Here is a 72,089-nt window from a genome sequence, read left to right as displayed (position 1 = left end):
CTTAGTAAGACTAAATTACACAATACCCTTGTTTAATTTCATGGGCAGCATTGTAATATCAGGAATGCGATCACCGGACAATAATCATACTATAGTTTTTAGGAGAATAAATTGCAAAATTACAAAAAGGTTGCAATGGATTTAGTAAATCCCTGTTCTCCCCTTCCATTGGGCTTATACGTCCTACACTTATTTTATTAGGTTGGCTGTATAGGTAGGGGGTCGCTGAGATCTTACTCTGATTGATAAATCTTAACTAATATGTGATTAGCCATGTAGAAGAAAGTCAGAGGTACCCAGGCCAACAGCCTCTTTATGACATAATTGCGATTTACGGTTGCACCTTATCTGCCCCTGGACCATGTGCCCGGCGTGCCAGATAGCGAGTCGGGGCCTGGAGGAAGATATATTTATTTCAACTGCAAGATTCCTAACTTGTCTAATTACCGTATTTGCTCGATTATAAGATGACCCTGATTATAAGACGACCCCCCAAAATCTAAATATTAATTTAGGAACAAAACAAAAAATCTGAATATAAGACGACCCTATAGGAAAAGTTTTACCAGTAAATATTAATTAATGTAAACAATTTTTTCATATTTAATAAAAGCTATGATTGAGAAAAATATATATTTTTTTTATTTCCTTTTATTTGCCAACCTGCCCCCCCAGTTATGCACATCTGCCCCCAGAGTTGCCACTCTGCCCCCAGAAATGCCTTATACCCCCTATTTGCCACTCTGCCCCATGATGTGCCTTTTAACCCTCTATATGCCACTCTGCCCCATGATATGCCTTTTAACCCCCTATATGCCACTCTGGCATATAGGGGGTTAAAAGGCATATCATGGGGCAGATTGGCATATAGGGGGTTAAAAGGCATTTCTGGCGGTATATATATATATAACTGCTAACAGCAATCACACTCCTATCAAGCCAAGGCAGCCAGTACATGCTGGAACCTGGGGATTATAGGAGTGTGAGTACAGCCTCCCTATCCCATGCTACCACCACCACCCTTACACATCCATGCTATCACACACACACACTCATTCACAAACATTTAAATACTCATTCGTTCCATTAATCACACATACTTACCCAAAAACCCTCCCCCACCCCCTTACCTGAACTGCAGATCTCTCACTCGAAGACTTCTGCAGGGGCCCGGCTGTGCGAGCAACTTCTCTGGCCCCGCCCCCAGAGGAAGGAGGGGGGAGGCAGAGTTATGTGACACTCTTCTAGCTTCCTGTTCTGCTGCTGCTCGCGACCAAAGCACCAGTAAGCAGCCTGGCCCCAGCGGACTTTTTTTGAGGTCTGATTAGAAGACGACCTTGATTATAAGACGAGGGGTGTTTTTCAGAGCATTTGCTCTGAAAAAAAAACTCATCTTATAATCAAGCAAATACGGTACATTCAAACCAGAATGTAATACATTTTAGCCGTAAACTATTAAATACATTTTTAAATAACCTGGGTTTAATTATGCTGCAGCTTAAAAACCGGGCTGATCAAGTAACATAGGACACAGAGGACCCCACAGCATTATTGGGTCCCGTAGCAGAAATCACTGTTTAAACATTAAAACCCCACTTCTATCGTATGAAAGGGGAATGCTATGTGCACCTTAAATTAGTGCCCTTTTAAATCCTATATCTTAGACTCTGCAAGCTTAATCTACATTCATGTTTTAAAACAAATTGCTAGGATTCCAAGAATTTATGCAGAGTCTAATGATAGAAAAATACATGTTCCTAACCTCAAAACACCAAGTACAGCTACAATTAACTATCACATTTTAGGCACTGATTGCAGCGCTTTCATGCCGTCGTCTGCTTTGTTAGAAAGAATTATGGAAACACACTGTTTAGCAAGTTCTCTCCTACCCGGAGAGAGACAAAAGACAGTTAAGCAAATTACCTTTCTATAAGGCTAGTTTTCTCACTTGTGTTCACAATGATTGTTAAGGGCATTCATTTTCCATACCCATCAAGTGAGTTTTGCATCTGTAGAGGGTTGTTGCAACCTCAGCCCCTGCAGCTTAAACGGTGCCCCATAAATGTGACGCTAATGATTATGGCATCTGTACTTATTTATTGCCAGCCGTGTGATAGGTGTTTGTTATTACATCACTTCTTTTTTTGAGCAAAATTGGTACTTTGTGTTGATTTGTAGGTAGCCCGACATTTTGTATCATGCCTGTGATTGTAGGTCTCAAGAAAGCAGACTCTTGATGGAATTTCAGGACATTCAGTGGGGCTGATGGGTGACTACACATTGCTTCTGAGATGATGTTGTTAATACAATGGGATGATACTGCGTCAATAGGAAAGGTGACAACTCTCAGACCTGGGGGCCAATCACACCAAGTGTCCCAATAATAAAGCAAACCAAACCCAAAGATATCTCTCAGGGAACATATTCTGTGTGAACTGTCCTTTCCGGAACACATTTACAGAAAGAGAACGTATAGAAAATCCAGCAATTGTTCATATAAAATGATCCAGTCATCATGGAAATCCCACCTTAACGCCCTCTTAGTCTAGACAACCAGGTGGCTACTGTTTAATTTCTATGAAGCACTCAGAAAAAAGCTTCACCTATTGGCCCTAAATCATAAAATCAGACAAGCCTAGGAGTCCAAAGACTGCTACCCTTTGCCAGTTCTCTCCTGAATATGGATCAGCACATACAAACATCAACATAAATGACAAAATGTAAGCTCCTCCTCACCTGTTGTTTCTGTAAGTCAAATTGTTATGTTATATTGCTACTTGTTATGTCTACCCATTTGTACAGCACTACAGAACAGGATGGCGCTGTTTAAAAAAATTAATAATAAACACATCAAGATGTAATGCGAGAGAGTGTTGACAATAAAGGAGCGATGTAAGTGTTAATTGCTGAAAGATTAGTTGATCTAAGTGGAGAGCTGCCTTTATGCAACATTAGTTTACGTATACAAATACCATCTGTTTAGGGAGGGTCATTTCGTTATATTGTTCAGATAAAACTTAGGTGGTTCGAGAGCCAAGAGCGATGAACTCTTGGGTGGGAAACACTGTCAATTCCGAACAACTGTTACGGATGGAATATCCCATCCCGATGGAGAACATGTAACCTTTTTACGAAAATACCACCAGATTTTAATTTCCCCCACAAGGCCAAGTCAGTTCCACGTTACAATCGGAGATCTGATCAAGTTATTATTACTTACATAAAAATACATTGTTTTTTTCCCTTAGTTATTATTACCAGTTTTTTTTTTAAGAAATCTGAAAAAGAAAAATTTGTTCTTTATAGAAAACAGCATTACAGTTTGTCCTCTGTGGTTTTACTCTCGAATACTTGGTTTTCGTGTGTTGGTTTTTTTTGTACTTTGCTTAACGGAATTAGATTTGGAATTTCAAACCTTGGGGTATTAAGAAAAACAAGGAAATGAATATAAATTTTCCTGATGTGTTTTGCAGACTACAACCCAACATCTGGGGCTCGATTTAATAAGGGGTCTATATAGAAAGATTTAACTGTTTGCATTAAAACCTAACAACTCAGAAATTCTCTTCTTGGATATTAAGCAGTTTAAACTGTGGGTTGATGTAGCCACCAAGTTTAACTGGATGGATTTAAATGGTGGGACCTTTGTGTTTTGTGACTCAGATATCATGTATATCTTCTGCTTTGACGTCCTTGCAAGACCTGATGGGTCTACTGTATGATGTCATATTCCAGTGCCCTCCCTCACTGGATCTATTAATAAACCAGATGAAAGGTATATTTGCTTCCTTGCACCAAAACAACAATGGATTGTGGTCCCCTTTCACCGGGAAAGCAATGGTTTAAACAAGCCAGCGAAAATTTGGAAACATAGTTACTTCTACCTCGTGATTAGACATTTCCTTGGTTATGGTTAATGGATATCTGCCAATGGACAATTATTTGATTAATGGAGAACCAGCAACAACTTGCATTATCTGTAATGTGAGGTTGGGGAACAGAGAAGCTATTCCTAAAGATCACAGTTATTTCCGTGATAATGAGGTTAATGAAAATAAAGAAAGTGTGCAACTCAGTTGAAATGGGTTGATTTTGAATTATATGGAATGGAAAATAACTATTCAAGACCCGAGTTGTCTTGTTGTAAAACACCAGGAAGGATTCAAAAGAATATGAGCACATCTAGGCATCTTATGAGGTCATAACTGAGACAGGAAGTTGCTCATCAGCCATAGTTACATCAGAAGGTTTAAACTGATAGATTTTTATTTTTTTTTACATTTTTTATTATGAAATGTATTTAGAAAATCGACACAACTTATACGTTATTAACATTAAAAGCAAATCCTATTAAAATATGTCAAAACTCCAGAAAACCAAATATGTACTCTGGCCCAGGTATCTGGTAAAGGAAAATTATTTCATTATAATGGGAAAGCAGAAGCAAATTGGTATTATCTATAATATGAGGCTGGGGAACGGTGAAGCTATTGCTAAAGATAACACAACTTGTCTCAGCCATAATGATTATTGATTTGGGAGGGAATTATGTCAAAACAGCATGCAGAAATCCTAACAGAAAAATCCTTATATGCAGCATACAAATTACTTTGGAGAATTTAGACGCAATTGAGCATCGGGAAAGGTATACAAGAATCTTCTTCATACCATGTATTATGAGTCTCTGTAGATACTTGGTATACTGGATTTGTAATTATATTGGCTTGTCCAAGCATGGGAAACTAAATCCATTGACATATTTTAATCCTCACCATTTCACTAAGTTTCTAGATAATGATTAGAAGTATTTATAAACCCATTCATCCTTCAGTTGTCATTAGTAGAAACCCTATAATGTTAAATTTACCCCATGGGCAGTCACATCCCAGCACCTCAGGCCGTTTTGGGTATGACTTGAGACAATGTAGGTTTAAAAGAGAGTAACTTAGTAATAACCTCCCCAGCACTGTATACAGTAATAACCCCCCAGCGATATACACAGTAATAAACTACCCAGCGCTGCATACAGTAATTACCCCCAGCACTGTATACAGTAATAACCCCCCAGCGCTGCATACAGTAATTACCCCCAGCACTGTATACAGCAATAACCCCAAACGTGGTATATAGCAGTAACCCCCCCAGCACTGTATACAGTAATAGTCATGCGATAATTTGGGTGACTTTCGCTGCTCAAACACCACACTAAGCTGATGATTTATGGCAATGCTAATATTTTTATAAGCAATTATTATGGCAATGATAATTTTTTTTGTAGTAGATTACAAATCTAGAACATATTCAAATGGATAACATGCAGCTGCCTGAAAAAAAAGTATTTTTTCAAATCATATTTTTCATCTATTAGTAATAAAAACTGGGTGTTCTTCTTTAAGCTTTTTGCATGCCTCTCTGGCACCGAAAGAGTGTGGCTATCAAATCACAATAAAGAAATTACTTTGTAGAAATGATCACTTCTGTAACACAACCACTGTCTGTGATATCTGGTTAGATGTGACACCTAATGGGCAGCATAACCTCTTTTTTTAAGTTTAGATGGGGGTCACGTAAGGTGGCCGCTGCAATAATTACCCATTCTCTCCGGGTCTGCCAGGCCATTCTCTGTACCAGAGATGTGAAATAGATTGTACACACACATCAGATTACACAGTATTTCGCTATCCATCTACACTATTTTTTTTTGCAATACTTCTGGGTATCTTTAAATAGACACAGAGAAAGATGAAATTCCTTCTCGAACTCTGTGCCTGCACAGAAATTTGTCCAATCAGCCCAATTTCCAATTCTCATGTGCAAAAGCACAAGGGTATTTAGATTAGAGAAATTCTAAAATGTAACAAATGTGTGCAATTGCGTTGAAATTTAGATTTCCAAGATGATTTGCAATTTTAGGGAAATGCAAACCAACTTTTCAAAATCCCGGTTGTTCTGGCCCTAAACATCGGGAAGGGTTCAAAATAGTGAGGACATATCCCGGCATGCTATAAGGTCATACCCAACATGGGAAGTTGCTCTTCAGTCATATTTACATCTGAAAGACTGTAGTAAAACCAACTTGGGTTCTTAGGGGACCAAAAACTGAGACTTCTATGGAAAGGACATATTTACAGCACCTCTCCATCTTACATTTATTTTTCATTCCAGCCCTAAAGGCCCAAAATCTGTAGTGCTCTTTATTCATATATACGGTTAACCCACTTGAACAAGGACGGATTAAAAATACGACATACTGGAGGAAGATATTTTATGATGCACTATTCATTTCCTCCTGTTAACTATAGCAGTTGTCTGATTTAGTAAGAGAAGTGAAAAGGAAAGACCACCCCTGCATATATGTTAGTAAATGTTACAAAATGCTGTTTCATGTAATATGAACCTGTAATATAGTTATAGTTTTCCTTTAGGGTACACATAAAGAGGTCCCATAGGTTGTTGTATTGTTAGAGTATATATATCTTGGTGTATATCATGTCTGTAAATCAAATACAACCATTTCTACAATAAAATTCCAATCACTCATTGTCTGTCTAGAACTGCTGTTTTGTTTGTTCTGGAAATCTCAGACAATTACTCTTAGTAATAATATATTTTCATTAATTTGGACATATTTATAGAAAAATGTATACTGCAACACTTTCATGGATTTAATATAGCCATACAAAAAAAGTGTAACTTTTTTTTAGGATAGACAGTGCTATATTCTCCTGTCCCTCTATCATACCTTAGTGTACAGCTCTGCATTCTTGGTATGGAAGTGATGGGTGTTTAGACTACAGAAAATTATTTTATAAAGTTTTTGTTTTTTTTAAATACTATGATTTTACTTTCAAAGTATTAAATAAAATCATTGATAAAGTCTAACCTAAAAACAAAAGTATCCATGTTTAGAAATTTTAAATCTTGTATTAATGTAAAACACACAGCATTTGTTCTCTGTTAAGTTACTTATAAATCTGGACAACAGTTTATCTTTGTTTTTATTTAATGGTCCCCAAATTAATGTTGGGTCATCATGTTATATCACAAAAAAACTTGAATTTTATCGTCAAAATCCGAAATTCTGGAAACTAGTTTTATATAAGTATATAAACCAGTACTTGTGACCATCCTAAAAGCTCTAAAGCTCTAAAGAGGTGTTGGAGAAAGACCATATTAGAAAATATTTCACATATTAGAAAATATCACATTTCCAACACTTGAATTGAAATTTCCATTTAAAATCCTCTGCAGTCATCTTGTAAATTACATTAATAAGAATTTAATGTTAATAAAGAAAATGGATTTAGTTAATAAAGAAAACCTTCCCACATGAGCCCATGATTAACTCACACCTTCTATGGGCATTATTCTGTTTACATTTTATTGGGAAGACCACCTGCAAAACCTATTCATCTTCAGTAATCCCTCTGCCCTGTAGTCAACTGAAGTGCTGGCTGTCTGGGACTTCGTTATCCCGCAGATGTTCTCCAGACTAAACAGAGACTTAGGAAACATCAGGCTTGAATAGGTGTCAAGTAGGTGGTCTTCACCAAAGGAAGTCTAATCATGCTGTTTCGGGATCAGAAGTTGGGGAGGGGAAATTGGAATCACATTGTAAGATGTTGTCATCTTGATTGTCTACTTTTGTAATCTGTGATCCGACATTTTATATAACGGTTCTTTGAAACAGACCACGGGCCGGTTGCCAATATACAAATTATGATATTGCAGCCTTTCAGAGGCTAAATTAAGTTGAAAATACAGGATCAACGTGTTATGCTATGTCATCATAATTAGACTTAAATTCAGCCTAAATATAAAATATTTTACATTCCGATATTCTTTTAGAATGCTTTATAAATTACAATTAGTCTATCTCTCTATCTACCTACCTATCTATGGGCTTGATAAACCACTATATTCTTACTGTTTTCAAAAAATGTAGAAGAACAATTCTAGACGATTGTTCCTTCAAAAATTTCTGATTTCTCGAGAAACCTTTATACATAAAAACGTTTAAAGACTGATCTCAGCAGCAGAAAATTGCAGTGAACGTGTCAGCATGCTTACTAATAAAATTATAAGAATTTACAAGAATGGTATATTGAATATACATTACACACAATTTCAGCTTTTCCACTGACTCGCTATCATGTTTAACGGCACTTTAAATTTGATCTTGGCATCAGCCTGAAACAGAACCTGCAGTTTTTCTTTTGATGTGATTGACAACACAAATGTATCAGGAAATAATCGCTAATATACCCTCCGTACATGTTTTCCATTTTTAGACTACATTGTGGGCTGTCTTTAAGAACACTATACTATTTTTGATCTGATCCCTGCCAGTAATTCTGTGCACCTTAATGAAGGTTCTGCACTTGATACCAAATTTGACTCATCCATTAAGAGTTTGTCGACATGTTACCAATATTATTCCATTTGTTGCTTGAAACCACTTTAAGATCTGATGTCTTTGTAGCAACGTATCCGTGGGGAAAATAGTGCTAAGATAAGCGTGTAGAGATTAATGGAAAACCACGAGTACCACTTTTTATATATTGTGTGCATCTGGGTATTGATTGGTTCTGTTGTGCCATAGAAGACACGTCCTTCAGATAAATGTTAGATACCCCCAAATATATATTAAGACCGGTGCTCAATGCCCCTAAAGTAAAAAAAAGTCTTGTTGAAGGCCAAGTTACATGTCTAACCTCACCCCAAAACAAAGGTGTCCCCCTTTTTTGCCCATCTGAAATGTTGAACGTTCAATAAAAGTGGCCATCGTTCTTTTTTTGAGTTCTGGAGTTTATATATTAAGTAGCGAGTTTTGTCGTCTAAATTAAGCCATGCCTGTGCGGCTACTAAAGGAGATGGAAATGATTAACAATACAACATTTCATTAACATTGCTGTTTTTCAATCATAATAATTGTGCCTCTTTCCTGAAAACATCAAGTATAACTGGTTTCATTTCCAGCAAATCAGTCTAATGTTCTAAAAATTTACATAATTTCCTCTCGTTGCATTTATTATGCTGCACACTTTTTTCCTTTAAATTACATTGTCTGCATAATCTGTAATCAAAGTGTTAAGAGCACGAAGTGTATTCATTTTGTTTAGCTCGTGGTGAACCATTTGCATAATATTTCACAGTATTTTTTTTCCCTGGCCCATTAAACTGCTCTAATGCGACCCTCTTGTATAACATTAAAAATCACACATTTCAATAAACCTCCCAGATTTTTCATTTGAACAATTCAGCTGTATAACACCTAGTACTGGTTTTCTGCCGTTTCTGGGCCTCCATCTCATTAAGCAATTCAACATTCTTGTCTCGGGGCGTAAAGGTAGAACCTTACTCAAATTAGCATCTTAACTCTATTTATTTCAAAATATAGAGAATGTCGGTAATCAGAAAAATAAAGGTTCCAGTGCGATTTTTGTAGACAACATTAATAAATATTTGCCTGCTTTTAGATAGTTTATGTAGAATGTGTGTAATTTCTGTAGAACGCATGATTAAACACCTTTCATTCTGCCTATGGGCTTCCATCTTGATCTGTCACAGTCTTTTGAAGCTTTAGATGTCTTATAAGCATTGAGTAGAGGATGTTATAAGCCTAAGGGTACAACCCTGGCCTTTCTTATGCTAACATTTGTAGGAAAGAAGTTATCAAATGGTACTTGATAAAGACAGTCCTAACCTTCTTATGGTATTGTATGCAACTGTGTTGACTAAGTGGGTCCGGTCCTCATGAAAACCTTAGCTTTTAAGGATATAATTGTATATGTAATAGGTTAGCCTGTATTCAAGCATGGGTTTCTTTTATGGCATATCACGCATGATCAAATCAGTAATAGATGAAAGAAGAGGAAGACAGTGATGCGGTACCAGTTGATCATGATGGCCTCCAGGTATCGAAAAGCTCTCAAGTTCCATGAGTCATTTTAATAAATGGAAAACCACAATGCCATTGGTTAAAAATTCCTTAGGGATGACTATTAATTTCTATAAATATTCTGAGATGTTTAAATCCTACAAGATAATACAAGAGCTCAGTAGAACCACTTTGTTGTCATGTTGTTGAAGGGTGGTTGCGTAGATAAGACTGATGTCTTCAACCTAGGCAGAATTTGGATACTTTTATAAAACCTATGTTATAATTATATTGGAAAGAAATACTTGATTAATAATTTGTATTGAATTTTTTTTAAAGAGCAATATCCTCTCAAACCTCCTATTACATTATCTTAATATTTCCTAGGTATGGAATATCAACTAAATTGTTCTAAGAGTAACACCTTACTTTAAGACAACTTGTTAAAAAAAGACATACCTAAGGGCCAAGTGAAAGCTAGAACTCTCTAATGTTTCATTTCCTTCTTCATAAGTCAGTTCAGGTTAAATATAAAGCTTTGCTTAAATTGAGATGCTAACACTCCACCATAGAAAAGAAACCACGGAACATAAAATCAATACTTGAATTCCAAAAGATTTCTGCAAGGATTTCCAACATCAAAAAATTACCTTTTATGATATAGAATTCTTCAAAATCACACAATTTATTACATGAGATTAAACACTTCCACAAACCTAATTAAACACTACAATTAACCACTCCTGTTTAGTGGCATTAAAGGGGCAAATGTAATTTATGTTGACGCTGAATCAGGGGGTGAGATGCACCAACATAATATGTTAAAGTGCTTTCATCTTTTCATAAGCGGCCCTTACATGTTAGTGTATGAGACTTGTAACGGAGATTTACTTAGAGAAAATATTTTTCTCCAGTGGAATAAATTAATCCAACAGTTTTCAAACATATTGAACCTTATCAAACACCTCACTGCGTATGTAAAGAATAGTTTCTTTATTTCAAAACTTTGGCCGACAGGGAGCATCCTCACACTTGACCTAAAGACAGATTTTACTTGATAAAGCCAGTTTCAGTTGAGGACATAAATATTGTTTTAGCCATTTAAGAAAACAATATTTAAGATTTGGTCAAATGTCTGTATTTTATATTCATTGCACAGTCCATGTGCAATATAATTCATAAAAAAACAAACAATTAATTAAAGTAAATAAGTCAAGCAATATAAACACTAGGGTCTGAAAATATTTTAAAAATGCATCAAATAAAATGGTTATGTAGTAGGCTCATAGGGGCATTTCAGATGATTCCTCAGGTGAGGAGGGTAAGGTTAATGCTGGGTCACACTGAGCGTGGAGCCTGTAGGTTGACCTTTCTATCCCAAGCAGAACTTATGTTCTCATTGAAAACTTGAGCTGCTTATCTGCATTAGTCACAGTAACGTGAACCAGGGGGTCTAAGTGGGTAAGTGGCTACCCAGTATAGTTCATCAAGTTCTTGTGTGATATAAACCCATATATTTTTTATATAATGTTCCTTTAATGACTTCCAAGGTTACTCCAATAAAGAATGGGCCTTCCTCGCAGGTAACACTCTTCATGTGTTTCATCGGCTAATAATTATAGAGTTTACAGTACAATTATAAATAACACTAGCTTATATCCAAGAATTGCACATTTGTGGTACCTTGATAGGCCGTGAAATCCTGTTAACAGTAATCCTTAAATTAGCTTTTGCTCAGATATTCTCTAAATTAAGAGAGTTCTAAAGAACTTCTAGAGCTAAACAACAAAACACCACCAACAACGGTTCAACCGTGTAAACAGGGCCCAGATTTTTATTTTTGCTAAGGCAAAAAATAGGTGACAGATCTGTGTTACCGATGGCTTAGTGTTGGGACATTTTTGCGACCAGCCTTTGTTTAACGAGAGGGCAAAATTGTGTTTCCTTGGTAGCATTCACGTCTTGACATGTCATCCACACTAGAGGTCCCCGTGACCAAAGACCCTAAGATATGACATCATCAGGTTCTCAGTCACCATGAATTAATTTATGCTATCACCGTGGCATTGTGTTTATTGAACCCTGTGACTATTTGGGCTTTTGGGGTGTATTACCAGTGCAAATGGTGGATTCTGCAAAACGTCTCTACCACATGTTATACCCAAAATGCACTAAGGTATCCCAAAGCTAATAAGGGGTTAAAGCCGTATACGAAACCTGCGCTAACACCTGTTAGCAGACATCAGAGCTGCACATATGGAAGGTGTTGCCTAGCAACTCCCAAAATTTACGAGGCAGCCTGCTTGGCTCAGAGAATGTCAAGGTTTAACTACATGAAGCTTTTTTTTTTTATTGTAGCGCACCATTTACACTGTACGAGGTGCCATTATTATTATGTAGCTATTTATAAAGGGAGCATCACGCTGGCATGTCAAAAGATGAATGACTTTGAGATGCATCAAGCCATCAAGAAGGAAGAAGTGATAAATTCAGGAGAAGATATATGAGAACTTATTTTTGGCAAAAAAAAATAAATAGTAGAATATGTGTTTTTACAGCTCACAATAATGGACTCGGTAAAACCAACAGCCTGGCATCAGATGACGCAAGAAAGTCAAAATTATGACAATATTTTGGGATTAGGACCCATGTCATTGTAGTGATTCGTTTAGGGCTAACATTTTATTATGATCATTATTACTTTATTTTAATTTAAACAACGCAATTTCCGCAGTGCTTCTTACTGTCCATACTTTCAAAGGGTCTGATAAAAATAGAACTGGCAGACTAAGACGAACCCGCTTGCAAGTTTACAATTTTAAGAACCTAAACATTTCTAGAGATGGAAAACTGTAAACCTAACTGGAACCCACGTAGAACCAAAGATGTGAAAGATATTGGCATGTTGAAAATATGGATATTTAAATAAAATACTATAATAGTTGCAGACAGCAGCACAGTAATTTGCATCCAAGAGTGTAGCCTCTAGTACTAGTCTCTAGGTGGTGACTTTGTCAGGACTCGTCAGATATTACTAACAAATTCTTAAAACAGATCCTTTGTAAAGGGTTCCTATATAGTTCAAATTCACACATTCTAAAGTGGTTTGAAGTCCCAAATATCTCAACCTGGTCTAAACCCAAACCAACTCAATTGCCCTATTTCTTCAAACTCAGTGTCCATGTTGAGTTCTACTTTCAAGAAGTTTATCTGACTCCAAATGTTCACCACCACCCAACTTTTCACCCTATCTGAATCTGTTTCTAAAGTAAATCCAACACATTACAAGAAGGACCAATCTCGCTATGTCCAAAGAATATCGGTGAAGGTCATGTTGAGCAACATTTAGAACATGGTCGTATTACCACATCAACCAATGGAACATTCTGCCATTCCGTTGGATGCTATGGTGATAAGACCATGTAACATCCCATTATTCCTCAACAGCTTTATTATTTATTGTTTTTATTTAACACCACCATATTCCACAGTACGATATCATTCCCACATATATAGTTGCTGCCGCTTAGTAAATCCTAAAGCAGAAGTACCCGAATTGTTTTTATAGGACTACATACTTTTCCATAAACCAAAACTGGGGGATATTAAAATACATAATGTTTTTAAACCAGTGCCAGAAACCTATAATTTTATCCCCGACTTGAAATCATCTGAATAATTTTGCAAATGCAAAACACAGAGTTCTCTATAAAGCATTGAAATATCTGGGGAGTATCAGCACAAGACATACTGTATTCATTATGTGTTCCATACCGCAATATACTCTCTCTTCCTGACACCTTCTTTCTACTTTGTAAATATATTCTGAGATATTGATACTGTTTAAATTTGCTTCACAGAAGCATTTGAATCCAAAATTAACTCATTATTTTAACAGTAACAGATGAAACTGAACAACTGATAAGACTACCCTAACAATACCCTCAAAGTTTATTGTTTTTTCCACCTCTATTGATTAATTAGCCACAATAAAAAAATATTCAGTTGCGCAATCTTCCGTCCCATCTGTTGGGAATAATTTCTGTATATACACTGCTTTTTTCTTTTTCGTTATCCATGCATATCATCAAACGTTAAATTATCTCATCATTTTCTTTTTATTATTTTTACCTGCTGTCCTCCATGTTATAATTCTGGATATCCAACAGGATAATCAGAGTCTGGGTTGTAACTTATAAAAATAAAATCTACATCCTGTGAAAAATGGAACGAAAGGTTAATATAAGAGAACGTGATTCTCAAGTAAGCATAGGGAGCTAAGGTGGGGGTTTGAAATGAGATCAATTTTTCATCTAAGCTTAAGAAGTGGTTGGAACCAAGTACAATGAACTGACCTGAGGCTTTTAAACCTGGGATATGGATTCCTAAGTTAATTCTAAGAGTAAAAGATCGAAATTGTTGGACCTTGGGTTGGATGTGGCCTTGAATGAGCTTTCTACTGCTGATGGCCACCAAGGTGTCACAGGAGGCAGTGTATCGTTAATTGAACCATAGTGGACTATGGAACTTTCATGAGATAAGTGTTCTGCATCTCTTGTATATAATGGGGATACTAAAGATGGAAAAGGCTTGAGTTAAAGGATATTGATGAATCAGTAGCTGTTTGAATGTGTGTGTTCGAATGCATTCCCTCGTGGACCACTGAATACTGTGATATATACAGAAACTCTGTTTATAATTCAACAGTCGTTTAAAATGGAGGAAATCACATGTGCCAAATGTGCAGTGGCATTATCTTGGCTTGCAGAGCTCTCCCATAGGCCTGACCCAAATGTAGTGCCCACTACAGCCAGCCCACCACTTACCATTCTGGAGGCCATCCTCTATGCTGAGCGCCGTGATACGACATCATATCCCAGCACCCGGATGTATGTCCTCCCCAACAGGCTCATGAAGTGATGGCGTTCCAAGAAGCCTCATCGCCCAATCAGGTGATCTACCCCTGGTTATTAGGCAGTGGGGCTGCTGCCACCCTAGACCTGTTTGCCAAGACCAGAATACACCACTACAAAGTTTCTATATGTTTTTAATATTAGTAATCTAATAATGATTCCCCCCCCCACACCAAACAAGAGTTAACTTCCATAACCACTACAGCTCTCTGATCAGAACATAACTCATATTTCTTTCTGTCTCCAGTGAAAAAGTTTCCTTCACTGAAAATGATTTCCAAGTGATTGACGGAAGCAAAGTTTTTCGGAGGTGCTTTATGTAATCAAATAGCGCAACTCCGAGAAGAAATCTATTTCATTGATTTCGGCCCTAGGTGGATAATCTAATAGTTGTTTACGGGAAGTTTGCAGGCAGAATTTGTATCAATACGAATGTAAGTGGTCTTTTACAGTAAATGTGCTGCTCTCTCTTGATGGATAGATAGGTATCATCTGTTTGCATTTGTTTCCCATGAATATATTATGCATGCAGAGATTTGTATTAAAGTATTTTTCTGTACAACAGGTGCAAGAGCTGATACTATTCTCAGTGGAAAGTGGTCCTCTCTATGGTATTGAGTTTAATTTTTATGCAATTTGTTAATAAGCCTTACCGATCCGGTGTATTTGGAGGTCCTGTGGGTATACCTGGCATCTAGCTTTAAATAAAGGTTAATATGATTATAATATATCCTATGTGATAACAGGCTATCTCGCACTTTGTATTCCTGGAAAATGAACCATTCTAGCTTTCAGGAATCCCCTAAGCATTGAAAGAAATAAGATTCACTACTTCTGTTAACCCTTCAGGTGACAGATTACACATTTCTTCCAGTTATATTCACTATATATATATATATATATATATATATATATATATATATAGTGAATATAACTGGAAGAAATGTGTAATCTGTCACCTGAAGGGTTAACAGAATATGTATAAATATATTTCTATAAATTGTACACTTAACATTTAATGCACTATTCCCCTCCAAGATAATAACCTTTTTTTATGAAAGGGGCTGCAAAATACTTTGGTACTAAGTAATAATAATAATAATAAATAATAATAATGTAGCTGATTTAATTTTGGTGTCCTTTTCCCAGATTAAGGCAAGAGAGGACAGGGAAGAATTATGGATTCTGGTGTTCTTTTTTTGTTAAAATATATAATATTTTAGATTTCTATATAATTTTTGTTCAGTTTTATTGGATCATCCCACTTTACGTAGATGGTTATTAGAAGACAGTTGTTCATTGCTTTATGGATCTCATTTAATTTTATTGTCCTGCATTAAAAGCTTGTAGAAATGCTTTAGAGGTTTTTTTCTTGATTTGTGTAGCAGTGAAATGGTCAGGCGAGTTTTGATTCTTTACATGTGCTAGGCAGGAGAAGGGAGGCCTCTGAGGTCTTGGAAACTTATGTGATTCTAAGAATGTTGGTTGACTTAAATATATTAAAATCTTTCTTGGATAAAGCAGGTCAGTGGTCCCTTTGGATAGGGTAGGAAAAGAGGTGAAAGCATAATGTGAGCTTCTGTAGAATCTCCTCATTCATTTGCAAAGGGGATCACATGACAATTTAAAGGGATCACTCAGCTATCATATGAATTAAAGCATGATAGTGTCCCACTGACCATTTATCCCTGAAGAATTAAGATCCAACACATAGGTCAACAATGCTGGAATGGTTACAGAGATAAACTATGTTTTTATGATTAAAACATTCTGTATCTTAATACTGTTGGATTTTCTAAATAGAAAACCTGCAATATGATTTCAGAACGTTAATTATGAGTGAATGTCCAACCTGAATGCTTGATTAATCAGTAGCTTGACATGCTGAGAATCAGATTAGATGACCAGCTGCCTGTCATGACCCTACCAGACTTAACACCTCCGACTGTCGCATGTCAGCTATCCTTAACGTTGGGAAGTTTGTATCACACTTTTCATTTAAACCATTTTTAGGTGAAAAAAGGTCTTTATATATTGATATTTTACTGCATGCATATGCGAGATTGCCCTCTCTTGCTTTTCTCAGCATTGAATTATTATGTTAGTTTATGATAGAATTGTTGATAATAATGACCGTACCTTCAGCCTGATGGCCTCATTTATTTTTCATTAACTCTTTTGTGATTGGGATGTCAAGTGCCACTTGCAAGGGGATTAAGATCCATGTTACAGGGATGATTTGACCCTGTTTCCAACCCACACAGCTCTGAGCAGGTGATGGTTGATGCTGATGAATGACCTAAGACAAATTATTCATCAGTCTTCTTGAAAGATGAAAAAAGCATTATAACTGTGAAAATGATACACCAGGACAATTACTCTAAACCCTTTTTTTTCTGAAACAAGTCCTTGTGGCTTATTATGTTGCTTCCCTGACATCTGACATTTCTATCTGTCCTACCATGTATCTATTGACATACATGCAGTAGTGAGACCATCACAGATGGTATAAGAACCCAAACTTTGGTCTTAGCTGGAGAATACATGGAGATCTGCATTTCCTACACAGTTCTCTTGTTTACTGGTTCATCAGTGGGTAAAGGTTCTGGTATAAGCTCAGACCTCCTTGCTTCCTCCATCTGGACCACAACAAACAGTGAACGGTTGGTTAAAGGCCCTCAAGTAGGTGCTGGTACCATCTGTACCTCATATTAGCCATACAGTTCAAGATCCAAATGTTAAATGGGGAACAGAAATGTAACACAGTAACAAACACCTGGCCGGTTTTGTTACCGTTAGGGAGACATTTGTCGTGCAGGGTAATAAGTTCAGAAATGACAGGTAATGAATCTTTGGCTTTCATATTTCAGTGATTGAGCTAACGGCTGTAACTGGCTCTTTCAATTTTCGAGATCCCTGGAAGATTTAGGTTCACTGACATTCTCTAAGAAGAAGATTACAAACAATAAATCTAATATGGGTCCTATTTCTCCAGAGCTTGCTGGAGATCTATACTTAACTGAGAGAAGAATGCTACAGAATTGGTGTTCAATTTCTGTATCATTCTTTTAGGAGAAATGTTAAAGCAATCTACCCAATGATCATTATCTTATCCGGTTTTAAGGAAGTGGCTGCTGTATGTTATACATGCTTATTTAAAAGAAATACAGCATTATGAGTTTTTTCTTCAAAAATATTTTATAGGTCTACTTGTAAAGACTTTTAAAAGTGGTGATATCAATGAAATGGCTCTAAAACAGAGCCCAAGGGAATTATTACTCAACAGGTTCTAAAAAAATGGATCAACCCTTTTTGGAAGATCTCCCAAGATAATCTGCATACTATCCTTAACCACTCAGGAAATGGTGGTCTCCTTAAGCACATCAGAAGTTTGATTATGATGTTCTATCAGGAATCCCACCATTTGATAGATTAAAATATCATGGTGCCAATATAGTACTTCAGAAGATATATTTTTCCAGGTGTGAATGAACCTCATGTCAAATTATTCTTAGCCTAGCTCAGTCATCAAGTTAAATAACTGATGTTGTCTTCCTTAGCTTTACAATTGATTTCAGAGGCATCTCTCACTAGTTTAGACTCTGTAAGCTATTGAATTTCATCCAGGTACTCATTGAAGACAAGAAGTAGGCTTGGAAGAGGACAATATGGTCTTCGAGCAACGCTGATTTCTTTGTTGTCAAACTCTGCCCAAACTGCATCGCCTTGCACAATAACGTCTTGTCAATAAAAACCAAGACAAGGTTTCAGGCTTAGTGATTAGAGGCTAAAGTGCCCAAAATAATCTATCAAGTCACCATGAGAATTTAGGATCGTATACTCTACAATATTGGAGTGTTTGGACGTGCCAGCTCAAATACCAAACTTGGACAGGTGAGCTGAATTCAATTAAACCACTCACAAACTGATAACAAACCAAGATGATTCTGAGCTCGGAAATTTCCATTTAAAACAGATTTTCTAACAATTTAGCAGAGCAAATTAATGGAAAAAACAGTAAAGAGGGGAGGAAAAAAAATAATAATGGCAAATTGTTATCCGGATATGCCATACAGAGGTTAAGCATATGTGTAGCCAACATATTTAAAGCTTGACATTTCTAATATTTATCCTGCTAGATGGTAAATATCTACGTTGGTCGGCTTTTTAACAGGGAAGGATTTGGAGACAATGCGAGACATTTGTAAGTTAAATAGATAAGCTCTTCGATGCACAAGGGGTGTTTTGTCCGATACAAAAAGTCTATTGTGTGTTTCTGTACTTGTCAAGTGTCTGGAGGAGGGCAGGATTTGGGGTAACGTTACAATGGCTCTTTCAGCTGCGAGCCTAAGAAGCTGTGAGATTTTCGGCTGCTGCTATTCAGACGCAATAATCTATTTTATCGTGTGAGCACAATGAAGGATTCAGCTGCTCCTTGGTGCATAAAACTGCTCATTTAACATCAGTTATTCTGAAATAATACCTGTTGTTACATCGGGCTTTTTTTTTTTTTTTTTTTTTTTTAAATATAAACTTATCTGGCACCAATGAACACAAACCTAAGGGTGTCACTTAATATTAGGCTGCTCTGGAGACATGGCTTACTTACAGTATAATAGCATGATCTATGTTTTTGCTAGCATGCCAGAGACATTTAACTATATGTTACTTTTATTACATTTTCCCATATGTTATATAGCCGAGTTTCCTCCCAACTTACAGTTTTAATTTTAAACTTTACAGTTTATAGGAAATCAAGCCCTGGTAAGGTAATCATATGGATCCTTCAGCCTTTCCTTAAGACAATTGTTCCCAAATTCGTTATTGTGTTTCCACACTCTTAAGATTCTGTTAGAATGAATCACCGTGGCTAGGTGAGGAGTAAATATTCTGAATGAAGTCACCAGTATTCAAGCAGAGATTTCAGCTCTGATATATCACTAGATATGCTCAGATATCATTCAATCAGAGTAGACTGCGTGACCCCCGGGAATCTGCTCTATTACCCTAAAACTCGAGTGGGGAGGAGAATCCTAACAGGTCCCAGATGTGATCATTAATTGTACCTCTGGATGCCATAGATTAAAAATGTTACTTGGAGTAAAGTATAGATTATTACTACTCTTCACCCAGTCAAGGCGACCCACTAAATCTAAAGGGCCGCTCCCATTGTCAAGCAGCAAATTAACAGAGGCCTTACATGGCCCATTTGACTGGTAACGGTGAATTATTAACGAAAAAGCATATTTAATTGGTTTCTGCTGTAAGAATTTAGATGCTGAGTTTAAACGTTTTTGGAAGACAAAAGCCATCAGGTTAACAGTAACGATCTTTGCAACCTGCCTTATAACTGAAAACTGACATCACATTATACACCCAGTACCGTTCGCTTGTAACCCCCATCCTTTAAGATTGACACGATATCATGGGTTTGGGCAAGGGCTGCATTTCAGGAGAGTCAAGGGTTGTATATAAAGTACATGATTGTTTTTCACAGCTATAGATTTTCGCGTGCGTCACAAGGCAGCACTGAGAGAGAGCGCACAATCCCTAGTGACCTGATACTTTTTATGTAACACCAACCTATCTTCATAGCTCTCCCCTACCCCTTTCTTTCTCATATATCTATATATTTTTTTTTTTACCTCTTCAAACATCTCAAAAAAAAAGAAAAAACTACATTACAGGGAATGTGAGGATTCTAAGAGTTAAAATACATTCTTTGTGGTTTTTTTATGTAATCTTTTCAAAGAAAGAAATTGGGAAGAGGGTTGTTAGACAAGTGGAAAGCACGAGCATTCATATTTAAAGTTCTCAGATGAGTTGAACACCCGTTAATAGTGAAAAGTGTCACGTTTCTGATAAGCTGTCTTCCTTGTCACCTTTCTGTAGGAGGTGATAGAAAAGCGCAAACAACTCACTTTTCTTCACATTTACATTTTTGATCACCTGAATCCTTTTTTGATACCTGATCATTTTTTGGGGCGGCTGCTCAAATGGCACATGGGCGGCCGTCGGGCAGGGCAGTTACTTTTTAGAAGTTAAAAAAAAAGTTATTTCAAAGGACATGTACTGTGTAGATAAATCTAAGGAGTCATAAGTCACGGGTATCCACCGTCGCAAACGGTGGACGGTAGGTAGACAGAGAATGACTGGGCTTTTGGGTCTAATAAAAAGTGTCTAAGAGGAGCTGCATTGCCTCTATGCCATACCTGGGAACTCATATGGTTTTTGCTCCAATCTCAGGGTGAAGGGGCTGATTTCTAGTGTCTGCACAGATTTGATAATACCTTAGAATCCCAACTAGCGCTCTTGCTACCAGTATGTCATGGTTGATATCCGTACTTGAATGCTGGTGACTCACTTAAGTTCGTCTTTGAATAATGACAAGTCAAGGTTACCATGGAGACAGGTGTAAGAGTCATTTGGTTAACACATTTGGCGAGTAGGGGAATTAGGCAGGTAGCAGACATGGCTAAGCATGGCTACCCTGCTCCTGGAGAAAGAGAAAAGTGACCCAGAGACCTGGAGGCGCTGCCCTTCACTCAGAGATTCCGGGTCAAACCCCGAGAGTTTCTAAGTAAGCTCTCCAGCCGGTGCCTGAAAGAATAAAGCGATAGCCCTGCAAACTCTATAATATAAGGAAAAAAATCAGAAAGACGTTTCGACCCCTTAAGGGGTCTTCAACAGGACTGATATGGCAGCACAGGCCTGGTTCTATATCAGCGTATAGGCAGCTTCTGAGTTGATGTGACGGCCGCGGCAGCCTCAGCTTACTACAATAGCCTCAGCGGTGGATAAAGTACTTTTAACATGAGCCGTTTATTGCTCCCGTGTTACCTAGACTTTGCCTGACCCTGTATGTGTTTAGTTACGATCTAGCAACTAATGGAAAGCAGACAACAAAAAGATGGCAGTATTTAATGTATTGCTTTAAAACTTTATAGGATTATGCATGAGAGTGCCTGCCAGGAAAGAATCTCAATAAGAGATTCATGTTAAAAAAAAAATACTTTATCAACCAAGTGTCCCCGCTTTAGCAGAGACAGTCCCTCTTGGGAACTCAGATCCCCATTTTTAATTATATGACATCATCACAATTATTCTGCAAACTTGGGTTATTATAACTATAGTACTCTTGGCAAAGCCCCATTGCTGATATAATTAACTTAATTAATTTAGTTGTATAAAACTCAAGAGTTTTTGTGAATACCAATGCTGCTAAAGTGATATTTTTTGTTTTAATTTCATTCTTTTTTTTTCTATTTTTACCACTTTTCACCTTTTTTTTCTCAGTCATTAACTTTACATTACAATGTGCCAGTTTTTAAACTAGTTTTGTGAAATGCTGTTTCCTCTGTGACCAACAAGTCCTGGAAATTGCTTACTTTATTTCTTTTTTATCTTTTATTTTCTAGTCTAGACATGTTCTTGCAATTAAGCAATTATCCCGCTGTTCTGTGAAAAAAAAAAAAAGCAAACTTTATAGCAACCTTTTTTTGCGTGCTTCATTTCAAAATTTAAAATAACAATAATAAAAAAAAACCATCGCACATAAGCGAGCTATAATTATTTATCTAATAGGTTTTAATATTTTTTGTGAATTAGTTAGTTTGATTGCAGATCCACTTATGCTGATTAGGATTACAAAAAAGAACCAAAAATATGCCCAATTTCTCTAGCTTTCCTTCTTTAAGGGAGTTGCTTTAGTGGGAGGAAGATGGCGGTCAGGGGTAAATTTGGTGGGGGCAGAATGTATGCCAGGAGTGGCCGTGGTCAAACACTGTTCACACCTGGTGGTAGTTTAATGGATATAAAAAGAATTCTTTAAATCTGATGCCTCCACTTATTTACCACCAATGGCTTAATTTAGGGTTAAAAGCGATAGGGAGGAAAACCAGAGGTCTTCATATCTTGGAGTATCCAAATGTATCACTCGGTCTAAGGAATTATCATATACATTTTTGAGAGTGCAAGTCAGTGAAAACTTTTACTCAATTTCTAAGAATTGCATGAAGTAGCACTTCCAATCTTTGGCCCAAAAAAAAAAGCAGCAAACTTTTTCCCACCCAGAGTGTTTGTGTTCATTTGCATCACACGTGATGCTTCAAAGGGTAAAAAGTAAAAAGTTAAATCGTAAATAAAGTCTTTGACACTGGTCTTGGAGTTACCGGGAAAGTGGCGGAAGGAATAAAAAAAATGATCTTTGCGTTCATCTTGTTTATATTTTTTTCAACAGAATTAAGATATGTTTTACAAATTAGAATTGCATTCATGTATTTATGTGACATACAGCAATTTATTCACAACAGACTCCTTACAGTTTGTTTTATAAATATAGGAAGATAAAGGGGTGTAAAAATGTATTTATTGAACTGACCCTATTAGTGATACTCTGTCTCTGTTTTACCCTTCTGCCTATTAGTGTCAGTATGAATCCGAGCGACCTTTTCATTAAGCTTCTTGCAATTATCGTTCTAATAGCTAGGTTTTGTGTTTGTCAGACAGTTTTTATTTTTTTGATTTAGCCTGTGTTGTTTGTAATTAACTTTTTTCGGCCACAATAATGGCAGAAGAGCAACATTTTCTAAATTAACATTTATGTGGAGACAACAATAATATATTAAAATAATATAATGAAAAATATACCACCTATTTGTATATATTTACATTTAAAAATATATATATTTCCGTTTTATATGGATCAGAAAATTAGGTATAAATATTTGCTATACAAGCACAATTGTATAACTTACATTTTAGCTTCCAGAATTTCTGCATGAGTCTTTACCTTTGAGACCCAAATTCGAATAGCTTCCTCCTGTATCTGAATTTTCACTACAAAATACTTATTTTTCTTTATTTTATCTTTCAGGAAGGCCTTGGGCTATCTGAAGAAGACAGTGTGATACACGTAATCACCCAATTCTTTTTCTATGGGAAGAACGGTGGGATTTACCAATAACCAACGTGTTTCGCATTCTTGATTGACCTTGAACGGGAATAAATCGAGGACTGTTAACATTTACATTACCAAAAATGAAGGACTTTTGTTTACATGGCATTCTCCTGTCCCTGAGCTTTGTGTATTTTAGTAATGCCACGCCGATGGGAAGAAATGGGAAAATTAGACAATCGTATCATGGACGACATGAAAAGGGAAAAGAAGGGCAGGTCCTACATCGGTCAAAGAGGGGGTGGGTTTGGAATCAGTTTTTCGTAATAGAGGAATATACTGGACCAGATCCTGTACTTGTTGGACGGGTAAGTTCCTAAACTACCTTTCTACAACCACGCATATTTGATTAGCCCAGGTTAATCTAGGCAACTGCCTAGGGTTTCTGGCAAGATGGATGGCCTGCTGCATTCTACAATGAGCATTTTGCGTTGTTTGTTATATAATGTATTAAAGGTACTATTTGGCTTAGACAACATGTCGATTGTGCCATCCACTTTTAGAGCAGGTCTGTCATCTTAAGGTTTACTCACATAGAAACAACATAGAAGCTTAAGAAGCTACGGCCTATAACTGGCTTCTTTTGTGTTCCTGTTAAAAATGATCAATGTGGCTAAACTTTGCTTGATGACATCATTATTTAATTGAAGGGCTTGGACACACAGCTCAGCAGTACTAAAAGTGATGATTCTAGTGCTGTACTTAGTATTCAATTCATGAATGAAGGTATAGTTTTTGTTGTTTTAGAAATGTCCCCAAGTTAAGGGACCATCAAGTTACCATAAAATTAGAACTGCCTGGAGAAATACAAGTTGATAAATCATTTTGGATTTGGGATCCTACAGAAGAAATATTAGGGGTTGTGTATGATAGAACATGCTATTTAAATGCAAATTATGACTGTTGGGTTTTAAGAACAGTTGTCCCTTTAGATCACAGTGAGAGCTCTGAATATTTTATTATCAGAATAAAACTTGATTTTTGCCTATATAAATCTATTAATAATCCCCCACAGGGAATGCGGAGATGGACTGAATAGTTTATACAATAATCAGATCCCTCATACTGATTTATTTCAAAATTTCTTATTGTTATGGTACTTTTGCTGAAATGTGAACCAAATATTCATCAGTATATGGATTTGTCTATGTGCCTCGTGAATATGTATTCCGTTCACCAATGTCTTTATAAACACTAGTGGAATATTTCAGTTTCCGAATGCATATTTAATTTGTGGCATCTTGACTGGGTTGTAGTATTGTGAAAAAAATATTTGTTTAATTCAACAAGAATTTTGTTAGCTTGTTTTAAGGAGTGTGTGCTTAGGGATAGGGTCTTGCTTTAAATAAACTTGATTTAAGTCATGCTTTAAAATGGATATTTAACTCATCAAAATAAACAAAAATAAAAAGTACAGCCTTCTTCCATATTACAATTGTGAGTCACAATGCAGAGTTCATGTTTTAACCAATTCCTCAGAAGGAATATACATTGAAACCTTTTGGCTACCAATATGCGATGAGGTCACAGACGTCTTGGGCAAAAGCCACCAATAGCAAAAAAAAAAAAGTTAATACTGAAAAAATAGCAAAATAAAATTTTTAAAAATCTGATGTAAATCAAATTAGAAAAAATGTCATTACACAGGGATCAAGTGTCCTCTTTAACTGTGGATATGTATGTTAACTATTATCTTTTATTTATATAGTGCCAACAGTTTATGCAGCACTTCATACAATACATATATTCAAGGGGTCTGACAAGACTAGACTAAGACAAACCGATACATTAGGTGGAGATGGCCCGGCTCGCAAGCTTACAATCTTGAGACTACATAAAGATTTTTTGACAAGCATTTAAAGGGAACTCATCACAATTAATTGGATATATCATAGAATTAACCACCATTAACTAAGTACTTACCAATATTCATCTTAAAACAAATGAGCGTTTTATTCTCCAAATGATATTGCTCTTTGAATTTGAACGTCACTGAAAAGTGCAGCTGTGCCTTTACACAGACCAGAACGGTATCATACGTAAGGTGTGACAAGCCTAAGTGTTCAGATCAGAAGAATAATTATGATTAAGTTAAGTTGTGGCCATAAAAGTATGTTTGGCTGAGATTTGTCAAATAAGTAGGAGTATCTCCATCTCTATGTCTTCCTGTGCAAAGTAGGTCAATGGAATCCAGAAGGAGTGCTTGTGAGAAAATGATGTGGGCTGTTTTCTAACGTGTTCTCAACTACTGACTTGCTGAAATGTAATAGCGTGTTTGTCTGCGTTAAAGGGTATTCAGTACTGTGGGCAAGACACTTTAAAGGGAGTTTTATTATAGCATAATTATAATGTTAGGCATTTGGGTTGTCTTTTGCCTTGCTAGGCATGGTTATACATTTGATGTGACGATAGGGTTTACGTGGGGAAACTTGTATATGGTGCCCCCTTGTGTCGTGGGACATCAACTTTAACTGATTTAAGTTCAGCTATTTTGTGCAATGTCGCTGGATAATTTGAACTTTTAGGTATATTAGAAAAAAAAAGTTTTAAGTTGAAACAGTTAATATAATTTATTTTAAGAGCGTTCAAATGAAAAGTATGTGTTAAGGACAGCCTGCTGTAAAGTGATGCTGGTGGCTGGTTTAGTTAGCATAAGCTTATTATAAAGATGTGCAGATAGGATACAAGAATGATTGATATCTGCCATAAGATTCACACACACACACACACACACACACACACACACACACACTGGACACCAACAGTTCTTTTGGTGCCACATTAACTTTCATTTGCATTAGTAGGTAAAGTGATTGCATGTTATACGTAAAATTTTCTTTTTTCTTCTTACTGAAAATTATCTTTTTTGCTGTAGCTTCACTCCGACGTCGATTCTGGAGATGGGAAGATAAAATACATACTCTCAGGGGAAGGTGCTGGGACCATTTTCGTTATAGATGACAAATCAGGGAACATTCACGCAACCAAGACTCTGGACAGAGAAGAAAGGGCTCAATATACATTAATGGCTCAAGCCGTGGATAGGGAGACCAACAAACCCTTGGAACCGCCATCTGAATTTATTGTGAAGGTCCAGGATATAAATGATAATCCTCCAGAGTTCTTGCAAGAGAACTATCATGCTAGAGTGCCAGAGATGTCCAGTGTGGGTATGTTGAATTTTACAATTTGTTTCTAAAATGATTGGCACCATGTATATATATACCATTAAAAATCAGATACAATAGTCATTTATAAGAATAACACCGTCTGCGCTGGATTTCTGATCTATTACATGTTATTTAAATGGTAAAAATGTGCTTTTCTTTCAAAAACTAGTAGACCCCAAACTTTTGAACGATAGTGTATACTGGCTAACCATGTTCCTATAGTCATGCTCAGAAATTTGGACTCCTATTTTACACCACCCCAGCCTGTAGAAAACCTAATCTAACTTCTGCAGTCTTATTGTCCTAAAGTATAGAAGAAGATGGTGAACGTTCTAAAGCATCTTCAAGAGGTGGAAACGCAGAATATTCTCCTAACTTGAAGGCATTTCAAAACAGTGTTGTACTTCTTTAATACATATTGAACCAGCACTCATTCATTGTATATGGGCTTTATATCAGGTATAGAAATTCTAAGTGTTCCTAATCAAATAGTTTTGAACTATAACATCATTTTTTGTGGCTTGCCTGTCGAATTAAATCTTGCCTTTATACGAGTGGAGGCAAAATGAATTGCTTCAGAGACCTGTGTTAAAAGACTTTATAAAACCTACTTGCCATTAGCAACGAAAAGCCTTTTTTTATGTAATAATTAACTTCAAAGGGTCCATTGGGGTCATTTTTCCTTGAAATTCCCCATTGAGGTAAGTGGGAAATTTATTAGAAAAAAATATGTCCCTAAAGGCCGTTTAAAAACCTAATCAAATATCCTTCCAGTTTCCTGTAATAATTTGGAGTGATCTATCAACCTGGAGCTTTTTAACGTTTAAACCGAATCCAGATGGGATTTCTTTTTTTTTTTTTTTTTAGCAGTGACCTCACGTTGGTGAATGACTTTGGTGTACAGAGAGTCTCTAGTAAAATCAATCTCAGAGACTGAATATCGTGGACAGTCCTAAAGCAGGTTTAACTGCTTTGTTTACAATGGAGATCCTGTACTGGATATCCACCTTTTTCATTTTGTATTAATGGGAAATAGCCATGATTTATTCTACTGAAGAAAAATTCGTCTTAATTCAGTTCTGTCCTAATTCAGTGCTGAACAACGAGGAGGGTCAAAAATCTTTTTTTTTTTTTGAGTCAGGATGAGGGTCATCATCATTCTCTGATGATGCCAATGAGCCCCTGGTTAGACAACAGTTGTTTTATTATTTTATTTTCTGAAAACAAAATTGAAAGTATTACTTTACAGTCCACTTGTGCGTGAGGTTCACCATTAACTGAGACCATTAATCTGCACTTGAGGGACATCTGTGGTCCCCCATACCAAAGCTAAATACTAATCTCAATCAATGATTATGGCTTTGGAGTTCTTAACAATGGATTGAGCAGAAGTTTGGACACATTTTACAGAAATACATAATATGATACTATCTTTTTTGTAGTACTTACACAGTCAGTGATGCAAGCCCACCAAATTCAGCATCCCCCATGCCTCTTTTTGTTGACAAAGAAGGTAAATTTAGAAAGACACCTTCACTAACCATTTTAAGGAGGCTTATTTCAAATCCCTCAACATTTGAGAGTTTACTACTTGAATCAAGGGTCTTCACGCTTTCAAGTTTGTACATCATACATTAAAATGATATTTCTCTGCAAATACAATCATCTCTTTCTTGAAGGAGACAGAGGGTCTTCCATAACTACTTCCACAAACCGAGTACTCCACCTATAGCTTCCTTAAGATTTCCTGTAATAAATGATGGCTACGTTTTTAGGATCATTTGGAAGATGATCTTTTTTTTCACCAAAAAGTCTTCTATGTTTTGAAAATAAATCAGTTACTTTTTCTATTTAACCGTAAGATAAGATGACAAATATACCAATGCAACTCTAGAATTTTAAAGTTAAGAACTACACTAGATTCCGGTATTGTTACAATTAATGTATTAGTTAATTGCACTTTGCAATAACGAGCCTTCATACAGTATTATCTGAAAAATATGAACAATAGCAGTAATCATCATGCATTGTAAATGGATATTTAAATCCTGCAAAATGTATGCTACTAATGAGACAAAAAATATCTATCCTCCTGAATAGATGGGAATTATTTTATATTTATTTAAGGAAATGAACACTAATGGAAATGTTTTACGTTTTTCTTTAGGTACGTCAGTCATCCAGGTAACAGCTTCGGACGCAGATGACCCTACATACGGGAATAGCGCCAAACTAGTTTACAGTATTCTTGAAGGGCAACCATATTTTTCCGTCGAAGCACAAACAGGTAAACACTGTGGTAGCTGGAATTTATTGCTTATTTTCTTAATGGTAAACTATAACGTAAAGAAGATTTTATATTTCTAAAATGTCCTTTCAATCGGCAAATAGTTAATAGTTTTGAACACCTTGGGTAGAGAACCCTATGGCATATCCTCATGTCATCTGTAGAAGGAGATTGACTTCCCTTCCAGACCATCTGGGATATCTTTTGGTGTCATATGGTGTGACCAACTAATTAATTTTCCCCTTTTAAAAAAAAAAAAAAATCTCTCACCATTGCAGCGGGTGTAAAAAAAAATGCTTTTGAGTGTGTACCTGTTATACATGTCGAGTATATGGAACAAAAATAAACATGAAAATGTATCTGAGGCTTATCCAGCAAGAAAAGGGATAAATAGTTTGGGGATTCAGAAAAAAAGCAGCATGTGCAATCTAGGTCATTATTGTTTTCTTTTTTTTTTTTTACAATAGAACCTGTATTCTATTGAGATTTTTCAATACTCAAACTGTAGTAATAAACATGATAGGTGGATGAAGCTCAATGTTATTTGAGGAGATTTTAAAATAGGTTATAAAGCTGAACTACAAAAACAACTTGTAGAATGTTACAAATCTGTGATGTCTTGGATCAAACATCTATAGCACTTGATTTTGATCTGTGCTGTTACATTATTTTAACATTGGGGACCATAATGTCAAATCCAGGTGCTGATGTTGGTTCAATCAACATTCCTTTGGTTAGTTTCTATGGTAACAGAAAATTCATCTCACACACTAATTAACGGTGGATAAATGAGAGGTTGGCCGTCTTGTTTTCTTTTGTCGGGATTGGAATTTTTGTAGCCCATGCATTTTCAGGGGCAATGCGAAAGCTTAAAACAGCAAACTGGTATAGAAGGTGCCACCATAGAAAAATAACCCCAACAACCGTGTTGTGGACTTCAGGGGTTATGATATGCCTTTATGTGATAGGCCATTTACTGCTCAGTTAAACAATGGACAGAATGTTCAGGGATATAGGTTTGTGAATCTAAAATAATTTTTTCCATTTTCTTCACCCAGGAATTATTAGGACAGCGCTCCCTAACATGGACAGAGAAGCCAAGGAAGAATATCACGTGGTCATTCAAGCAAAAGATATGGGAGGTCACATGGGTGGTCTTTCAGGGACAACCAAAGTTACAATAACACTGACAGACGTCAACGACAACCCACCAAAATTTCCACAGAGTGAGCAACCTCTCATGATACTGTTTGATACAAAGTTTTACTCTTCAAGTGGTCCTGTCTTCTAAAGCAATTTAACAACATTCAAGTTTCTGAAATGCAGGAGGCATCTGATTTCCTCATAAGTTATGAAACAAATTACCTTGATTTTAAAATGATTTAAAATTAGCAGCCAATCAGGATAAGCAATGATTAAGACCAAGTTAAAAAAAAACACTCCTGATTATTATAATCCTGATTATAGTAAAAGATCTTTCGTCTGCACTATTAATGTGCAATCCTACTGCTATTAGTACCATGTATTATTACTTCCTGCATTGCATTGTGCTCTGTAGAAAGACATACATGTAATCAGTTTTATTTACATATATGTAAATGTGCTCTGTGTACTGTATGCTCCCATCATGCATTGCAGTAATTATGTATCAAGTTGCTACATTTTTTTGGTGGTAGTTCATGAGAACATGATTTAAAGGTAAGAAAGTAGTTGGCCATGCAGGATTATATAGAATATATACTTATTCAAAAATAAAAAAATAAAACAGAGTGGAAGAAAATCTATATATTTGTTTAAAAAATGGGTAGCTAATAGGCCCACATAATAGAATTAGTGCTCTGGTTTATACATGGCTCGCCCGGGCACGAGGAGAATAAGAGGGCTCCACTCATTCTCACCGTCTCTGGTTTGCTCAGACCAGGAGAAATCACATACGTAATAGGGAGCGATCGCATTGAGCAGCGGCACCGCAGGGCCCAAGACAAGAGTGATTATTCATTATTCTCTATGTTTTAAATTATTTCTTTTCATGGCCAGCAGCAGCACCTCCAGTAATGTACTATGTAGCCTGAGATGAAACGATCCTTGTTTTATTTCTGTCTTTGAACGAGCTTTTACGAGAATGCTAAACCATTTGAATTACATTCCAAATTCTGTGTCCAGGTGTATACCCCATGTCCGTGTCAGAAGCAGCTATTCCGGGAGATGAAGTAGGGAGAATAAAAGCCAAAGACCCTGACATCGGAGAAAACGGCTTAATAGAGTACCGCATCCTTGAAGGGGATGGAGCTCAGATGTTTGAGATCACTGCGGATTATCAAACGCAGGAGGGGATTGTAAAACTTAAAAAGGTAAAGGAAATAAGCTCACGTCATATGCCAAGTGATTATCTTTACTACGTAAAAAACATGAGAAGGCATGAGAAGGTGTTTTGCTCCTCGTCAGCATAAAACGTTATCAGGAAAAACTGAGGGATCTCAATATGTATGGCATGGAGGGGAGATGATAGAAGGGGAATGTGATAGAAACATTTAAAAACTTAAAGGGTTTAAACAAACAACAAGTGGGAAGTTTATTACAGAGCAGGAGAAGTGTTAGAACAAAAGGCCATAAACATTTAAGGATTTTCTGTGAGGGTGGTGGATAAGTGGAATAGTCCCCCTGCAGAAGTTCGGAGAGGTTAATTAAGTTAAGGAATTTAAAGATGTATGCGATAAACATAAGGCTCCTGAGTCTAAGACTGATTAAGGTTTGAGTCTTCACAGCAAGTAAAAACAGGAAGACTAGATGGGCTTGATTGGTAAACCTATAGTCTCTTTCATAGAGACAGAAGAAGTCTTGGCTTTTCTCCATCTGGTCATTTGCCAAGGGCTGCCTTTTTTATGGGCATCATAGTAAACTGTGGGATTTGCTTGGTTGCAGCTTCACCTGTGCCGATCGACAGTCTGCCCAGATGGAAGAGCATTTTATTAAGAAAAGTATTGGGGGATCCAAATGTTTTTGTGTCCCTTTCCAAGAACATGCACATAGATGATGGTACATAACCCCCTGGACCATATGCTCCTAAAATATTATACTTTATATTAATAACATCCTGTGAATTTTATTATCGCATCCGTACAATGTCTCATTATTGTCTGTGTAGGTTGTTGACTATGAAACCAAGAAGTTTTACAGTATAAAAGTCGAAGCTCGCAACATCCACATTGATCCTAAATACATCAGTAAAGGTTTATTCAAAGACACCGCCACTGTGAAGATTTCAGTAGAAGACTTTGATGAACCTCCGGTGTTTTTGGAACCTGGGTATATTCTGGAAGTATATGAAAATGCCCCCGAAAATACAGTTGTTGGCAGAGTACACGCGAAAGACCCCGACGCGGCAAACAGTCCTATTAGGTAAAGTTAAAATGATTATTATCAATCCCACAGCGGAGGATGCCATGTTTTCTTGATCAAAGCGCTAACAGATGTAGATCAAACAATGCGAGCAGATCAAACAACAGCTAGATTGTAACATCTGTTTTCAGGTCCGCTCCAGTGACCTCCTGCTGTTCCGTAGGTAAAACACAGGAATGAAAAGAAGAAAGATGAACTGCCATGGAAAGGCAAATATATACTTAGCTGTATTCAATTTTATTTGAATCCATTTCCCTTGGAATAATATTTGCATCTGCATGTGCCATGCCCATCTTGGAAAAAGCTACATTGTTTTCTGGATACCTAACTCATGCTCATACTTTTGTATAAAGCAGCAACATTAAAGGGACACTTTAATGCATCTAATAGCCGAGAGATCCCTTTAAATTTACATGTGGCCCCTGTTTCAAAGGCATTGGGGTATTCTGCACAATAACCCTATGTGCATTTGCCCCTTTTTTCAACGTCTTGCTACTAGCCATAAAACATTTTTACCCTAAGAGCAGAGCCCAATTCTTAAGAACATCCGACGGGTTCTGTTTTAGGTCCATTTGGAGTATATAAAACTGTAGTATCATTTTTTCCCATTAAGCTTGTATTTACATTTTCTTGAGTTGAGAAAAGCCATTCAAACCTTAAACGTCTGTATTCTAGTAATCAATAGGCTATAACAAAAAAACATCTCTGTAGCGATACAACGTTCAAATGACTCTCCCCCAGAGACTAGATGAATCTATTTGTGAAAGCTAACCGAAGCAGGACTGAACTCAAGTACGAGACAGGGAAAATAGGGAGACACCAGTAAAAATTAAATAAATGTAATAAAAAAATAAATGAACAAAAACACATTTTCCCGAAGTGTCTATAGTTTATAGTTTCCATGTTAAAGCCAGATTTTTGGTGCCTTCATCATCTATCTAGTACTGATCTGATTCTGTGGATGCCGTTTAGTGATCAGGTCAATGTTTCTCTGTGGTCGGCCAAATGTGAACGTTATCATCTGCAGATATGAGTAGAGGAAGCCACTAAGACAATCGCATCAGTGAATGTTAAAACACTATTGCCTCTATGAATAAATAACATTCAGTAAGCAGACAGCGGCGAGATACTCTATCTGAAGATCTCCTGTCTCCTAAGTCATTGCATTTTGCACGGTACTTAAATCTTAAACCGCTTAGTAAATGTAAACATTCAGTCACGGGGTTGTTAAGCTGGTATCATTTAGTTAGGGCTTACAATGAAAATGAAAGGTATTTAGTGTCCCATTGAGATTATACAGCACTGCCAACATGAACTGCATTACATTACATCTTTAAAATTGATGCCGTTAACCTCAGAGCTGACATGCTAGACGGAGTATGGGGCTATGGATCTGTGCACCCAACTCTGGTTTCACTAATGGATTCGAAGCTTGTTTGTCTGTTTAGATATTGATAATCAAGTGTAGAGGTTGATTATCCAACTACATCGCTGACTGTGAAACCAATAACCCATATGTTTTGAGCTTACAAATGTAATTAAAAACACATCAAATACAATATATTAGATTATTTACCTTATCACGTAATGAATAAACGGTTACTAAACTAAAAGGTTGGCCAAAAATATGAAATTGTAACTCTTCAGAGACCATCCCATTCACAATAAAAAGATTTAACCAAGTAACACAAAACCAAACATTCGAACATGTATACCACTAATTATGTCAACTGTTGTTAAAACCTTGTTACCCAAAAATCTGAATTCTACCAGTTCATCCAATTTATTATCGCACCTCATTGCCAGGTCTCCACCAACTTCACCAAGGTTCTACACATAGAATGACAAGTTTCCTTCCACTCCCACACCGTTCTAGTTCAAAGAAAATGCCTGCCTAACGTTCCACAGCTCCCTTTCTGCCCCATAAGGAACATCTTTTTAGTATAATATTTTACAACCCTGGTTCTTGGAGTGTATTTAGTAGAACTCCTTGCTATGCTCGTATGATCCCATCGTATCTTTTACATTCAACATAGCTCTAGATGAAGACCAAGAATATTAATTCAAAGAAAACATCATGAAAACATTAAACATTTATTTCCAATTTCATTTACAGAATCAAGTCACCATAGTAATTTTTAGACGACCTTTCAGATATTCTCTTTTACCAGCATTTTTTTAAATATTTTTCTTGCTAGAAAAAAAAAAGACAAATTATTCTTTTTTCAGCTTACACTATCGTTATTTGTCAGTAACTGAGATTCCCAGCCCCTTGGCTATATCTTTTGAAGGGGTAAACATTTATTTATTAATGTTTTCATTTCTTCCCGGTTTAATAAATGATGCTGTTTCATACAAGGGGACAATAAAATGGATTTCCACAAGAAGGTCTGTTATATTTTTCTGACAATCCAATGCCTGGGAGATATACTTTTTCCCTTGGGTTTGTCTTTAAAGTTTTTAGGACAGCCGTTGTCTTGCCTGCTGCACTGCGGGTAAACTACAGAAAACAGATTGAAACCAGACACACGGTACAATGTTATTTGTTATCTTTTGGGTTTTATTTTATCCTTTTTGGAAAAAAAAGACAACTTTGTAAAACAAACAGATATACTTAGTAATGTAGATACTGTATTTGTTCTGTTTGATGACGCGAGCACACGTTTAAAGGCTGATGTCTTGGCTTATACACCTTTTCATGTGTATTTCCTCACCTTTTTGCCCAAGAGAATACATTTATCAAGAAGAAGTGACCACAGATACAAATGTTGATCCTTAAAGCAGCCTTGTGGCCTGGGCACAGTAATTAATCCTTAACAGGGGATGAAGATTAAGGACGTGGTTTGTTCTGCAGCAAATAAATCAAAGAGGCTGTTTATGTTAAACTAGGGCACAACGTATGATCGTTACTTTTTTGTTACTCACATTATATAAATAGTAATATAAAGGACAGTATACACCACCTTATGTCCTGGGTGGCCATGAGGCTCACGGGTCAATATCCTTCTACACTGAACAAAACAGTCATGGTTGCCCATTGTAAAGCATTGCAGAATATGATGTAACTATACAAGTCAATAAATAATAATGTAACGGCAGAAAAGCCCTCAACTTTTAGTAAGACTCCGTCCGGCCTTCCTGAAGGAACTTATTTTTCACAGCGCCAGCAACGCAATTATTTTGTGGAAGGACCTTTACAAGCCGTTCGTCTTAATCTTCTTGATTGACAATTACTTGTAACTATATTGTAGTAAACGTGTAAGAAACCAAAAAACTAAGGGCTATGCCTTAAATTGTTTAATTAGTTTAAGGAAGGTTGAAACACAACAAAGGCCGATATGTTTAGTAATTCCTTAACGGAAACAAAATTTCAGAAAAAGATAGGAAATGTTAGTTATTAAAAATGTTATATTTGTAGTGAAATTTTCCCATTTAATATAAAGGAAATACAAAATGTGCCATTTTCATACTGGGCAATTGGGTTAAGGCAGGCTTATTATGAGCCATTGTGGCATTCAAAAAGCTGATGCAGTACATAATATGTATTAATATTGTATATCTTTAAAGATGCGGAACCCAATAAAACAGCATTCCATTGAGTTATGAGTATTTTCTTGTGTTCCACATTACAATTTGTTTTCTTATTTATAGCACTGAAAGATTTCTGATGTTGCAAAACACTACCTACATGAGAACGTTAATAAATAATGAGGCTAAATCTCTTTTTAAAAGTTGTTTGTGAGATTCCATTAATATTCTGATTTTGCCATACATGCTGCTGGGAAGCTACTTTCAAATGAATCTTTAATATCTTAACACGCGAACATCAAGCCGCTTAGTAATTTTCTTGTCTAATTACTCTGCGATCATCCTCTTTAGGTACAGCATCGATCGGCACACTGACCTTGACAGATTTTTCAGCATAGACTTGCAGGATGGTATCATCAAAACCCTGAAAGCTTTAGATCGTGAAGAGGGCGCTTGGCACAACATCACAGTCATAGCAACTGAATTCAGTAAGTATTCCCCCAGATGGTGCGAAATTGTTAGTTCCGTTTCACAAGAAATAATAAAAAAAGGAAGTTACAAGGAAATTACAGTCTATAATATTTTTCATTCCTGAGTTGGGAAAAGGGTATCATTTCATTCTTTTTTTTTCACACACACACACTCTTAAACAGACCAGCAATACATTTAAGGCCCATGTGACGGTAAACTGTTTCTTGCCAAGAGAAAACATTTAGAATGAGTCCTAAACTTTCCTTAGTGACTCATATTGAGCCAAATCAATAAATTCCTGTATTTCAGTGTGATATTCTTTTTATTGTTTTTGTTCTTTACATAGAGACCATATCCTTTTTTTTTTTTTTGCTTTTATAAAATTTTTTGGTATATTATATTTATATGTGCAGGAATTATATAAAGTGACCTTTGGGGTCACCCTAGACTGCTTGGCCAGGATACATCACTGATTACATTCATTTCTTTGTGACCTCAAAACCACGTGAATAATTGTAAACTAAATTAGTATTTTTTGCATACCACATTTATTGTTTTTGTCCCGCAGCCGAAAGAACATTTATACATGTTTTCTGCCATTCATGTGCATTTCTTTATAACTCCAAATATATCTAAATTATTGTGAACTAAATTCCTATTTTTCTTTTGTAAAATATTCTGTTGTCATTATTATCATTATCTAGATAACAATCTCCATGAGACCAGAGTCCCAGTGGCAATCAGAGTTTTGGACAAGAATGACAATGCCCCCGAATTAGCAAAACCCTATGAAGCGTTCCTCTGCGAAAATGCCCAAATTAATCAGGTATAATAATATTATTATTAAATAATACCTCTTACAGCCGATACATTCAAAGAATCTGATAAAACTAGAATGTGCAGACTAAGACAAAATGACACATTAGGTAAAGAGGGACATGCCCATAAGCTTACAAACTAGATATTACTGGCCACATTGTGATAATTCTACCAAAAAATACAAAACCATACTTTTCACAGTGTAATAATTTTATAATGCTGGTGGGATTTCAGAGGAAGATTAAAAAATAAAAAATTAGATACAATCTCCAATAGCAGATTTATACATTGGATTATCCTTTCCTAATATGGTAAAATATATATATATATATATTTTTTTGGCTAAATTTGGTCACATGTTCTTATTCAGTTTAAGGAATATAAATTTGTTCATTAGAAATTAATGAGGGAGTAGATTTATAAAACATTTATTTCCGGATTTAAGGCTATCGCTGTTTGGTTGTTGAAAGGAAACAAACAAAAAGAAACTTTTTTTTTTTTTTTTGCAGCATTTATTGACGATAACGGCTATTGATAAGGACGATACGGCAAATGGCCCACGCTTTTTCTTCAGCTTCCCGGCAGAAATTGTTCATCCCAATCAAAATTTTACCATAAGGGACAACAGAGGTTGGTATCGTAGAGACGTATATTTTATTAAGAGTTACAATCCTTGCTTTGAAGCCATGTTTTAAGGGTTCACGTGCCTGAGCAGATAAAGTGTGTTTATCTAGACATCTCAACATACACATTGTATAAGATGGCTATAGCAGCCATAGATATGTGGCACAGAGGACAATCCATACGTTGTACTATGTAACAGATCTTTGTTAGTTTTCCAGAATACCTTTATAGTATTTCAGTGTTGGGTGAAAACAAACCTCCCTAGAGAAACGTAGACAGCTGAATAGAAGACAAGACCGGTTGCTGGATTTGTGGCAGAGGGACTACTGTTCCCCTGGACCTGACTCCCTAGGCATAGTCGACCTAGGCTAGAATATACCGCTAAAAAGTAATGAATGGTACAGGAGTACCATAATACATAGAACAAAGAACATTTCTTTTAAATAACCTCTTGAATGCTAACACACACAATGATCTTAGGCCTTAGTTCATTTTCTTCTTATTTATTACAATTTATTTCCAGCATTTACTTATCCATCTTGCTTATAGATACAGGTTTCACAATTTACATAATAAACAAAAGTATTTAAAAGCCTAATGGGCAATAATTCTATTGACCTTTAAACTGAATATAATACCAGGTAATTTTCATTTTAATAGCATTCCTTTTACCCCTTTTTTGCAGGTAATTACATTGCAACCAAAAAGCTATCAAACCTTTTTATTTTAGTGATTTCTTGTGTTACAAAAAGCTTCAAATATGAAACTTTAGTTTGCATAAAAAATACATAAAGCAATTGTATAGATCAAGCTGTGTTAAATGGCTTAGTCCTTTTCAAGCTGAGATATATTCCTTTTCTCCAGTAGCATAAACAAACTTCTATCACATTTCTGAAATTATTTTACCCTTGGAAATTAAAGCAAAAAAGATATTTGAAAGTATCCAGTCGCTTTCTTTGTATGCCGATTTTTTAATGAAAGCTATTATTTTGAACTCGTATCGGTATAAATAAATTTTAACGAAAGCATTTACGCTATTGAAGAAAGTAATATTCTATCAAAATGCTCAGGAAAGCAACATTGCTGGTTCTCTGTGTTACAAATAGCGAAACAGACAGAATACACCGGGGGGGAAAAGGCACTAAGCTGAGATAAGGCTCTCTTTTGACTGAATTCTATTACCTGTTAAACTGTTATCATTGGATTTTATTTATAAACGCTCTTTTGCTGTCTACAGGCCAATTTGGGGATAGAAACGTTGGTAATTTTCGTGAGAAAATGAACTCTTTGTCAGTACAAAAAAAAGAATATATATTATCTCAATGCAGTGGAAATATTTTCTCAGGCTCTAGACCTACGAGTTCACAAGAGCGGAGATATGTCCTCTATTGAAATTCAGTTCCAACAGCCAAAAAAAACAAAATGGGTCAGCATAAAATATGGCTCGGTTGTATAAATTAAGCAGAAATTAAGCAGAAAAGGCTACATGAAAAGATGTTGATTTGGAATAGAATCTGGAAACATAGAATTTGATGGCAGATCAGAACAATTCAGCCCAGCTATGCTTTTCCTGATGTAAAGAATCAGACCTTAATCAGTTCTATGGCTCGTCTTAGATTCAGGATTCAGGATGTTGAAGATCCCCCACATATATAGCTGGGTGAGCCAGCCTTGGCTCCAAATGGGATCAAACGCAATATCATTTTGAGCAAATATGAATTGTAGAATGAGCATTCTTCCGGTCACCGACCAGGATGCTTGGCGTTCATGGTGCAGTCAGATGTTCTAAAACTCTTTGGGACACGCAGAATACATCAATGACTACTGAATGTTCTTTATACATTCAAGTTGGAGCTCATGTACCTGTTAGCTTCATTGGCCAGGTTATTTTGAAGCTCATCATATGCAACCATGAAAGCTAAATCTTGGAGACCAAACCGCTTCACGAAGCACATTATGCGCTCAGGCTGTATCTCCACATATTTCCTTCAGACGTCAGCATAGATTATTTTGGTTGAACCTTATTTGAAAAATACTTTGTTAACATTAGAGATCACTTATACTATATGCACTAGTCTGATTTGTAGTGTCTGCAATAACATTACGTTTTATGGTTCTGTTCTTCTAAGCCTAGGACAGTTTTGTTCCAAATTTCCATTTTTAATGACAAAGCACCTTGTTTATAAAAAATATATCTTAAGCATCTTTAAAGTGGTTTCTGCACAAAAAAACCCATCCATAAACTACCTGACTAACCCCCATAGTCTAGATACTGAATAAGGCAACTATAAAACAACTCTTGTAGAAGACAAGTGACATAACATGACATGTATATGTACCTGTATGCACGTAAAAATGTACACATTCTTGGATACAGAGCACCCATTGCAATCAGCATCTTAATTCTTTTGACGACTGATACAGTTCTCCATCACTATGCTGTACTGTATTGCATATAAAAGTAGGTTAAAATCTAAAATATGTTTATCTATGATGATGAATCACGTATTTGCACAATTTGCACTATAATGTTTTGGAAAGAATACGTTCCCTAATGACCCATGGTGTCTCTTTCTCCCTCGAAAGATAACACAGCCAGCATTCACGTGGGCCGTGGAGTGTTCAGCCGCCAGAAACAAGACTTCTACCCACTCCCCATCGTGATAAGTGACGGTGGAAGCCCCCCAATGAGCAGTACCAACACTCTCACGATCCGTGTCTGTAGCTGCAGCGATGGAACGGTGCTGTCTTGCAATGCTGAGCCTCAATCTCTTAATGCTGGCCTAAGTACTGGAGCATTGATCGCCATTCTTGCCTGTATCGTGATTTTATTAGGTAAGTGAGATGCCATTCCCGGCTGCATGACTTAACAGATGTCATTTAATCATTGTTCTGTGCACCTGTCATGGTTTGCAGCATCTTAAGAACCTTCAGGAACACTGGAAGCTAAAAGTGCTGCCTTTTAAATATTTAAACACATTTGAGTGCTCCTCAGGGGCATCTCTATCAGTTTCCTTTTTTGGCATTTCAATATGTATTACAGTAATGTTATATTTGTTATTCCAATGCATATTTACAATGAGAGTGTAAGCGTGTAAGCAAGCATCACTATGTGACTTGTATAGATGTGTAGATTAATTAAATGAAACTTTGCAAGAAAAGCGGTAAATCAGAATATATTTATTCTTTTCCGCAGTGATCGTGGTTCTCTTTGTCGCACTGAGGAGAGAAAAGAAGGAGCCGCTCATTGTGTTTGAAGAAGAAGATATCAGAGAAAATATAATTACGTATGATGACGAAGGCGGTGGAGAAGAGGACACGGAAGCTTTCGACATTGCTACGTTACAGAACCCCGATGGAATTAATGGATTTATGCCAAGGAAAGACATAAAGCCTGAGTTCCAGTACCCACCAAGAGAACTTGGAATGAGACCAGCTCCGAATAGCGTTGATGTTGACGATTTCATCAACACGAGGATACACGAGGCCGATAATGACCCAACTGCACCTCCTTATGACTCCATCCAGATCTACGGGTACGAAGGGCGAGGTTCAGTGGCTGGCTCTTTGAGCTCATTAGAGTCAGCGTCTACAGATTCCGATTTGGACTATGACTATCTACAAAACTGGGGACCTCGGTTTAAGAAACTAGCAGACTTATATGGCTCCAAAGACACTTGCGAAGATGATTCTTAACAATAAACTTCTAAATTTGGCCTTAAGAACTGTGTAATGTACTCAAGTATTCAGAGTAAACATTAACAGGTATTTTTTTAAAATAAGAAAAGAAAAAAAAGGCTTATTTAACCTTGAGAGGTTTACAGACAGGATTCCTTCACGAACACGAACTTTATAGTGGTGGTGGTGGATACTGTAAGGACCATGTGACCTGTGTAGATGTTTTCTAGAACAAAACCACTTTAAAAAAAATAAAAGGCAAAGCAGGAACCACTTAGTGTAAAGGGAATATCTTTACAGTATGTAAAATAGTCATCAACTTTTATTTCAAACAAAGCTTCCACAAGATAGAAAGGATACCAGTTTTGAGCTGTAATGTCGCCTTAAACTATGGACACTTTATATGTAGTGCATTTTTAAACTTGAAGAGAAAATATAATCTGCCAGCTTAAACCCATATAATGTATGTACAGTAATATGTACAATTATAATGTCTATTGAGCATCAGACTTGTTACTGCTGATTCTTGTAAATCTTTTTTGCTTATAATCCCGTCTTAAACTAATACGTGCCGGATAAGCACCTGATTTCTATGTCATTTTTAATGTATCTATTTGTACAATTTTAAAATTCTTATTTTAGTATACATACAAAATATCAGTATTCTGACATGTTACAGCATCACACATATATTTTATGAACATCGTACTGTTGCTTTAATATGTGCTTCAATATAAGAAGCAATCTTTGAAATAAAAAGGACCTTTTTTATTTCTTTTTTGTGACTCGTAGGTGTTGCTAAAACATTCTTATTTTTCTTTTTGATGTTATTGTTCTTATTTTTTTAATTTTGGTAAGAGCTATAGCGAATCTCGTGGACCCCTCACCAAAAGTTTACTTGCATTAAATCAATACATAAAAAATGTTGACATGTTGTGTTAATATTACTTTAAATCGTTAAAGATGCTTACATAATGCGTTTGTGTTTATAATCCCTGTGTCTTGCAACACACTATTTCATTTTGATTGGTTGCTCTTTCAGAGAAGGGCTGGCACCCTTTGGCTTGCCCCCAATTTACGTACACATACCTACACTCAGCCACACTCACTCACACTCTAGAGCTTGTTGTGAGGCCAGCCTATCTGTACTTGACCCCAAGCGCTATCTGTACTTGACCTCCTACAGCACTTGGACCCAGTCATACTGGCCCTGTTTGAAGAAGATTGGCCGCTCCTGCTCATTTTGTATCCTTTTAAACCCTTCTTACTGTATAACTAAAATCAGTAGGGGATTTCTCAGTCATTTGCCCTCTTTGATCCACGCAATGACCTAATGTCCCACCAAGTATCACCGACATTTTAAATTCCTATTAAGTCCCCTATTGGAATTTTTTTTTAAATTTACTTCACTTAACATATCTTTTTTATGACAGTCTCCCTTCCTACCTCTAATATTGAATATAATATAAATTCAATTGTATATACTATTAAATAATCCACATTCTCTTGTTGCTATTGGATGACAGCTCACGAACAAATGTATTAATCTCAACTTGTTTCCGACCAAATGTTATACTCACATATCAATCACATACACAGTTACAAAGTCGTTGTCTAAGTAAAAGGAAGCTTCATTGATGCTCTCATAGTAACAGAAACACAGAATTTGATGGCAGATAAGAGCCATCTAGTCTGCCTGTTCTTTGTAAAAAAACCTGAATCGGTAGCCATATGCCTATCCCTTCGTAACATAATTAAGGTTGAAAAAAGACCCATTAAGTTCAACCCCATGCAAGTTTACATTCTCTAGCTGTTGAACTTTTTTACCACCCTCTCATTAAAGTAAAAATTCCTTATATTACATCTAAGCCTCTGACCCTTTAGTTTTAAATTATGACCTCCTGTGCTAACAAACATGGCTTGGGAGTTCGCACCCACTAAATCTTGTGATTTGGTCAGGAACTAGAATTAGAGAGAGTTTCTTCCATAAAGTTGCATGCCCGATGCATGATACGGAGTACACATTCCTGATTTTCTGTACCGCAATGATTTGACTAGGTTATTGATAAACTACTTAAAGAAAACAGCTATTCAAGAAGCATCAGATAATATTGAGAATCATTTAACAAAAAGCAGATGTCCCGGAGACAGTAAAATCATGTGAAACACTTGAGACGTTCTATAAAATCCCGGAGAATGGAAATAAATTCTGTTGCTCTGGGATCAGAGAGGTCACATAGCCAGACCTTTGTTGAGTGCGGATTAAAAACGATTTTTATACTTGGGAAGGGATTACTGGTTGTGAAATATTTTCTAAATCCTATAAGAGATATTTAAAGTCGCAGCCAAAGTACAACTGTATAGCGAGGATGTCTAACAACAGGGTAGAGAATCAGACATTTTGTCCAAAAATATAATCAAGATCGAAAGCAGCATTTTTCTGTCTTTATAAGATATTTTTAAAGGTATATCGTTTAGTATTGTACATATTTGGGAATTGTATATGGATGGGTGGTCCAATTTTTGTTGCAAAAAAACACCAACGTTGGCCCACAGCATGGGACGACACTGAGATCCATAAAAAATGTATAATAAGTAATAAGTTAATAAAAACATTTTATTTTTAATGAGATTGCCGAACCCCAAGGGAAATCTATCTACGCACACAACAGAATCATTCCTGTTTTTCATGCCCCAATATGCTTTTTATGAAATGGTACGAAGTTTTTCTTAATCGAAATATAAGAAATGGAAGGAAATATTTGATACTTTTGCTAAAAAAAATGTGCTAATACCACAGTGCTATATTTAAATTACCAGGCACCTTTTTTCACAATGTGTTTCAATAATTTATCCTGCAGCGATTTTACATTTTCATCCCCTGCTGTTAGCAGATTGAGGGCTTTTAGCAGCTTTTAAAATTAATAAAACCCACTGCCTTCATTCTGACAGTTTATCACAAAAATCACTTTGGTTTTTTTGTTATTTGCTTACGATTGCTGAATTTGTTTTTCTGGCAGTCAAATGGTTACGGGGTAGGAGAACCGACTTCAAATCTACAGCAACTTTACGATAAGGGGATATATATACACAACGTTTGCCTAGTCTTTGGCAGGACACCGTTTGGTCAAAGAGGTCAGCGGCAGCCGCTTATGCTTTTAAAATGGCGGATGTTTCGCTTACATCCTCCGTCACCCATTTTCATACCATCCCCACCGGAAAAAAAAGCTGATGTGGGCCTCCAAAGATCGAGGAAAAGATCCCCCTACTGTACCTTTTTAGGAGGTTAGGCTTTATTTAATTTCCTTAATTACCAACTTGCACATAATATTTGTAACTAATTTGGTTTTTCAATTCATTTGTATCAACAGTAACATAGTTTCAGGGAAACGAATGAGAACTTCCTACAGATGTTCGATTACTAAGTTTTCCCATTGTTTACTAAAGACTCCACATTGATGACAATACAGAACATGACAGATCCACTACAATGAAAAATGCTCTTCAACCACGTAAAGTGATTAAATATTGGTAGACTAAATCTGTCAGTGCTGTTGGTCTTTTCCATTTTCCCCATACATACAGCAGCAGAAGAACTTCATGAGCTACGTCTAGCCTACATGCTTCAAGCCCCTTTTTCCATCAAGCATCAGTATAATTAAATTAGCCAATAACAAACAGACCATATTAAGTTATATAACAGACATGACGTCCTATTAAAACAACAATAGCAATCAGAAGACTAAGGGCAATAGGCTTTAATTTAAAGCCTATAACGGTCTACTTTTATAACCCATTCTGTTCTTCATGGTGCTAGCTCTGTTTGAGTTAAGGTGGACTAGGGAAGGTATGGGTAAAGCTGAGGCTAACTTGGGTCGAGGTTGATCCTGGGCCAGGTGTAGCAAGTCAAGGACAAACTACGCTGGATTAACCTGCCTTATAAACTGGAAGGAGAGGAAGCACTTTAGACAACTCCAGCTGTCACTTTTGATGAGCCCAGAACAGGCATTAGGGCTTGTCCTTGTAGAAGCTGGACATACCGCAATAAACGATGCTGATTATAGATGAGCAAAACCTAAATAATTTAATTGAAAGAGTCAGAAATGACAGGATTTAGAAAACATATCCAGAAAACGTTCTACACTGCTGAGAAGGCAAGTTAAAAAAATTAAGGGACAGGTCATGATTTAATACGTCTTTTTTTTTTACATTCGTTCTGACATCATGGAAAATTAGGATTGAACTTTTCATATGATCCATCCACTACAGCCTGCAAAATCTCACATATCTATTTCTTCTCAACATACACATGACAATATAACAATATCACAATAAAAAATAAAAGCCCTTTCAAGAATAAAATTCTATTGAAACATTGAATAACCATAATGATTTTTTTTTTCATTCCTGTCATTTTTTTAAATGTCTAGTATATCATTGTTTGGTTAGTTAACCATACTTAGTATCTCACTTTAATTTCTCGTTGGCTGGCAGTGTAATATAAATTAATATCTTCATTCAATCGGAGAGTGTTCTTATTCCCGACGGATAAGTTTTCATGAAAATTAAGTACTCTGTTAGTCCTTTAGTTTCACAATTAAACTGCAATTTCTCGTATATTTTTCCCCCCCTCTTTTTTAAGAGTTTGACTGGAGGGTTAAAATGATGTAAGAACAAATAATGATTTTATATACCTTTCCAATTGTAACCACAGAAGCAGAACACCAAGGGTAATCTAAGGGTTAGATTGCGAACACATCTGAAAACAGACCTTTGCACTAATATCCAGTCTACATTTTGTTTAATTTTGTTTTATTAAGGAAAAATAAAGCGATTGTGCATGGCTGCTTCCTGATCATTAAAACTCTATCGTTTGGTGTACCGGGAGGGGATAAGTTTGTTTAAAACATTTGGCATTATTTTATGCAAAATAATAACAAAAGAACATTTTTAACATTATTATTTTATATTAACCTGTTTTTTTATATTATGCATTTTTGTTTTTGCAAGAATATATTAAGCAGGCAAATAAAATACTGCATGTTTATATGCACAATGGCTGAAGAACGTGCTGGGGTATTAATTGGGTGATGGACTCTGATAAAGCTTGTTTCTTGGAAGAAAAGCCATTGGACTGAAAGCAGCTCTCTGGAAAATCCTTATTTTCAATGTAGCCCACCCATAGAATAAAATAGTCACCCCTTTTGGTGAGAGGTCTGCACGGTGGGATTTCTGGATATGGCCCCTTTAATAAGTAGCACTTTGCTTTTCTTTTCTCAAAAGATAAAGGAAAGAAAACAATTAGGATCTTTTGTAAAGTTAATTAAATTTTACTATGTGCAATAATCCCAGTAGGTTTTGTATACCACCAGTAATACTAATGAAAATACAAATTCTTCTTTGTATAATAAGGATCTGCAGCTCGGGTAGCAGATGAAGGCTCTGCATGCCGAAAGACGTTCAGTGTTAATTTAAAGCAAGATGAAATGAACCCTTGAATTCTTCAATGTTACTGAAAGCCCAAACGCATCAGTATGGATGTATAGATAAGCCTTCAAAGCAGAATTAGACGAGCCGGAAAAGCAGTCACAAATAATACTAAAGGGTTTTGCAAAAGGTAATTTAACACAAACCTCTGGACCTTACAAAACAATCACTTCTCATTAATAAGAGCAGCTTGAAAGAAAAAAGAATATACCGATTCTCCCTTTTTTTGCTCATTTATTATCCCCTTTCTATGCATACTTATATACATATCTACTACACAGCGGGCAGACGAGGCCGGTTCCTACATTTCGTAGCACAATAGACCGGAAAGCAAACTGGCACAGGGGCATCTGACCTTCTGCACCATGGTGGTGAACATCGTGAGAATGCAAATGACTATTCCTATGAGCTTAGGGAGAAATCGATGAGGACTAAAGTAGTCAAAATAACTACTACCGCCATACCAGTACCTTGTATAAAACACGCAGGGTTTGCAACATCTTCACACAAAAAGACTCTAGGATGGCCACGCCATAATCTACATTGTTAATCTCATTGAATGGTGAGAGACGTTAGCGAGTCTTGGTGGAGATAAACTCTTGAGTAACAAACTTCTCACATCTGAGTTCACGCAAAGAAGGCCCTTAGGCCTTAAACAGGTGACTGCTCATGACATCACAATGTAAATTACTTATTTACACTCAACAATTATTTTTTGGTAACTCGTGCAAATGCTTTTTTTTTTAAATATATTGTCCAACTCTACTTGTGACAGCCCTGTGCGTATCTGTAATAAAACATTTATTCACAAATAGTGTTACTTGACACTGATTGATGCTACATATAATGTTTACTTGCTCCTTAGAAGTCATCGTAAATGGAAGAAGAACAAGGATCCTTCACCAGTAAAACATAGCTTATGTAAAACAAAGAATAGTCGCCAATTATTTACACGTTTGTTGTCCTCATTGTATAAAATAAGAAGTCTCAGTGATCATATTGTAACAATTTTATTAATTGCATTAATTACTTAATTGATATTTCCCATCCATAGCCCTGGTTTCCTTTTCTATTTGTCAGTCATACTTGTGGTTAACATTGAAAAAAGGGGGGCAAAAAATGTATGTTTTGGCCCTGACCTTCACACCAAGGTTCCTTGCAGAATATGCAGGGTGGTGATGCTCAGCAAGGGAGCTCTGCTGTGAAGGTCTTTTCCGGCATGGATCTCTCTACATAATTTTTCCCTTTGCACGTTACTAGAAAATTATAGAGCTCCCCAATCAGGACCAAGAGACTGCTGGGGTGAGACCTTAATAAGCTGGTGCCCATGCCAGATACCCCATTTGCTCTGTTTTAAAGATGCCCCTGGAACAGTGTTTCTTAATTTTAACCATTTCTATCCCGTGACTTCAAAATGCTCTGCAGACACCCATAGCTGTTTTCCTGTTTCCCGGTGGCATTCCAGAACTACGACTGCATTATCTATAGGGAAACCATTGTCCTGTTTCTGTGTCCGCAACAATGATGGGTTAAAAAAAGCTAAAAGAAATTCTCAATGGTGCTATTGTTTTCAAACAACCATTTATGTTCATAGGGGTCTTTTTCAACCTATCAATTATTTAACACTGGCTTTTTGTGTAGCCTGACATTCTTTCTATCTCCACCCTGCTAAGATATTTGACATAATGTGAAAAGTTATAAAAATACCACCAGTGAGTTGTACTTGACACACACAAAAGGACAACTGGAGTGTCTTGCATTGTGTGTAGAGAGTGACCTTTTTGTGCCAATGAACAACATTAGGACTTTGTATCTTCTGGGTGGTCTTTCTAGATATAATGCAATAGATCACGTTATCAAACCTATTCAGAATCATTTGTTCTTTTAATTCTAATGTCCTGTTTATGTTTTTATTAAGATAACAGTGTATTTTCAACATTTTACAGTATATATAGAAGGTCTATGATTTTAAGCAAGGGTGGAAACAAATCTTTATTTTAGCAATAAATTGCGGATTTTGTTTTGTTGATATTGAATGAATCTGCACATTTGATTTGGCCATGAATTTTCTTTTTGGGGGGGGCACTAATTGTGGTACATAGATCTGTCCTGGGACTTTTTTATGATGGCTTCCCCTTAACGATTCGCCAATCTACATTGTTCTTCAAACCATGCCAGTTCTCATCATTTAGTATTGTACGATGCAGGGAATTTATAATTTCACACCTTCTTTCAATCATCTGATATGTAACCAGGCCCTTCTCTCTGGCATGTATTATGGGTAAAGGCGTCTTCTGTTTATTTTTACAACCCTATATTTAAACATTTGGACGTCATTCAGTAAGACCATATGTTTTCTGCATAATACATAACTGTAAAAAGAATGACAAATTAACCATGGACTGCAGTGTGACATCGAGTGATTTAAAGTTGGCAGTTAAAAAATAATCAGGTTTGTGTTTTGATAGAACCATTGCAATGATGTTTGTGATACTTCAAAGGATGTCAGGGAGAGTCTCACTATAATTTATATCCAACGTGGACCTTTTTTCTTTATCTAAACAATCCTATAGTGCCTTTGGATGATTCTTAGTCTCCATGTGTCTCAGACAATAATATTCCTGTTTTAGGAGACTCTGACAGGTGCCAAAGTAAATATCTGGGTACAGGGTCATACCGGCAAAAAATGCTTTAATAGGAACAAAAGAAACTGTTCATTATAAGAAAGGAAGGTATCTTGTGAAATGTCATGTCAATAGTTTGGTCAAAGCGGGAATATCTTAAGAGCTTTTATTTTTCAATATAGCAATAGCTGATCAGATGGATCCCACCAGTATAAAGATATATTATAATACGACCTTATGATTAGACAGAAAAATCATAGAAACACTTCTGGAGGGTTGTTTCACTTGTTACCTCTTAGAAACGTATAAAATATAAATGTGACCTTGACGTAGGTTGTTCGCACTTCATCATGGAGAATGTGGGAACACTTTCTCTGAAGAATGTATTCTAAAATTTAAAAAAAGATTTTTGGAAAAGATGTCTCCTTGTATACCCTCTGGGGTAGTAAAAGTAAAGTAGCACAAGGGTAATCTGAAACGCAAGGTCAAATCAGGCCAGGAGGTCAGCAACTAAGGTCAAGCAGCAACCCAGAAGCAAAAGTCACAACCAGGTAGTCCACAAGAAGGTAATCAGGTTCAGGTAATACAGAACGCTAAATCAAACTGGTACACGCAATACAACTGCCCACAGGTGTTCTGGGTTGAAATAGGGTGCTACTTGCCTCTGGTCAGGCTCCTCTTGGAATTGGCTTGTGGTGCACTTAATAGCCCCCGTCCATTGGTGCATATAACTGTCTTTTGGTGTACCCACTGAACCAGAAAATGCTCAATTGAACAGATCAAGGAAAGTTGTTACATCTTACTAAAACTCGCTAATTCAATTTTGAAGTTGAAACTTTTGTAAATACAATTCTGAATATCCCAAAATGTCTCTTGGATGGATTTTTTTTAAAACATCTGCTCTTTTTAGGTTACATATAAAAACAGAAAGATAAATCTAAGATAGATGCATCCATCAAACCACCAACTATTTATCAAATTCAATTGACCGGTAAACATTGAAAGAAGAAAAAAAAAATCACAAAAGGTATATTCAATAACAGAGAAGGAAATTGAACTCTCATCCCATAACCTTTAACTTAATCCCCTATATAAATCTGAATTCCATTCCGCATTTAACACTGCTTTAGTTTTCTTCCCCTTTTCACAAGAAAACTGATAAGCAGATGGAAAAACTCTGTTTATAAGTTTAATAGGGCCAGCATGGTAACGGCATGAAAGATATTCTTGCTAGCTGTTAACAAATCAAGAAAAGCAGACAACACCATTCCATTAGCCTTGGGCAGGATTGAAGAGAGAAATGATTTTGATGTGGACATGAAAGCAATTTCCCATGATATCATATTAGCAATCTGTTGTATTAGTTTTCATTTGCACCGCTATACTGAAATGCACTCTGGGTATCTTGAAATATATAACGGACGTAGCTGACAGCGCACAACCAGCAAAATCTGAACAAATAAATCAAGTTTTTAGTTCCTTTAAAACTTTAAAGACAATATAAAAAAGTTATCTCCATGTCGCAATGCATGGTAAAGAAATGCGGCCTGGCAGAAAAAATCCCATCAATTCATGAAAAGAAAGTTCGGTTTATAAAAGAACGGAACAAAACAATAAGGTGTGTGCATTAAGGAGTCTGAGGCAGTAATTAATATTAAGATTCGGATAAAGAGTTGCTATCAGCGGTGTATTCTGGTCTAGGCTGACTAGGTATAAGGGCGGCAGGTCCAAGGGGGAGGCAGCTCTTCTGCCGCATAACATGGAGCTAATTAACCTTTTGGGTGATCAGGCTTTCTCTTCAATGGGTTGGTTAAAAAAAGATCGGTTAGCTCCTCAAAAAGTCCCTTAACACTATGGAGAACTGCGCCATGTCAGCAAAGCCTCCATAGTTCATTTCCGGTTGCCATGTGTCCTTAAAAGGTGCAGCGCTCACCTGTAAGGACGGCGGCATGGAGGGGGTCACTGCCCTGACTGAGGCTAAATACATGACTGGTGGCCATGCTACAAGAATTACAATTCTATAGATTACAATGTAGCAAGCTGAATAAAGACCGTGAAATGTATTTGTATGTGTGCATTTAAAGCTTCTGATCCAATAGATGCATCTAAAACCGAATAACATGCATATGAAAAAAGGGGTGGCTTAAAGGAGATCCACCACAAACTCTCAACAAGGTCACACTTGCCTGACATAGGGAAGAGAGGCTCAAACTTAAAAATAAACACAAAGGCCAGAAAACATGAGCCCCTCTTATATAGTCACCCCCAATATGGTCACCGTCAGTCTACCACTGAAAGACAACATTGTGAAGACAGGCAAGCCATGAAAAGCTGAGATGATCTGACCTTTAATATAGATTTGTATTTTGTTTAGTCTGCGGTGGCCCCCCTTGGCAAATTCTAATGTTTGTTTTCTAAAATGTGTTCCTTTTGAGAGAGGAAAAACCCAATTTTTATTGGTTAATAAGTATGGGGGAGATAGAAGGTAGATATGATTTTTTTTTATTCAAAAGTGTAATTAATATTTGTTTATAGACGTAAAACATTTAGGTTAGACACTGTGTGTGTGTGTATATATATATATATATATATATATATATATACATATATATATATGTGTGTGTGTGTGCATGCATGTGTGGCAGGATCCCTTTATTAAAAGTTAAGGCTGTTTTATCACATTCAAATAACAGAGTCCCTTTCAAACGCTTATCCGTCATTCGACACGAATACTCAATTCAGCGACTGGCAACCCATATCGTTATAGTGAGCATTATCAGTCAAATGGTTACTATGGGAACACGCAAACACTATATTGACCTTGTGCATATAATATACGAGAGAGACGGCACCGAAATGAAATATATCATAAGCACACAAAAGGAATCTTTACATACTTAATGGCATATGAAAACTTATGTAGTACCGGCGATAAGTCCAAAATCATTGTTACCACGAGCAGAAATAAAAAGCAATATATGTGAAAATGACAATCTAAATGCCAAACAGCAGAAGACTTATTCTCAATACAAATAGAAAAAAAATCTCATTCATACATATAAATTGATATCTTGAGCATAAGAAACCTAGCTGTTTGAAAAGCAAAGGAAAGAAGAAATCATTTCTGTTTGAAGATAGCAGTAGAGAGGGTTTGAGAAAATACAGATTAATTACTATTGCCTCTCTTGATTGATTAAAGGGAGATCTCCCACCGCAATTTTTTTTTTTATTACTAATATCAGATTGGAAAAAAAATTGTGCCGTTTCCTTTTTTTTTTTTTTTTAATCGCTCTGGTTTTTGCATAATATAATGTTTTCAGGTGGCTGCATATAATCCATTTGTGTATTTTGTTATATTAGTCCAATGTACTAAACAACCACTCTGACTCCTTCTAATAATGCATTGGTAACAAATTGCATGACTCGGTCTTAATCAACCAGTTGGACATGCTGACAATTGAAAGTCTGGTGGAACAGACTTCATTAGCGTTGCCATAAAGAATCAGCTCATTGTGCCGTTTGAAAGGGGAAATTCACCCAAAATAAGTGACAGCCTCCGGCTCTGCAGATAAAGGGGGTTTATTGGAACAAAATGAAATAATACTGTGCTTAAGGAGAGAACTTTTTACACTGGTCTGGAGGATCCTTTCTTAACTAAAAAGACCAGCGCTATGTTCTGGTTCTATAGAATTATGCAGGTTCTTGGAGAAATCTGAGGCCGATTGGGGAAAGGAGCACCCATATTCTCTAGAACTCCTTTTAAGTACAAAATTTAAACTGTCCACAAGAACACCCCCTCCTACTTTTTGGCAATACATAAATAATGCTGGAACTTTTATGTAAATGTTACTAGTTGTCAAAATTTTAATTTCAAGAGGCTTAACGAACTTCCGTACAAATATAGAATTCCATGGTATGCTAATTTCCTTTACTAGACAAGCAGTCAGATCATAACCATGGAAATACGCAGGAAGAGTTCACCCAATTCAGCGAGCAGACATACTGAATTACGGACAGAGAGGAAATGACATTTACAGACCAGTGAAATGGCATACGGCTTAGGTACAAAACTGATGACAGATCTGAGAACAATTACGGAAGGCACGAGACAGATAGAGGACTGGATCTGGAGCAGAGATTTAAGACTAGGGTTTAGGCACACATGATAAGAAAAAGGAAGTAAAAGTGACCCCAAAACAAGTCATGAAAGAATTAAGAGGAAGTTATTGATGTTAACGGAAGGAAGCAATAAAGAAGCTGATGACTTGCATTAGCAAATTAAGTGTCGACAGTTTATTAACTATCAACCTCTCCAGACAATTGTGATGATTGTTATTAATTTCCTTCCTCCTTACTTTCCTTTATTTATCTTTCTTTATTTCCTTCCTCTCTTGCCTCTTTTTTCCCTTTATCTCTCTTTCTTTCTCCTTTTATGTCTCTCTCTGTATCTGTCATTTGCCACCTCTCTATCTACATATGTTCAATCATATTCCTTGCATTTCATGTTCCAATTTTCAAACAGATTTAGGTATTTATTCTCAACAGGATGTAACAAAATGGAATAGAAGTTCTCAGTCATAGCCGGCTTATCTCAGCTCAGTATCTCGTAATACTCTCATTCTCTCTTTTTTTTTTTTTTTTTTTTTTAAACTCCCCTGGAGAGAACCAGCTTAAGAATTGATTTCTCTGCACGGTATACAGAGATTCATTAGCCGTTATAGGCACTTTCAAAACCACATCACACATCAGACTTATTATCAGTGCCTATTATTGGTAAGGCAAGTACATAACAAAACAAATATGGACATCCAAGTTCTAGTAAGAACAAGAGAAAAATATATAACACAGGTAATGTCAAAATTGTAAGTTATGTATGCTAAAGGTCTACTACCTGTTCCTAATCTATGCCAAAACATCAACTTTAACATGATTCCAAACCATTCCTGATTTAGTTGGTGTAGCCTAAAATGAGCTTTGAACACGTACAATATGGGTGGCATAACATGGGCATGCCTGGGAACCTTTGGGCTCCGGCAACCGGAACGTACTTTTTCCGCCCAGGACTGCCCACTGACCTTGGTGGGTGGTCCCGCTGACGTCGGGGTGTTCCCCTGATGTCAGTGGGCGTTCTGAAACATCCCCATTTAAAGAGGAAATGGACGGGGAGTGACTCAGTGACCTGGAGGATTCGGGTGTTGACCTGGAGACCTCTCCGGGCCAAACTCTGAGAGTTCCCAGGTATGAAAACATAATGACAATAGAACATGATGCAATACCACAACACAAATTACATCATTGTCAAAGGACACATCTTGTCGTAAAGGCTAATCAACATATATACATTTATGAATGCATATAAACACACAATTTTAAAGGATAAATAAAGTTAAACCCCTACATTAAGTATAACAATAACAACCATTATTCATAAATCTTCTAGTAGTTTTTGAATTGCTCGCAACTTCAATATCGGAACTTTTCTTTCTACGCAACGTTGAACTTTTTGGGAGCCATCTCATCTCTCCGGCGTTTATGTGGTTAACGGAGATACATACGATTTTTACACTCTGCATTATTCATGCTTGGAAGGATCACATTAATAATGTAGGACTCAATGTGATGGCTACCGACAGAATGGTGTATTGCAATATATTACATGCTTCAACAGGAAAGAAAACAGCACAGGCCTTTAGCAGGGTTTCCAATGGAGAGCTGTGATACAGAGAATTAACCATTTCATGAACGAAGAGCGCAATATACTGCAGAATCTGTAATGGGTTCCAGTTTAGGCAGACCTACTTTTAAAGGGTACTCCGTGGGGTACCAGGGGGAGGACATTAGCAGAAGGTTCTCCTACTCACATCACCCTCAGCAATCTCTAGTCACTCTTGGGTATATCCAACCCATTTCTCAACACTCTTTGCACATCCTCCAACTTTCTTGAAAGTCCTTTTCTTTTAAATATATTTTTTTTAAGGAATGGAGTGGGTTAGTAGTCTATCTCCAAGGGTTCCAGCATAAAAAAATGTATATATACAACTTAATTTATACTACTATTACTTTGGTAAGCAAGCAATATATATAAGCTATTTTACAGTATATGTTCTTTGCATGTTTCCTTTGCATTGTGTAATTATGTAAGCTCACCAGAAGAGCTTGCAATCTCTACGTTCTTTATGCCATAAGGACAAGCTGTATAACCTTGCTATTAGGGCAACCTCTGTTGTCCGCATTAAGGTTTAGAGTTTCCTATTTCAAATTACTGAGCAGATGCTCATCTCTGACAGAGGTTAATAAAAAAAAAATGGGGAAAATACAGTCTGCAACAGATGTTTGGATTTTAAAGCACTAATATAACTGACTAGGGATAAACCTAGATTTCCCCAACTCCCACAAACTGCAGCCTTTATATTTCATCTGCAATCAGATTACATTTTCCTTGGTAGAAGGATCATCATAAATTGCTTTATTTTGCAGAAAATAAGAGATTGTTTAATTTATAATATATTTGTCTTTCGCATATATTTATTGATTCTATGATGAGGGTTTATATAGTAAATAGTTTTGGATTTTTAATTAAAAGTTGATAAAAAAAAATATATATCATCAACTGGAAATTAATAACTTAGGGCCCAAGGGCCACATTTAGGCAGGGCTCCTGTCCTAGGCTTCTTTTCCATACATGTTTAAATTCCTGCTCTGGTTTATCCTCTACCACTTCTGTTGGGAGGTTGTTCCACTTAGCTACCACCCTCTCAGCAAAGTTACAAATCCTTAAATTACGTCAAAACCCATGACCATCAAGTTTTAAAAAAAACCCCTAGAAAATTACTGTAGGACTTTCATTGGAAATAGCTGTGACTACGTCCCATATCCTATCCTTTACACCCATGTGAGACGATGTACTTGGTGCTCTGGGGATGAGTATTAACTGTAATAATGAATGTTTAATTATAACAATTAATTTCGGTTCAAACTGTGCCAGTATGCATAAGATATATTAAATCTTTAACGCATTAAAGTTGACGTTGGCCGAACAATGAATTGACATCATCTAAGGGGTGTCAAAACGCATTTAGATAACATAGACACCATGTGGATTTAATATTTCTAGTTATAGAAAGGGAAAAAAATTCCTAAATGCTAATAACTTCAAAAACATGGACGAGCCGCCAGCGTTTTCACAGCAAGTCTTAGATTGTTACCACTCTGCCCTGTAATAACACAATAAACTTGTCGGTGATGTCCAATTAACAAAAAGATTAATATATTTCATTTCCCATCTAGACAGCCATTCCAAATGAGCGACACAAATTAAGAAGTAAGCACACGTAATTATACAAAAGACTCAAGATTACAATGGTTTCTATAATGTAAAAATAGATGTTAAATTATGAATTGCATTAAATAAAATTATGCGCACGAGGATTTGTACTCTTGATGGAGCAATAATAATACGAGCAGCACAGAAACAAAAGAAATAATATACCTCAAGGAGAAAAACAGACCACGGATATTATAAATGGCATGGCTGCGTGAGTGTAAATGGGGTAAGTAGAGGGTAAGTCTCATATGGCCTTATGATATTAGGTGTCCAGGAGACAACCTTGGACCAAAAAGACATAATTGCTTTCAGGGCCATCTTCATTCAAGATGGGACCCCGGGCACATCTTGTTGCACTTGCCCATGTTGCCCTGATCTACTCTATGGATTGCTTATGTTGAGCACAATAGAGGGGCACGAGGACATCTCTGCAGGGTCCTATGATGAATCTGGGCCCAGAGTAAGTGTCCTTTTCGCCCTGTGAGTTACTGGGAACTTTTTGTTTTAGAAAATGTACCCTACCTCTCCCCACTCATGTGGCTTTAAATAGTCCACCTGTGCCTTAAGACCACCATTTTCCCACCGATCTTCAGTAGAAACAAAGGTTTCTTAGTGAATGATTTGGCTGTGGGTGATATATGCCTCCAGTTGCTGAAAGATACTACATAGGGAGTCATAAGAACCGTTGAGACAGTGGCTACAAAACACAAGGGTCCAAAGACACTAAAAGACCACTAGTGTATTTCTTTTTTTATTTTAGTAATAATGCTTGCTGGGAATGGAACCAACCCAAGTTTTATTCCGAGACATATTCTCTACGGCCTTTAAGATATGTTGGCTGCATAACCATGAAGCTCTCCCATTTTAATGAATTATATCTCAATTATATAGACCTACTGGCCTGAAGAGTTTCAAATCTAATGTGGGCTGTAAAATATATATTTGTTGGTGATTAATCAGAATGATAATGACAAAAAGTATGGATCTCCAAATGCTGTACTTTTTCACATACCTAAGGATGACGGGAGTTGAAAATATCTATTATCTCCTAGGCTTTTGTGCGTTTGAGAAAGTGTGTAATTGATCTCTGTAACCGTTATCATAATTCACTAGTTCTTAAGTGTTCCTCTTTCACTGAAAAGATTAAGCAATGCGTAGTTAGTTAAGACCTAGTGAGTCAGAGATGAGTCACACTAAGATATTAAAATGTGTCTTAAAGAAAGATTTCTGATTTATTACTCCATGTATATTTGTGTTACACTGTGAGTTGTGCTACATTCTGGCATGGACACATAGGAATTTTCCAGGGTATCCATCCTTGATCCCCTGATGCCCCTCTTTTCTAGGAGCTCAGAATGTTTGCTGGGTACAAGGGCCCTAAATGTCACCTTAAAATGTGTACATCAAGTACATTTTCTTTATCTAAGTTGCTTAGTTAATTACATAATATCTAGTAATAGGATTTGACCTAGCTCGAACATGCTAAATCCTACTATTACTACTACCGGTACTACTACTACTAATAATTCATTATTAAGCACTATTTATTATCAACCGTTGGTTGTTAATAAAAAAAACCCTAGGGTAAATATGTCATGATATATGTTTTATGTCCACATCATTATATTAAAATGATTTCCACATCATATAAATTAAAATGTAGTAATTATCAACAAATATTTTTTATTGATCTGATGTTTATGGAAAGCTTCCATAGACACACATTTATTTTTTTTATCTAGAACCAGTGTAAGTAAGTTTATTTGAAGGTATTACAGCAAAAACAAAATAAATAAATCATTGGACAAGGTCATTTTTTTTTTTACTTCCCAAAGAAATTGCAATTTTCACAGCTGAGAAAAAAACCCACAAATATATGACATTTAAAGGGCCAGGAAGAATAAAGAAAAAATAAAGAGAATTTTTGTTAAGATGTTAGTAATAAAAGCCGTTTGAGAAATACAAAGTTAAACATGCAGAGATGTGTCCCCATAGTTTGCAAAGTACAGTTTTGTCAAAATAATGGCTCTCGACTGAAATATACTTTTGCATGGAAATTTTTCATAGATAGGATGCTATTTTTTTTTCTTATTGCAAATCTGGAAAACAAATTGATAAATGGCTCCATTGAAAATCTAATTACCAGAATGACACTGGTTTGACAAAAGAGCCGTCTACATTACTGAATGCCTGTGTATCAGATATTTCAACAGTGTTTTTCTAGATCCTAAGAAGGTTAAAAAAATATATATTTCATAATTATTGATTTCTTTAAAGGAACGTATTTTATTAAATCTGTATGTTTTTGAAGATTTCTCTAATAATACATTTATCTTTTTAAATAAAATATAACAAGAAAAACATAAAACTGATAGGATTTGCTCAATTACACACTGGTCTTTCTGTTCCCTAAGCATAATTTATAATACCGCGCACAGTGTAAAAATCCACATTGCTTTTTACTTAATCTTATCTCATTTCTGCTGATTTTGTTTGACAGTATATTTATCATAATTATTAGGACTTGTCGAGGTTAATAAAATCAGGCAGTCAATATGGAAATTCCTAATATGGAAATTCCTGTATGTTATTTTCATGAACATTTACAAACACAATTGTTTCCATTTATATATTTTTTTTAATATATCTATATAATAAATCTGCAATGTGTTTTTTTTTTTGTAGGTTTGTGAGCGGGCCCTCTTTACCTAATGTATCGGTTCATCTGTCGGTTCTAGTTTTGTCAGACCCTTTGAATGTTTGTACTGTAAGAAGCGCTGCGGAAATTGTTGGCACCATATAAATATAATTTCAAATTATATAGGTATTATATAATAATATAATTTTATCATTTATAGAGATCTTAAATTTTGTGATTTTTTTTTTAAACTGTAACTGCCAACAATTAAACACCAGTCATGTCTTAATGTTGGGATCCACCAGTCATAAATGTTATGGAGCCAAGCTTGCCACCCAACCATTTCTTTGAGTAAAATAAGCATATCCGTAACAACAGTGTTATTTCTTCTTGAAAACATGACAATTTCATATGACTTGATTTTAAATTTCAAATTAGAATGTACAGTGACATATTTCTTGTTCGCGCTGCCCTAGGCCAGCGCCTCCAGCCAGTAGCCACCACTGCCCTATGACATCATACCCCAGCTAGTCCTCTATAGCCTTAACGTGTGAATTAGGAAGATTCTGCCTTCCCTCAGACCTGACGCAGTAGGCCTGATCAGCTTAGGGCAGAATGTGTTGCTAGCCCAGTGATATATGAACACATAACATTTAATGCATTTTATATCTAAGAACCGATGCAGTTTAAGAATAACAAATGTTGTCCTTAACTAGTTCTCGCCATGTTTATGGTCCAAAGTTTTACAGCATGTGGAAATTGAAATCTCAATTGCATTGTCTTGAATACATTCTAATCTTTACTGTGGTATCTTTCAGTAAAGACAAATAATATTTTTCTCCTGCATTGCTTAGAATGTGCTAGTTTAACTTGTTAAGATAATTGTCTTGCAATGATTGATTTAGATGAGCCTGGAATAATAAGGTTTTTAGAGCCTTGCGTAGCCTCTAATGTAATTTGAAGAAGAATTCTACTCTCTCTGTATATATCTACTTTATGACTTACTCTGAATGCTTTTATTTGAATTTATACACTAAAATTCAATAGAGTTTTAGGTAGCAGTAGAAGAAAAAGATATTTTTACTACGTTTTTGCTATGTTAGCTATAATTTAAATTCCGTCATGCTATATGGCCATATATCGCTTATCCTGGCACCATGTCAAAGTACCCTAAATTTGGTAAGTCCAATCTCATTTTTTCACAGCTGGACTGCTTACCAAGGAGCTGAATCAGTGGGCCTGTACTGAGTTTTAACCCAAATGAGACTCTTAAGCAACTTAAGGTGTAGTCAAACTTTGTAAATATGCACATCACAAAAAATATACAGAAAGGGGAGCATACCACCTATAAAGCATAAAAGGAATACACACAGAGGTAATTTCTTTTTGGTTCTGGACTGCTGTTTTTGGGTGTGATCAGACTGATATGTAGATGGCAAAAGATAGCTAAAACTTGAGATGCTCCCGAACAGGGACGCACTGTAGGGCAGGTAATGAAGCAGCTGTCTGTTCCTGGTTAGCATTGCATATTCTTTTTGTAAAGTTGAGTCCAGGCGTGGACCAACCATACCCCACTGACAAGGCCAATGAAGGCCAAAACCACTGTCTTAACTACAGGGGTCCCAGCGGTCAAAGCTGTGATGGGGTCCATGCCTCTAAGGGGTCCAGGGCAACCCCTGCGACCCCTTGTCCCTGTCTCCTCATACCGATTCAAAATAGTTTATAAACTATTTTGAACCGAAACAGGGTCACAGGAAGGTATAAGGGTCACACAGTGTGCAAGCAGCCAGACAGCAAGCTGCAGGAGCGGTGAGATGTAAGAGGGGGCAGGGGGTATGTATATGTGTTAATATATATATATGTATATATATACATACATATATACATATATATATGTATGTGAGCATGGATATGTAATTGTGTGTGTGAGCATGCACGTGTATGTGTGAGTATGGATCTGTAATTATGTGTGTGTGTGAGCATGGATCTGTAATTGTGCGTGTGAGCATGGATCTGTAATTGCAATTACAGATCCATGGTGTGTGTGTGTGTGAGCGTGGATGTTTATTTCTCTGTGGGTGCAAGCATGGATGTGTATTTGTGTGTGTGTGTGTGCGAGCATGGATGTGTATTTCTGTGTGTGTGTAAGGATGTGTACTTGTGTGTGTAAGCATGGATCTGTAATTGTGTATGTGTGTGAGCGTGGATATGTAATTGTGTGTGAACATGGATGTGTATTTCTGTGTGTGTGAGAGCATGGACGTGCATTTTTGTGTGTGGATTTGTAATTGTGTGTATGTGAGCATGGATGTGTAGGTCAGGTAAGATGGAGTGTGTGTTACAATGAATGTGTACGTGCGTTAGTGAGTATGAGTAAGTGTGTATAATTTGTGTAAGCGTTTTTACATATGTGTGCCAAAGTGTATGTTGGAAGGGGAGGCCAGGGGCAAAGAAGGCACAGACAAGTTGTTTGGCAATGATGGCACAAACAGCTGTTGAAGTTGGAGGGTCTCGTGGCGATTTTCACACTGGGGCCTTGTGGTTTCTAGTTGTGTCCCCGGCCAAAAAGTACGTCTGGTGTTGTTGGTTCCCTCGTGTCAAGGAAACTTGCCTCTCATTTCAGTTCTGGAGTGCCCCTGGGGCAGGATCAGACTGATACGTCAATGGAGATTTTTTTTTTGTAATGGCACAAGAGAGCTTTAAATTTGAAACGCTCCCAAGCGAGGACGCACTTTATTTTTGCTGTGTTTTTTTGCACTAATTAAACTTCCTGCATTTGCCTTAAACATAGTATCTTTTATATATTATTTTGGATACAAAATTATATATATATACAATTAAATCTAAAAACAAAATATTGATGATGCGTCATAATGATGAACTAGAGTCCTAATTAAGTTGCTTATTTACAGATTCCATGAATGCTGTGATCGGTGGATCGCAATTTTGTTTCACTTGGAAAAATTTTTATTTTTTCCAAAGTAAGGATATTTTAGCAAGCAACGAGAATCAGTAGCTATTTCAGTAAAATTAATGAAACACAATGTACATTTTCTAAAAAGTGTTATTTTCTGCATTTTCTCTTATATTTCTATAACAACTAGAAACAATTCAGACTGTCATTTAGCTACCGAATATATGCCTAATTTTAAGGCAAATAACTAACATCAAGATAAAAAAAAAAGTTTAAAACAACATTTAAATTCTTTGTACTGCAGGATAATACGCTGGTGGAATGGAATAATACACATTTTTTTAAAGAGTTCACGAGAAGGACGTTATTAAGTAAGCTTATTGCAGATTGAATCACTCTATTTCTATTACCTATAATAACTGGGAATAAAAAGAAAAAGAAAATTGCAATGAGCCAGCAGACGGCACCATTTATAACTAAATAAAGTCAGACAGCTACTTAAATTGGCAATATGATAAAAAAATATCATTATGTGACTCACTTTTAAGCAATCTTAATAACCAGTTAAGAGTTTTTTGTTTTTTTTTGAGAAGTCCTGTCTTCTTTCTATATTAAACAATAGTGCTGTTATATATGTTTAGATATTTAGTACGGATAGTATTTTAATTGAGTCAACAACTGTTAATTTGTCCCAAAACATGCCATTTATAAAAGTGCGTCTTTTGTAAGAGCTTGTCTTTCAATGAACCTAATGAAACGTGTTTGTGTCTCTAGACGGTTCTTGGAAGACATCTGACAGTAAAGGTTCAATATGAAAGACAGAGAGTTGTGACTCTTGGGGTTTGAAAATGCTGCTGTGTAAAAAAGGTAAAATAATTGAAAATAAATAAAACTTTAAACTATCCCCATTCATTTCAGAGTGACCTCTTTATTGCAAGTAAATTGTGTGCCTTTATCGCTAATTTAATTAACTGTTCAATTATCAAATTTAGTCTTTAAAGATAAAACTGTGTAGCACAAAATGGAAAGAGTGTTTAATTATCCTTGTTCGATCGTGTAGCATTATTTAAACCTTCCATAAAGACCCTGGTCATAGACACTACAATTACATCATGTGATTCTACAAAGATTTCAGCCGTTACAAGACTAAATGAGGAATGGTCTACATCGGCGGCACATAAAACAAAATGAGTCAACCATGGATGTAAAAGATTGTTTGCTATTATTTAACCATATTAATCTTACTCACCCACAGAGTCACTTTCATATTGCTTGTAAGTATTCAGTCGGCCTTAAGTACACGTCATGACCTCACTTGGGTTGCAGTTTGCCTCTTTAACACTGGATTTACTGGAAGTGTTATCTATGTTGAGTCAAGAAAACATTATGTTGAGGGCTTCCTTTATCTTTATCACTTTCAGCATTTAGGTTTACATTTCCCCTTGAAACCTCAGTTGGCACTTCGTCCATCGTCCCAGTGATTATATTGTCTACCCATTGTTAGACAATTAGTACCCTTTACTTAGACCATTAGTACCCTTTACTTTTTCTGACACTTTTTTGACAAGTGAAATTATAAAATGAAAATATTTTTTGAGATGTGAAGTGCCCAAAATAAGTGATTCATTGAAAGTCTGCAACTGAACATGTCTGCATACAGAATTCATGGATATGTGAGATAAGAGGCAAGACTCAAATGCTTGGGCCAAGTCCAGTAGAAGCCAATATTCTAGGGTGACCATATGGCTCCTTTAATCAAGGACGTTTATAGAAGGTGTATATAACATGGGCTGAATTATAATCATTGCTACCTTGCTTGTGCAATGGCTTGGTCTTTAGTGGATAATGTTTAAGCAGGAACATGTGTGCATTGTCATAGATTATGTGAGAAGATACAGCACCTGATTTAAGTAACCTGAGCCAGAAGGCAAGTGGCTAGAACAATGGAAAGTATAAACTATCCTAATGGAAGGCTGGAATGGTCTATTATACAGGGAACCTGAAATATGTAAGTAAGGATAAAGGACAGGACATAAGAATAGCCTAGAAGACGATGCACAAGTCAAGAATAGGAAGGTATACTATATCGTTTAGCGTAAAAGCTATAACGATACAAAGGTGAATACCAACCCTACAATGAAACGGGTAGTATGTCAACAGCTCAGCAGCACGTACATCTTACTTGCCAACAAGCATTATCGCAGTTATAAATTAATGTGATAATGGAATCATAGAACAAAAAATAATTCTTAGGAATTATAAATAATTGTTTGTGAATCCAGTAGCCAACTGGATAAAAAGATAAACATTTTTAAATAATTTTCATGTACCATCCACAGTGGTGTTAATATTTTGACGACCAATCTTTATTAATTGAGGTGCATCCTTTTCTTACTCATATTTGTGAAGGCTTTCAGAGATTTTTATGTGTAGCGCCAAGTGTAGAGGTAAACAATGTTTAGACACAATGGCAGTCTTTTTGTGTATCTCTTCCAGTGTGCCCCCAAGAAATGTAATCTTAAGCGTGGATAGAAAATAATGGAATGTTTAGATCTCTGTGTAACTTCCTTTGAAAGAACTCTCTATTGCCATAATCTACGAAAATGTGGGCTTCACGTTACACCCAATGACAAAAAACAAGGAGGATCTACAATTCACTTTTACAGTGTCTTATCTTAAATCCAACCATATGGCTAAGCACTCCAGTGTTCTAAAACTTCCCCGGAACGGAACATAAAGTAAATTGAAAGGTTAAAAGTTTAGCAGTGAAAATCGTGCATAGTGGACAATTCCGCTCCTGTTAAAATGTTCTATCTTATCATCACAGGACGTGGACTGTAATTTTATTTCTTAAACATGTAATTGGTATCAGTAATTCTTGGAATATTTCTTAACCATTTTTGCTTGTTTGTGTCAGGACCTTAGGAATACATTGAATGCCATGATGAATACAGAACTTATTAATATAAAAGTATGATTAGTCAAAATGTATTCTGTACAACATTGCTCTAAATCTCTGTGCAGATGTTCATAGAATAGAATTTGATAATCTAATGAAACATTTTGCATATGAGGAATTTATCTGATTTTTCCATCATTTGTATTCCATTTTTAAAGAAAGACCCTACAATGAACATAACCACTGATATAGTTTTTACTGTCCAAGGAACGGTGTAGACCTGAGTGTGTCAAACGTTGAATGATCAACAGTTAGTTCATTTCTTCTAAAGGAATCCGATTTCCATAATAGAAAACCTTTGTGATTCATTGTCCCAACCTCCAAGTATAGGCACAGTAGAATTTATCAAAAAGAGGGAAAAAGAGCATCATAATAAGCTGGTTGTGGACCTTCCCATGTGTTCTGCCACAACACCTGAAATGGGGGATGTATTTACAAGGGTCACAGAGTATGCAGCTGCAACCAGCCAGCAACCATGGACTGTGCATTCCATGACCTGAAGATGCGGTGTAAAGGATCTCTTTTTAAAATGTATGACCGTGATAGGAGCATTCTGACCTTTCCACGCATTTTTGGTCATGCAGTTGAAACCTGATGGAGCACATTACAAAGTTATGACGGTATGATCAGGATGTAGTGAGAGGTATCTTTACATTAACTTTGGGCCCTACATTTTTTTTTGATTTTTGTTTTTGATATTCCACTCTTTATGATGATGTCATAATAAAGAACCTTGAAGGACAGGCGTAGCTATTTGATTTAGAGAGGAACCCATTTGCTATGAATACCCCAACCAGTGAATGCGCGGACACATCCTTATAGCCTAGGTCACCAACGATCATTTTGAAAAGAGACTGGGAGCATTGAAAATTCATGATAAAACCAATAAAAATATTTCCCTCAGTATGAATATTCACTTAAGACATGTCAGACACGAACAGAGCTAGATGCAGGCAGACAAAATTCTTGCTGTAATTTCTCAGTGGACCTTTTATTACATTATGTTTTTGTTTAATGTGAATTTAAGTTTCTGATGAGGTTCTCCCAATATGTTTAGTTTTAGAATTAGCTTACAGCGGTACCTTGTAAATAGAAAGACTTCCTTCAGGCTAAGCCATCCTTCTCCAAATTTCTCACTGATATCAACATAGCAAACTGATCTGACACATTGCAACACAGTGTAGCTATTTACTCCCTAGATGTCCTGTACGCTCGTGTGCTGACTGATATATGTCATACGTAGTGCTATTTACAACACTGCAGTGTGTTTTACTGGACTATATATTATATCCTTCCAGCAATCTCTGATAGAATATTCAAGATGAACATTCTTTCTTCATCTTGATCTCAGTTAATAAAAACTCTGCTTTATAAGTTAGGACAAATACTTGGTGTTCCCTTAATGAGCTTTGTTAAATATGAAGTAGGGAAATCAGATGGCTCATGTGAAGCTAATTTAATTTTAAAGTTAAGATCTATTGATTATATACACAGCAGCATATAGTTTTAAAGGAATTGAATTTTGTTTGAAATGGATTGGGAAAAATAACTAGTGAGTTTAGGGGTCCGTTTTTTTTTTTTTTTAAAGCAGACTATAGATATGAGGATATGGTTTGTTCAAGAAATAATGAATTTAGGGTGTTATTAATTAAAATGTACTTGTTAATGGATACCTTACTTGTAGTAGATGTCACAGCCTGTGACTTTTAGAATTGACAATTATCAGTGTGAACGTGATGCAAGAAAGGACATTCTGACTTTGATGACCGCACCTTAGGATTCATTGAAATAAGGATCTATGCTTTAATTCTTTCCTAACACAGAAAAAAATGGCCATCGTTAAGTTATTATTGGCCCATGTACAACATGCCAGCTGCTATTGCCCATTCCATATCTGAAAATCAGATTCTAAATAGTAAAAGCAATGCCCTGCCTATGTATTAATACATTTAATTCCATGTAAAGTCTACAGAATGTTCATGGAAACTAATATACTATAGTGCTGTAAACATCTGTGCCCAATATATATACAATGGTTGCATTCAGGTAGATGGTTGGCCCTACTAGTGTTTGGGCTCACTGGTAAGGGGACTATCAAGAGTTATCAAGTTTAAATGCATCTCCGCTTCTGGTGGTAGGTCATAGTGGCCTCCTTTCAGAGACCTGTGTTTGCAAAGGGCAAGTTGGCTCCCAATAATATGTTGGCTCCATGAAATAGTTAGTTGAAAAAGTTGAACATGCAATAGATGGCATTATTGTCTTCTACCTAATGTCACAGGGTAGAGTGCTACAGTTACTCTGGTTGGATAGGAACCTGATTAGACAGAGATACATCACGGTTTTATAACCTTATTTTTATATCGTTGTACTATTTGTGAAGATTGTTATTGCAGTTCAATACTCGACCGATATTGTCAATACAATTACCCTTATTGACAACCTAAAATTCACAAGGTTGGTTTAACAAATTGTTTTAATTTTGTTTGAGGCTGATAGCAATAGTTTACCTTTAACCATACATGCCATAAAGTTAAAGGTAGGAAGGTCCAATCAACCAAACACTTACGAGTTTGGAAAGGAAATTGAAAACATCATCTCTCTGGTAGACATTATGGGAGCATAACGTTATTGTTAAATGGAATGTAAGAAAGAGCCTTTTCTTTTCCTAAGTCTTGCTGCAACAAATTGAGTATTAGATGTGGCTGCTTGCTTAGAGAGTCCGATCTATAAGTAAATTGCCCCTAGAGTATACTTTTACAGCCATAATGTGCCACTCCCACGATCATCGAAAAAACATTGCACAATTACCTGTGACATGATCAAGCCGTGTAGGCATATACTTAAGTGCAGGTACTTTGCTGTCATGCTGACACGGTAACTTTTATAATAGGTTCTTAATATGTCTAATGGGTACTTAAGTAGGTTTAGCTTTCATCCCTCCAGTGTAAAAAGATGAAAATCTTGTAAGAACTTCACTCCCAAAGAAATGTAAATTCAGATTTCTCAGTACTGACATTTCAAAAGATTGTAGTCCCACCAGCAGAGAGTCATTCACTTTTATCAACTGTGCTGTCAGTCATGTTGATTAAGGCTGATAAACAGTGCAAGTCTCCCGGGGTGGAAAAAAAAAGCACACAAAACAGCTATGTAACTAACATAAAAGGCAAGCGCTTTTCTTCAAGAAGAAATAAAACTTGATACTTTGTAGACTTTTGAAAGGAGTATTCCTTTATAGCAAGTACGGGACTTTACAAACAGATAGGAAACAAATGGCCCACTCAGTGTTCCAAGTCTCAGAAGTATGTGATCCTTCAATTTATTTAATGTCCAAAAAAAGTCTTCCATCTTACATACTCATGCATTCATTGCGTACACATGAAAATCCTTCCAGTAAATATCAGATATTATCCTATTATAAGGATTCTTTGATATCTATGGATCTCATAAAATTAGGTTCACCATCACATGGGTTGATATTAAGAGTGAAAACGCAACTTTTTCATGTGTATATGACAGGGCTAAGGTCTACAGGGCTAAGGTATAATGTGTACAGGCGCGAAGTATGCTTCAAATGTGGACAAATATTAGAACAATAGCTCAACGTCCAAGATTAAGGTCAGATGATTATAAGATATGTAATTAAATTTATTTTAAAAATATTATTTAAAATTAATTAGCTGGGATTATGGTAGTTTAAATGAATGGGAGATGGAAGGAAATACAGTAAATTAAGTCTGGATGGGATAGATGTTAAATGGTCCTAAACTTAAGACAAGGCAAACAAAGTTCTAAGGTCAAGGAACTTTTCAGGTAGGTAGAACAGCATAGACACACACATCTGCTCTGAAATTCTATGCTTCAGGTAAAAACAAGCAGGTGTAGCTTTGCACAACACATCAAATCACCAGGAATCAATCTCAGTGTTCATTTCAGACATCACGCAACAACTGACGCAACGTTAAGAGATCTGAATATTTCCTAGCCAAACCACTCCAGGGCTTAGATTATATAGAATCTTATTTAATTGTGTTTCTTTTTTTAATAGGATATCAGTGATATATTATTTTGGAAGAGTCCGTAGAGTGATCTTCCCCTTACTCGAATACTCTCATACCACCCACAATGACTTCTACAAGGGCTACATTGGGAATCTTTTTTTTTCCAGCTGCACTATAAGTTAATTGAAAGTCTCAGAGTTCTATGTGTAGAAAATTACTGTTTTATTCATGGCTATTAAATGATCTGGTTTATTCATAACTACTAAATGGCCTGCAGTGTAAAATTTTGGGTTTCTAGAGCACTGCTCTGTATTTTCTCTTATGCTCGATCTTTATGACTGTAGTGAATTATATGTTGTAGAAAGAATTCTGTATAATGTTGTACAATGGGAAATTAAAGTAGGTGGTCAAAAGGAAGGGAGAGAAAAAAAAGATGAACAATGGCATAGACTGAGACAGGAGTAAAATCTAGGTCAACTAGTAGAGAAAGAGGAAGGACGCATTGTTATCTCGGATAGGGTATATGTTTAAATTATATTAATAAAAACCTATGATCTCGGGGAGGAACGCTGTGGAAACCTTGAACATGACAAAAAGGCAGTTCAAGATCCTAGATCACAAGAACTACAGTTAATGGAGAACTGCATTTGTAAACATACTGTAAGCCAGTGGGATTGATTACGATGCATTCATCGAGGGGTTTTTGATGACCCATAAAATGCATCTGCCTTCTTGTATGAGACTGTAGCAAAACAAAGATCATTAACACAAGGGCATCCTAATTCTTTTTTCTGTTAGCAGGACATTCTAGAGGTCTTCTACATTAAGTGAAGATGGACAAGCTGTGAGAAACCTAATGATTATAGAAAGCATCCCACTGGGTCAGTTGTGGCTTTTAGGAAATACATTGCTGCATAATTTGATGGCAGATGAAGTCTGCCCATTATGTCTATCCCATGCTTGCTTAAATTCCCTCACTATATTAGCATCCACCACTTCTGCTGAGAGACTACCCTCTGAGTAAAGTACAACTTCCTTATGTTACATCTAAGCCTACGACCTTCACGTTTTAGAACATGACCTCCTAACATTGCTCCTCCTTTCAAAAAAAGCTTCCTTCCTGTACGTTGTTAAAACTCGTTAAGTCCTGCAAACCACTTACCACTTTGGAATGTACGCAATACTCTAGGTGAGGCCTGACTAGAGATCTGTAAAGTGGCACAATCTCTTCCCTCTCCCTGCGACTAATGCCTCTCGCTATACAGCCCAGTACCCTGCTTACTTTATTGCATTGTCTACTTACCTTTAAGTCATCAGAAATGATTATTGCTAAGTCCCTCTCTTTCCTTGTCACCCACAGAACAGTGCCACCAATGCTATATTCTGCCTTGGTATTTTTACATCCCAAGTGCATTATTTTATATTTCTTAACCCCTTAATGACAAAGCCCGTACATGTAGAGCTCGAGTTAATATTAAGCTGCAGCTGCCATACTCTCGACCATTCTTCTAATTTACTTAAATCATTCACCACTTGGTTCTACCCAGAATGTCTACCGTGTTGCAGACCTTTGTATCATCTACAAAGACATACCATACAATTAAGACCTTCTGTAATATGACAAATAATAATATTACAAAAGTACAGGCCCCAATGCCAATCCCTGAGGAACCTCACTAGTGACAAGTCCTTCCTTTGAATATACACCATTAACTACATCCTTCTGTCTCCTATCACTCAACCACTGCCTTATCCATTCAACTAGTCCGGCATCCAAACCAAAGACTGAAATTTAGGTATAAGCCTTCTATGGGGGATAGTGTCGAATGGCTTACTAAAATCTATATAGGCTATATCAACAGCTCCTCCCTGGTCTATTGTATTAATTACCCAGTCAAAAAAATAAATCAGGTTAGGAAGTAAATCTCCGCATACTGGGACCTACTAGGATAGTTGTAGCTCATAGAAAATCTGTGTCGGCATGCTGGGACCTATGGACCTCCAAATTTTGTGGCTTTTTGAGATTCATGGCCATGCATAGAAGCAGGTGGTCTAGGCAATAGATGAAAATCAAGGAAATAATTGTAAAATGGTGCCTATAACACTATTTCTCATAGACATAACTGAACAAGTTTGCTGCATCTGTTTGGCACGTTACTGCTTTCCAGATTAGTTCATGTTCGCCTGAAGCACGATTTAGAGCTTTTTTAATATAATTTAGTTGTGTTTAAAATCTCCATCTAGGCAGTCTCAGTTTTACTGATTTATTATGTGAATTTTCTGTTGAATTTTTATGTGACACTTGATCTCCCCCGAGGTGTTTCTTTATTTCTGATTGGCTAATGCAAATTTCCAGTGGAGATTAAGTATAAATGAGCTTGAAATTGATTTATTATAATGAGTGAAATTGAGGTCTAAGG

General features: G+C 36.3%; 1 protein-coding gene across 4 annotated transcripts; it reads left to right on the top strand.

The window, feature by feature from the left end:
* Positions 1–15,008: 15,008 nt before the first annotated feature.
* On the top strand, positions 15,009–41,743 carry LOC149299116 (cadherin-11-like). Of its 4 annotated transcripts, none has more exons than XM_089486509.1 (12): positions 15,009–15,047; positions 23,968–24,057; positions 26,625–26,919; positions 29,087–29,206; positions 30,265–30,432; positions 31,370–31,557; positions 32,352–32,605; positions 36,485–36,621; positions 37,309–37,430; positions 37,933–38,053; positions 40,634–40,882; positions 41,244–41,743. In XM_089486509.1, the coding sequence occupies exons 3-12, from the start codon at positions 26,775–26,777 to the stop codon at positions 41,741–41,743; spliced, it is 2,004 nt and encodes a 667-aa protein (XP_089342635.1). In that variant the 5' UTR covers positions 15,009–15,047; positions 23,968–24,057; positions 26,625–26,774. The 4 variants fall into 4 exon arrangements, with proteins under 4 accessions (XP_089342635.1, XP_089342633.1, XP_089342636.1 ...); XM_089486507.1 differs by lacking the exon at positions 15,009–15,047 and adding an exon at positions 17,752–17,767 and having other exon boundaries at positions 23,942–24,057; XM_089486510.1 differs by lacking the exon at positions 15,009–15,047 and adding an exon at positions 19,997–20,015 and having other exon boundaries at positions 23,960–24,057.
* The last annotated feature ends 30,346 nt before the right edge of the window (positions 41,744–72,089 follow it).

The sequence above is a fragment of the Sceloporus occidentalis genome, unplaced genomic scaffold, assembly GCF_023333645.1.
Source record: "Sceloporus occidentalis isolate IW3139 unplaced genomic scaffold, rSceOcc1.0.p SCAF_29, whole genome shotgun sequence".
NCBI lineage: Eukaryota > Metazoa > Chordata > Lepidosauria > Squamata > Phrynosomatidae > Sceloporus > Sceloporus occidentalis.
The sequence above is the reverse complement of the archived record's forward strand: the minus strand, read 5'-3'. Positions and strand labels throughout refer to the sequence as shown.

Excerpts from the sequence above, each read along its gene's own strand:
- LOC149299116 (XM_089486506.1), top strand. The coding sequence starts at position 23,902 with ATGGGAAGAAATGGGAAAATTAGACAATCGTATCATGGACGACATGAA. Across the intron at positions 24,058-26,624 it reads ATCCTGTACTTGTTGGACGG|CTTCACTCCGACGTCGATTC; the intron begins GTAAGTTCCTAA and ends TTTTTGCTGTAG. Across the intron at positions 30,433-31,369 it reads CCCACCAAAATTTCCACAGA|GTGTATACCCCATGTCCGTG; the intron begins GTGAGCAACCTC and ends TTCTGTGTCCAG.